This window comes from Chiloscyllium plagiosum, unplaced genomic scaffold (genome assembly GCF_037043375.1).
Source record: "Chiloscyllium plagiosum isolate Xiang-an unplaced genomic scaffold, Cpla_swu_hap1 HiC_scaffold_38, whole genome shotgun sequence".
In the NCBI taxonomy this organism is placed as follows: Eukaryota; Metazoa; Chordata; class Chondrichthyes; order Orectolobiformes; family Hemiscylliidae; genus Chiloscyllium; species Chiloscyllium plagiosum.
In genome coordinates, this window is record NW_028270176.1 from 29973203 (window position 1) to 30045291 (window position 72089).

Sequence of the window (72089 nt, forward strand, 5' to 3'; positions counted from 1 at the left end):
TTCCTACACTTTAACAATTGTATCAGAGACACAGAGCTGGATCACAGTGAGCCTGCCTTCCTACACTTGGAGACACAGAGCTGGATCACAGTGACCCTGCCTTCCTACACTTGGAGACACAGAGCTGGAGCACAGTGACCCTGCCTTCCTACACTTTAACAATTGTATCAGAGACACAGAGCTGGACCTCAGTGAGCCTGCCTTCCTCCACTTTAACAATTGTATCAGAGACACAGAGCTGGAGCACAGTGAGCCTGCCTTCCTACACTTTAACAATTGTGTCAGAGACACAGAGCTGGATCACGGTGAGCCTGCCTTCCTACACTTTAACAATTGTATCAGAGACACAGAGCTGGATCACAGTGAGCCTGCCTTCCTACACTTGGAGACACAGAGCTGGAGCACAGTGACCCTGCCTTCCTACACTTTAACAATTGTATCAGAGACACAGAGCTGGAGCACAGTGACCCTGCCTTCCTACACTTTAACAATTGTGTCAGAGACACAGAGCTGGATCACAATGACCCTGCCTTCCTACACTTTAACAATTGTAGCTGAGACACAGAGCTGGATCACAGTGAGCCTGCCTTCCTACAATTTAACAATTATATCAGAGACACAGAGCTGTATCACAGTGAGCCTGCCTTCCTACACTTTAACAATTGTGTCAGAGACACAGAGCTGGATCACAGTGAGCCTGCCTTCCTACACTTTAACAATTGTGTCAGAGACACAGAGCTGGATCACAATGACCCTGCCTTCCTACACTTTAACAATTGTATTAGAGACACAGAGCTGGATCACGGTGACCCTGCCTTCCTACACTTTAACAATTGTATCAGAGACACAGAGCTGGATCACGGTGAGCCTGCCTTCCTACACTTTAACAATTGTATCAGAGACACAGAGCTGGAGCACAGTGACCCTGCCTTCCTACACTTTAACAATTGTATCTGAGACACAGAGCTGGATCACAGTGAGCCTGCCTTCCTACAGTTTAACAATTATATCAGAGACACAGAGCTGGATCACAGTGAGCCTGAGAATCTTTCAGGCTCGAATGGGAAATGAGCAACGCAATGAATAATATCCCCATCCGCTCCCACACTGGGGGCGGTACCTGGGCTTTGAGCCATTAATAAAGTGTTGCAGTGTGTCTCTGCATCATCATTGGCGAATCCTGTTCGGATTGACATTGCTCCTACCCTTTCTGAGCTGTGCTGACAAACTGATACGGAAGTATTTCCTTCGGTGCTTTGAATCGGATGTGAGGTCGGCTTCGCAGAACGGATCTAAGTTTGCCCACTGCTACGGATCACCCAGGGGAGGTCCTGAGGCGTATTCCGTTTTTCCTGGGGGTAACTCCGGACCTCACGGAGATAGTTTTGGATGTGCCAAGGCCACCAGCAGATCACCCAGGGACAACTCTGAATCTGATAAGGACAACTTGACAACGAGATGTCTTTATCTCGTTCGAAGCTTGTATGTCAAGGTAGGGGCAAGGCAGCAGCAATTAACGTGTCAGTTGAGCTTGAACCTCCGGCAGCTTCAGAGACCGTATCAATTGTTCAGATTTCATGAAGGTTCCCAATTCTCACTTCCTGGTGTGACGCAGTGACAGGTCTCTACCCTGAGACTGTTGAATGAGACAGTGTAGAGGGAGCTTTACCCTGTATCTAACCGCGTGCTGTCCCTGTCCTGGGAGTGTTTGATGGGGGACAGTGTGGAGGGAGCTTTACTCTGTATCTAACCCCGTGCTGTCCATGGGAGTGTTTGATGGGGGGAGGGTGTAGAGGGAGCTTTACTCTGTATCTAACCCCGTGCTGTCCCTGTCCTGGGAGTGTTTGACGGGGGACAGTGTAGAGGAAGCTTTACTCTGTATCTAACCCCGTGCTGTCCCTGTCCTGGGAGTGTTTGATGGGGGGACAGTGTCGAGAGAGCTTTACTCTGTATCTAACCCCGTGCTGTCCCTGTAGAGTGTTTGATGGGGAGCAGTGTAGAGGCAGCTTTACTCAGAATCTAATCCCATGCTGTCCCTGTCCTGGGAGTGTTTGATGGGGGATAGTGTAGAGGGATCATTAGACTGTATCTAACCCCATGTTGCCTTGGGGGTGTTTGATGGGTGGACAGTGTAGAGAGAGCTTTACTCAGTATCTGACCCCGTGTTCTCCCTGTCCCTGGGAGTGTTTGATGGGAGACAGTGTAGAGAGAGATTTACTCTGTATCGAACCCCGTGCTGACCCTGTCCTGGGAGTGTTTGATGAGGGAGACTGCAGTGGGAGCTTTACTCTGTATCTGACCCGGTGCTCTCCCTGTCCCTGGGAGTGTTTGATGGGGGATAGTGTAGAGGGATCATTAGACTGTATCTAACCCCATGCTGTCCCTGGGGGTGATTGATGGATGGACAGTGTAGAGAGAGCTTTACTCAGTATGTGACTCCGTGTTCTCCCTGTCCCTGGGAGTGTTTGATGGGAGACAGTGTGGAGAGAGATTTACTCTGTATCTAACCCCGTGCTGACCCTGTCCTGGGAGTGTTTGATGAGGGAGACTGCAGTGGGAGCTTTACTCTGTATCTGACCCCGTGCTCTCCCTGTCCCTGGGAGTGTTTGATGGGTGGACGGTGTAGAGGGAGCTTTACTCTGTATGTAGCCCTGTGCGGTCCCTGGGAATGTTTGATGGGTGAACAGTGTAGAGGGAGCTTTACTCTGTATGTAGCCCTGTGCGGTCCCTGGGAATGTTTGATGGGTGAACAGTGTAGAGGGAGCTTTACTCTGTATCTGACCCCGTGCTCTCCCTGTCCCTGGGAGTGTTTGATGGGTGGACAGTGTAGAGGGAGCTTTACTCTGTATGTAGCCCTGTGCGGTCCCTGGGAATGTTTGATGGGTGAACAGTGTAGAGGGAGCTTTACTCTGTATCTAACCCCGTGCTGACCCTGTCCTGGGAGTGTTTGATGAGGGAGACTGCAGTGGGAGCTTTACTCTGTATCTGACCCCGTGCTCTCCCTGTCCCTGGGAGTGTTTGATGGGTGAACAGTGTAGAGGGAGCTTTACTCTGTATCTAACCCCGTGCTGTCCCTGTCCTGAGAGTGTTTGATGGGGAACAGTGCAGAGGGAGCTTTACTCTGTATCTAACCCCGTGCTGACCCTGTCCTGGGAGTGTTTGATGAGGGAGACTGCAGTGGGAGCTTTACTCTGTATCTGACCCCGTGCTCTCCCTGTCCCTGGGAGTGTTTGATGGGTGTACAGTGTAGAGGGAGCTTTACTCTGTATCTAACCCCTGTCCTGGAAGTGTTTGATGGGGGACAGTGCAGAGGCAGCTTTACTCTGTATCTAACCCCTGTCCCTGTCCTGGAAGTGTTTAATGGGGGACAGTGTAGAGGGGGCTTTGAGCTGAAAATGTGTTGCTGGGAAGCGCAGCAGGTCAGGCAGTATCCAAGGAGCAGGAGAATTGACGTTTCGGGCATAAGCCCTTCTTCAGGAAACGTCGATTCTCCTGCTCCTTGGATGCTGCCTGACCTGCTGCGCTTTCCAGCAACACATTTTCAGCTCTGATCTCCAGCATCTGCAGTCCTCACTTTCTCCTAGAGGGAGCTTTATTCTGTATCAAACTCCTAGCCCTGTCCCTGACCTGAGGAGTATTTATTGGGGAGGAGGGGGGGGTTGGAAATGGGACAGTGTAGAGGGAGCTTTACTCTGTATCTGTCCCATGTCCCTAATTTGGGAATGTTGATGGAGGGACACTGTAGAAGGAGCTTTACTCTGTATCTAACCCCTGTCCTGTCCTGGGAGTGTTGGTAGGGGGACAGTGTAGAGGGAGCTTTACTCTGTATCTATCCGCTCTTCCTGACCTGGAGAGTATTGATGGGGAATAGTGTAGAGCAGTGTTTCTCAATGGGGGCGGAAGCGTCCCCTGAGGGCCGTTTGCCTTCCTTCGGTGGGTGTTGAAGTCAAAGGGGATGGCAAGGGGGCACTGAACAACTTTGTGGAGAGTTTACCAATCACTTGGAAGACTGCCGTGTCCTTGAAGGACATTGCTGTGTGCAGATGGATAGTTACATAACACAAGTCTGTTATTTTCCCTGCACCCATGGAGGCGTTCTGATCGGTTGCTGCGCTATTATTGATAGCCTCTCTGTGAATGGCAAACATTTGAACTCGTTTGCAGTTGGCACTGATTCTACTGCTGAGATCAATATCACCTAACTCATGTCACTTCTAGGAAGACGAAGCGCAGCTTTTCAACTGTTCTACCGGGTGGCAGAACGAACGCACTTTACAGCTAATTAGCCAATCAAATTTTGCTACTTGTCTGAGCATCTTAAAATTATCATGATAAGGTAATACCCATGACTCCATCAGGGTATTCGAGCGACAGTGTAAAAATGGCCTCATTGAGTAAGAAAAAGTGCAGGCAGTATAGCATGGACTATTTGTGATATGGCTTTATTCAATCTCCATCTAATAAGCTGTTACCACTCTGCTTGCTCTGTGAACAAAGCTTTTCCAATGAGGCCATGAAGCCTTCCTGTCTTACTAAACATTTGGAAAAGAAACACAGTGACAAAAAGGACAAAGATTTGGCATATTTTCAAACATTAAAGAATAAATTCAATCAGCGATCAACAATTTCCACTGCTTTTTCAAAGATGGGAGCCACAAATGTGGATGGTCTTGTGGCATCATACAACATAGCGAAGCTAATTGCAAAATGTTTCAAACCTGATTCCGTGGGTGAATCGTTGGTGCTTCCAGCTGTTGCCGAAGTATTATCAAAAGTGCTACATCAGGAACCATCAATGACTATTAAGCGTATTCCTCTTAGCAAAGATTCTGTAGGAAGGCGCATCGATGAAATGGCCTCAAATGTTGAGGATAAATTATGTTCCTTTTGATATCGAAATAAATCACCTTACAAATTGATGGAAGTACTATATGCGGAAGTCAAGCTTTACTTTTGGGGTACGTGCATTTCATCGACAAAACAACGAGAAGAACTACATTTTGCTCTGGATCAACTGACAGATACCAAAAGTAAGACTATCTTTGACTGCGTCAAGGATTATTTTGATTAAAAAGTCTGTTGCCCTCAAAAACATTGTTGCATGTGCTACGGATGGCACACGTGCTATGACTGGCCAACACTGGGGATTTGTCGCTTTATTAAAGAGACAAGTGCCACATGTTTTCACAGTACACTGCATTATCCATTGGCAGCATCTGGCTGCAAAGAAACTTAGTGAAACCCTTAACCATTCTCTACAAGTGATGTCTCTTTATATAATTTACCACATGCCCTGAATGAACGACTTCTCCGCCAACTTTGTAAAGATAATAAAGATGAATTTCTGCAATTGTTGCTACACACAAAAGTGAGGTGGCTCTCGAAAGGAAAATGACTCAATCGTTTCCATGAACTGTTCGGTTCTATTATCAAATTCCTACACAGAAATAATGAAAACCTTTATATGAAAGCCGAAACCGTAAAACACGACTGTGCATATCTCGATATATTCGATAAGTGCAATTCACTGATCACGCAGATACAAGGAAATAATGTGATTTTCATAAAAGCAAGGAATGCTGTTACATTTTTTCTTGCGAAACTTGATCTCCTTCATCGGAATATCAGTCGTCGTGAGTTTTACCAGTTCCTGAGTTTAAACAATATCGCGGAGGATGTTACTGATGATCAATTACTTATCTACTCAACTCACATTCATGCACTGCAGGATGATATGAAAATATGATTTGCTGACCTTATCGAGGTGGAGATTCCTACATGGCTGACTGACCCCTTTATCTCATGCGCAGAAGAAATGGACATTCGCCTTCAGGAAGAAATGATAGAGCTCCAAAATGACACTGCAATGAAAATTCGGTTTTCGCAAATGGGTGAGCCCCTTTTTTGGATTCAAGGTGCCACTCGATGTCATTTCCCGCTATTAAGCGAAGAGGCAAAGCGGTTTGCACTACCATTTCCTACCTCTTATTTGGTTGAGAAAGGATTCAGTGCCATCGCCAGAATACAAGATAAGACCCGCAATCTCATGGATGTTGTTCAGCGTGGCGACCTGAGATTGCTTTTGACAAAAATCGAACCAGATATACATGATTTAGCAAGACAACATGAACCACAAGGATTGCATTGACCTAACACTGTGGGCAATTTAGCATGGCCAATTCACCTAACCTACACTTTTTTGTACTGTGGGAGGAAACCCACGCAGACACTGGGAGAAGGTGCAAATTCCAAACAGACAGTTGCCTGCGGTGGGAATTGAACCTGGGTCTCTGATGCTGTGAGGCAATAGTGCCATCCAAGGATAAGAAGGGTGCATTGAATATGGAAAGGTTGAGAAACACTGGTGTAGAGAAAGTTTTACTCTGTATCTATCCCCTTCCCTGTCTTGGGGAGTGTTAATTGGGGGGACAGTGTAGAGGGAGTTGTACTCTGTATCCATCCCCTCTCCCTGTCCTGGGGAGTGTTAATTGGAGGGACAGTGTAGAGGGAGTTTTACTCTGTATCTATCAGCTGTCCCTTACCTGGGGAGTGTGTGTGGCACTGCACTGTTTTCAGTCCATCACCACCCGACAATGTTATTATAATTGTGCAACTTTCTATCAACCATTAATTTATATTTTGGTTAAAATGCCGTTTCCCCACTATCTCTGTTTCTATTTCCAGGGATAGGCTGACAATCAATATCCACTACAAACCCACTGACTCCCACATTTACCTTGAGTATACATCCTCACACCCTGAATATTGTAAGGACTCCATCCAATTCTCCCATTTTCTCTGTCTCCATCACATCTGGGGCAGCACAGTGGCTCAGTGGTTAGTACTGCTGCTTCACACCACCACGGTCCCAGTTCTTAGCTTAGCTTCTCAATTCCAGCCTCAGTAGACTGTCTGTGTGGAGTTTGCACATTCTCCCCATGTCTGTGTGGACTTCCTCCGGGTGCTCCGATTTCCCCCCACAGTCCAAAGACGTGCAGGGCAAGTGAATTGGCTATGCTAAATTGCCCGTAGATTGCCTATCGTGTTAGGTGCATTAGTCAGAGGAAAATGGGTCTGGGTGGGTTAGTCTTCGGAGGGTCGGTGTGGACTGGTTGGGCTGAAGAGCTGTTACCACACTGTAGGGAATAGACAATAGACAGTAGACAATAGGTGCAGGAGTAGGCCATTCTGCCCTTCGAGCCTGCACCGCCATTCAATACGATCATGGCTGATCATTCCTAATCAGTATCCTCTTCCTGCCTTATCTCCATAACCCTTGATTCCACTATCTTTGAGAGCTCTATCCAACTCTTTCTTAAATGAATCCAGAGACTGGGCCTCCACAGCCCTCTGGGGCAGAGCATTACACACAGCCACCACTCTCTAGGTGAAGAAGTCCTCATCTCTGTCCTAAATGTTCTACCCCGTATGTTTAAGCTGTGTCCTCTGGTTCAGCACTCACCCATCAGCGGAAACATGTTTCCTGCTGCCAGAGTGTCCAGTCCTTTCATAATCTTATATGTCTCAATCAGATCCCCTCTCAGTCTTCTAAACTCAAAGGTATACAAGCCCAGTCGCTTCAGTCTTTCAGTGTAAGGTAATCCCGCCATTCCAGGAATTGACCTCGTGAACCTACGCTGCACTCCCTCAATAGCCAGAATGTCTTTCCTCAAATTTGGAGACAAGAACTGCATACAGTACTCCAGGTGTGGTCTCACCAGGGCCCTGTACAGCTGCAGAAGCACCTCTTTGCTTCTATACTCAATTTCTCTTGTTATGAAGGCCAGCATGCTATTAGCCTTCTTCACTACCTGCTGTACCTGCATGCTTGCCTTCATTGACTGGTGTTCAAGAACACACAGATCTCTCTGTACTGCCCCTTTACCTAAATTGATTCCATTGAGGAAGTAATCTGCCTTCCTGTTCTTGCCACCAAAGTGGATAACCATACATTTATCCACATTAAACTGCATCTGCCATGCATCTGTCCACTCACCTAACTTATCCAGGTCACCCTGTAATCTCCTAACATCCTCATCACATTTCACCCTGCCACCCAGCTTTGTATCATCAGTAAATTTGCTAATGTTATTGCTGATACCATCTTCTATATCATTAACATATATTGTAAAAAGCTGCGGTCCCAGCAGTACCCCACTGGTCACTGCCTGCCATTCCGAAATGGAGCCGTTTATCACTACCCTTTGTTTCCTATCAGCCAACCAATTTTCAATCCAATCTAGTACTTTGCCCCCAATACCATGCACCATAATTTTGCTCACTAACCTCCTGTGTGGGACTTTATCAAAAGCTTTCTGAAAGTCCAGGTACACTACATCTACTGGATCTCCCTCGTCCATCTTCAGAGTTACATCCTCAAAAAATTCAAAAAGATTAGTTAAGCATGATTTCCCCTTCATAAATCCATGCTGACTCTGTCCTATCCTGTTACTACTATCCAGATGTGCCGTAATTTCATCCTTTATAGTAGACTCCAGCATCTTTCCCACCACTGAGGTCAGACTAACTGGTCTATAATTTCCTGCTTTCTCTCTCCCACCTTTCTTAAAAAGTGGTATAACATTAGCCACGCTCCAATCCTCAGGAACCGAACCCGAATCTATCGAACTCTGGAAAATAATCACCAACGCATCCACGATTTCCCGAGCCACCTCCTTCAGTACCCTGGGATGTAGTCCATCAGGGCCCGGAGACTTATCAACCTTCAGACCTAACAGTCTCTCCAACACCAAATCCTGGCAAATATAAATTCCCTTAACTTCAGGTCCTTCAGCCACTGTTAGTCTTCCCCAGTGAACACAGATCTGAAGTACCCATTTAATTCTTCTGCCATTTCTTTGTTCCCCGTAATATGTTCCCCTGTTTCTGTCTTCAAGGGCCCAATTTTAGTCCTAACCATTTTTTTGCCTTGCACATATCTAAAAAAGCTTTTACTATCCTCCTTTATATTATTGGCCAGTTTACCTTCGTACCTCATTTTTCCTCTGCGTATTTCCTTCTTAGTAATCCTCTGTTGCTCTTTAAAAGCTTCCCAGTCCTCAGTTTTCCCACTTATCTTTGCTATGTTATACTTTTTCTCTTTTAACTTTATATGTTTCTTTACTTCCCTCGTCAGCCACGGCCACCCATGCCTCCTCCTGGGATCTTTCTTCCTTTTAGGAATGAACTGATCCTGCATCTTCTGCATTATACACAGAAATATCTGCCATTGTTCCTCCACGATCATCCCTGCTAAGGTATTGCACCATTGAACTTTAGCCAGCTCCTCCCTCAGCTCCATAGTTCCCTTTATTCAACAGAAGTACTGTCACTTCCGACTGTACCCTCTCCCTCTCAAATTGCAGATTGAAGCTTAATGTATTATGATCACTACTTCCCAATGGCTCCTTCACTTTGAGGTCTCTGATCAATTCTGGTTCGTTACACAATACCAGATCCAGAATTGCCTTCTCCCTGGTCGGCTCCAGCACCAGCTGCTCTAAGAATCCATCTCTGAGGCACTCCACAAAGTCTCTTTCTTGAGGTCCAATACCGACCCCGTGGGCGGCACGGTGGCACAGTGGTTCGCACTGCTGCCTCACAGCGCCAGAGACCCGGGTTCAATTCCCGACTCAGGCGACTGACTGTGTGGAGTTTGCACATTCTCCCCGTGTCTGCATGGGTTTCCTCCGGGTGCTCCGGTTTCCTCTCACACTCCAAAGATGTGCAGGTCAGGTGAATTGGCCATGCTAAATTGCCTGTAGTGTTAGGTAAAGGGGTAAATGTAGGGTAATGGGTGGGTTGCGCTTCGGCAGGTCGGTGTGGACTTGTTGGGCCGAAGGGCCTGTTTCCACACTGTAAGTAATCTAATCTAACCCCCAAAAAATCATCCTGATTCTCACAGTCTACCTGCATGTTGAAATCCCCCATAACAACTGTAGTAACATCTTTGCGACAGGCCAATTTCAGCTCCTGATTCAACTTACATCCGACATTCAGACTACTGTTTGGGGGCCTGTAGATGACTCCCAAGAGGGTCTTTTTACCCTTAGTATTTCGAAGCTCTATCCACACTGACTCTACATCTCCTGACTCTAGGTCCCCCCGCGCAAGGGACTGAATATCCTCCCTTACCAACAAGGCCACCCCACCCCCTCTGCCTGTCAGTCTGTCCTTACGATAGCACGTGTAGCCTTGAATATTCATTTCCCAGGCCCTGTCCACTTGAAGCCACGTCTCAGTTATCCCCACAATATCGTATCTGCCAATTTCCAAAAGAGCCTCAAGCTCATCCATCTTATTTCTAATGCTTCGTGCATTCATGTATAGTATTTTTAATTTGTTACTGCTCTCACCCTTCCCATCAACCCCTATTTCACTCAACCTTACAGCATGATCCCTTTCTGAGTTTTCTGCCTCATTGATACAGTTGTCTTTCTTGACTTCTCTTGTTCTAAGTTTCCCTTCAATTTCCTTTTTAAACATCCAGTTTGTCCCCTTCCCCCCACTACTTAGTTTAAATGTAGCGGTGTTGCAGTAGAAAACCTGCCTGTCAGAATGCTGGTCCCTAACCTATTAAGGTGCAAACCGTCTCTCTTGTAGAATTTATGCTTACCACAAAATATACCCCAGTGATCCAAGAACTTAAATCCTTGCTTCCTGCACCAGTTCCCCAGCCACACGTTCAAGTCCATTATCTCCCTGTTTCTGGCCTCACCAGCCCGAGGAACTGGAAGCAAACCGGAGGTAACCACTCTGGACGTCCTGCTTTTCAGCCTTCTTCCTAGTTCTCCGAAGTCCCGCTGTAGTATCTTTCTTCTCTTCTTCCTGACATCATTTGTGCCGATATGTACCACCACCTCTGGCTCTTCACCTTCGTCCTTGAGGATTTCCTGCACTCTGTCTGTGATGTCTTTCACCCTGGCACCAGGAAGGCAACACACCCATCCTTAAGTCCACAAAAACGCCGGTCAGTTCCTCTCACTATGGAGTCCCCTATTACCACGGCTCTGTGCGATGTCCGACTCTTCCACTCTGCCTCCGCGCCAACTTTTGATTGACAGACCTGGCCGCCTCGCGGACTGGCAGTGTCATCAGTCTCTACTGTTTCCAAAAGCTTCAACTTGTTCCTGACAGGTACTTCTTCTCCCGGGGTCTCTTGCACCTGTCTTCTCTCTGCCTTGCTCATCGTCTGCTCTCTTCTGCTCTCTTCTGGCATGATTGGTGTAATAACCTCGCTGAAGGTCTTGTCCAGAAAGATCTCGTTCTCTCAGATGAGCCTAAGGTCCTCGAGTTCTTTCATCAGCGCTGCAATATGCTCGGTCAATAGCTGAATGTGCATACACTTTCCACACATATATGAGCCAGACACACCAGAGTTGTTGACCTCCCACATCAAGCACGTAGCGCACTGAACCAGCTGGGCAGTCATGTCTTCACCCTCTTCAACTGTGGCATAATCACTTCACTCAACCTCCTTGTCAAAGCCTCCTGAGCTGAAGCCTCACTCTTCGATCCAAACTTCCTTAGACCCTCTTTTTGTGGCAAGTCTGTGGACTCTTAATTTAGGTTAGAGGAGGAGGGAGGGAGGGAGACCCTACTTTGTAGGACCTGGGGTTTAGAACACACCCACTCTAATAGCAATCACTTACCTTCCCGACCGGCTTCGCGCTCCGTCTGAACTTCTGCCCAGCTCCCGCCGCTCTCTGCTGTGAAAAGACTGTTGGCGTCGAGGTAAGTTGTTTATATAGCAATCACTTACCTTCCCGACCGGCTTTGCGCTCTGTCTGAACTTCCGCCCAGCTCCCGCCGCTCTCTGCTGCGAAGAAAAAAATCTAATCCAATCTGTTCCGATGACGTCAACTTTGACAATGGGCGGAGGTCTTTAAAATGTCGACCATCTCACACCCATCCCTGCAGTCACAGAAGGTGTAACTCCTGTCCATTTACCTCTTCACCATCCAAGGCCTCAGACACATGTTCCAGCTGAAGCAGCGATTTGCCTGCACTTCCCTCTGTACAGCAACTGTATTTACTGCACACAACATAGTCTCCTGTACACTGGGGAGTTGGAACACAGACTGGGTAACTGCTTTGTGGAACACCTACGTTCTGTCTATAAACATGGCCCCCAGTTTCCAGGCTCCTGCCCCTTGAAGACACCACCGTGATCTCACACCAACATCTGGGTGTCTGGGACCTGTTGCAGTGTTCCAGTGAAGCTCAGCACAAGCTGGAAGAACAGCATCTCATTTCCAACTTGGGGATCTGCAACCTCTCAGACACAACATCGAGGTCAATGACTTTAGAGGCAGATTCCACCATCCCATGTACTTTAACCCCTACACCATGGTCCTGTTATGATTTTAGCATCGCTTACCCATTCTCTTCCAGCTGTCATTATCATTTATTCAGCTTCTCTCCTGCCCTGGCTTACTAACAAATGTCTGTCAACCCCTTTCATATCTCTCTCAGTCTCTGACCTCCACCTCCACCTAACCATTCACTCTCCACGCCCCAAATCCCATCTTCCCCACAAATACCGCTTTCTCTGAGCTGGTATCAGCTCTGATGAAAAGTCACTCAAAGTCATGTTGACTATCCCTAATCAGTCCTTGCCTTTCCAAGTACATGTACATCCTGTCCCTCAGGATTCCCTCCAACAACTTGCCCACCATTGAGGTCAGGCTCACTGGTCTATAGTTCTCTGGCTTGTCCTTACCACCCTTCTTAAACAGTGGCACCACGTTAGCCAACCTCCAGGTTTCCAGCACATTACCTGTGACTATCGATGATACAAATATCTCAGCAAGAGGCCCAGCAATCACTTCTCCAGCTTCCCACAGAGTTCTAAGCTACACCTGATCAGGTCCTGGAGATTTATCCACCTTTATGCATTTCAAGACATTCAGCACTTCCTCCTCTGTAATGTGGACATTTTGCAAGGGGTCACCATCTATTTCCCTATATTCTATATCTTCCATATCCTTTTCCACAGTAATTAATGATGCAAAATACTCATTTAGTATCTCCCCCATTTTCTGCGTCTCCACGCAATGGCTGCCTTTCTGATCTTTGAGTGGGAGAAAGTGAGGACTGCAAATGCTGGAGATCAGAGCTTCAGAATGTGTTGCTGGCGAAGCGCAGCAGGTCAGGCAGCATCCAAGGAGCAGGAGAATCGACGTTTTGGGCATAAGCCCTTCATCAGGATCTCCTGCTCCTTGGATGCTGCCTGACCTGATCCTTGAGGGGCCCTATTCTCTCCCTGGTTACTCTTTTGTCTTTAATGTATTTGTAAAACCCTTTTGGATTCTCCTTAATTCTATTTGCCAAAGCTATCTCATGTCCCCGTTTTGCCCTCCTGATTTCCCTCTTAAGTATACTCCTACTTTCTTTATACTCTTCTCAGGGTTCACTCGATCTATCCTGTCTGTACCTGACATATGCTTCCTTCTTTTTCTTAACCAAAAACTCAATTTCTTTAGCCATCCAGCATTCCCCATACCTACCAGCCTTCACTTTCACCCTGACAGGAATATACTTTCTCTGGATTCTTGTTATCTCATTTCTGAAGGCTTCCTATTTTCCAGCCGTCTCTTTACCTGCGAACATTTGCCTCCAAGCAGCTTTAAAAATTTCTTGCCTAATACCGTCAAAATTGGCCTTTCTCCAATTTAGAACTTCAACTTTTAGATCTGGTCTGTCCTTTTCCATCACTATTTTAAATCTAATAGAATTATGGTCGCAGGCCCCAAAGTGCTTCCCCACTGACACCTCAGTCACCTGCCCTGCCTTATTTCCCAAGAGTAGGTCAGGTTTGGCACCTTCTCTAGTAGGTACATCCACATACTGAATCAGAAAATTGTCTTGTACACACTTAACAAATTCCTCTCCATCAAACCCTTAACACTCTAGCAGTCCCAGTCTATGTTTGGAAAGTTAAAATCCCCTACCATAACCACCCTATTATTCTTACAGATAACTGAGATATCCTTACAAGTTTGTTTCTCAATTTCCCTCTGACGATGAAGGGGAGAGAGATTGCAGGTGTTTGTGTGAGGAAAAGGGAGAGTGAGGGAGTGTGTGTGTGTGTGAGAGAGAGAGTGAGAAAGAGTGCGTGTGTGTGTGAGGGAGAGAGAGAGTGCATGTGCATGAGGGAGAGGAAGACTGTGTGTGTGGGAGGGGGATAGAGGGGAGAGTGTGTGAGGGAGAGGAAGAGAGAGTGCGTGTGTATGTGAGGGAGAGGAAGAGAGAGTGCGTGTGTGTGTGAGGGAGAGGAAGAGAGAGTGCGTGTGTGTGTGAGGGAGAGGAAGAGAGAGTGCGTGTGTGTGAGGGAGAGGAAGAGAGAGTGCGTGTGTGTGTGAGGGAGAGGAAGAGAGAGTGCGTGTGTGTGTGAGGGAGAGGAAGAGAGAGTGCGTGTGTGTGTGAGGGAGAGGAAGAGAGAGTGCGTGTGTGTGTGAGGGAGAGGAAGAGAGAGTGCGTGTGTGTGTGAGGGAGAGGAAGAAAGAGTGCGTGTGTGTGTGAGGGAGAGGAAGAGAGAGTGCGTGTGTGTGTGAGGGAGAGGAAGAGAGTGTGCGTGTGTGTGAGGGAGAGGAAGAGAGAGTGCGTGTGTGTGTGAGGGAGAGGAAGAGAGAGTGCGTGTGTGTGTGAGGGAGAGGAAGAGAGAGTGCGTGTGTGTGTGAGGGAGAGGAAGAGAGAGTGCGTGTGTGTGAGGGAGAGGAAGAGAGAGTGCGTGTGTGTGTGAGGGAGAGGAAGAGAGTGTGTGTGTGTGAGGGAGAGGAAGAGAGAGTGCGTGTGTGAGGGAGAGGAAGAAAGAGTGCGTGTGTGTGTGAGGGAGAGGAAGAGAGAGTGCGTGTGTGTGTGAGGGAGAGGAAGAGAGTGTGCGTGTGTGTGAGGGAGAGGAAGAGAGAGTGCGTGTTTGTGTGAGGGAGAGGAAGAGAGAGTGCGTGTGTGTGTGTGTGTGAGGGAGAGGAAGAGAGAGTGCGTGTGTGTGTGAGGGAGAGGAAGAGAGAGTGCGTGTGTGTGTGTGTGAGGGAGAGGAAGAGAGAGTGTGTGTGTGTGTGTGAGGGAGAGGAAGAGAGAGTGTGTGTGTGTGTGAGGGAGAGGAAGAGAGAGTGTGTGTGTGTGTGAGGGAGAGGAAGAGAGAGAGAGTGTGTGTGTGTGTGTGTGAGGGAGAGGAAGAGAGAGTGCGTGTGTGTGTGAGGGAGAGGAAGAGAGAGTGCGTGTGTGTGTGAGGGAGAGGAAGAGAGAGTGCGTGTGTGTGTGAGGGAGAGGAAGAGAGAGTGCGTGTGTGTGTGAGGGAGAGGAAGAGAGAGTGCGTGTGTGTGTGAGGGAGAGGAAGAGAGAGTGCGTGTGTGTGTGAGGGAGAGGAAGAGAGAGTGCGTGTGTGTGTGTGAGGGAGAGGAAGAGAGAGTGCGTGTGTGTGAGGGAGAGGAAGAGAGAGTGCGTGTATGTGTGTGAGGGAGAGAGAGTGCTTGTATATCTATGTGGGAGAGGGAGAGAGAGTGCGTGGATATCTGTGTGGGAGAGGAAGAGAGAGTGCGTGTGTGGGAGAGGAAGAGAGAGTGCATGTGTGTGTGAGGGAGAGGAAGAGAGAGTGCGTGTGTGTGTGAGGGAGAGGAAGAGAGAGTGCGTGTGTGTGTGAGGGAGAGGAAGAGAGAGTGCGTGTGTGTGTGAGGGAGAGGAAGAGAGAGTGCGTGTGTGTGTGAGGGAGAGGAAGAGAGAGTGCGTGTGTATGTGTGTGAGGGAGAGGAAGAGAGAGTGTGTGTGTTTGTGTGTGAGGGAGAGGAAGAGAGAGAGTGTGTGTGTGTGTGAGGGAGAGGAAGAGAGAGTGCGCGTGTGTGTGTGTGTGTGAGGGAGAGGAAGAGAGAGTGCGTGTGTGTGTGTGTGAGGGAGAGGAAGAGAGAGTGCGTGTGTGTGTGAGGGAGAGGAAGAGAGAGTGCGTGTGTGTGAGGGAGAGGAAGAGAGAGTGCGTGTATGTGTGTGAGGGAGAGAGAGTGCTTGTATATCTATGTGGGAGAGGAAGAGAGAGTGCGTGTATATCTATGTGGGAGAGGGAGAGAGAGTGCGTGTGTGTGTGAGGGAGAGGAAGAGAGAGTGCGTGTGTGTGTGAGGGAGAGGAAGAGAGAGTGCGTGTGTGTGTGAGGGAGAGGAAGAGAGAGTGCGTGTGTGTGTGAGGGAGAGGAAGAGAGAGTGCGTGTGTGTGTGAGGGAGAGGAAGAGAGAGTGCGTGTGTATGTGTGTGAGGGAGAGGAAGAGAGAGTGTGTGTGTGTGTGTGTGAGGGAGAGGAAGAGAGACTGTGTGTGTGTGTGTGTGTGAGGGAGAGGAAGAGAGAGTGCGCGTGTGTGTGAGGGAGAGGAAGAGAGAGTGCGTGTGTGTGTGTGTGAGGGAGAGGAAGAGAGAGTGTGTGTGTGAGGGAGAGGAAGAGAGAGTGCGTGTGTGTGTGTGAGGGAGAGGAAGAGAGAGTGCGTGTGTGTGTGAGGGAGAGGAAGAGAGAGTGCGTGTGTGTGAGGGAGAGGAAGAGAGAGTGCGTGTATGTGTGTGAGGGAGAGAGAGTGCTTGTATATCTATGTGGGAGAGGAAGAGAGAGTGCGTGTATATCTATGTGGGAGAGGGAGAGAGAGTGCGCGTGTGTGTATGTGGGAGAGGGATAGAGAATGCATGTGTGTGTGTGCGTGTGTGAGGGAGAGGGATAGAGTGCATATGTATGTGTGTGGAGAGGGAGAGAGTCCTTAAGTGTGTGTGTGAGTGTGAGAGAGAGAGAGAGAGGGAGATCGAATATGTGAAGGAGAGAGAATGCATGTGTATGTGAGAAGGAGAGGGAGACAAAGTGCGTGTGTGTGAGAGAGCGAGAGAGAGAGTGTGTGTCTATTTGTCTGTCTGTGGGTGTGCATGCGCATCCATGTACTTGAGAGGGAGTATCTGTATGCTTGAGAGAGTATACGCCTGTGAGAGTATGTGTGTATGAGAAAAGATCCGGTGTGTGCGTGTGTGTGTGTGTGTCTGAGAGTATATGCGTGTGAGAGAGGGTCTGTGTGAGTGTGTGTATGAGAGAGAGAGTGTATGAGAGACGGTCTGTGTGAGTATGAGGGAGTATATGAATGTAAGAGATTGTGTGTATTAGACAGCCTGCGTGTGAGAGACTGTGTCTATGTGTGGGAGAGGGAGAGAGAATGTGTGTGTGTGAGAGGATGTGTATATGTAAATGTGTGAGGAGCAGAGTGTGGGTGGGTACATGTGTATGTGTGTCTGTGTGTGAGGGAGAGAAAATGTGTATGCGTGCGCGAGGGAGAAAGAGAGTGTATGTGTATGTATGTGTGTGTGTGTGAGCGAGAGAGTGTGGGGGTGTGGATGTGTGAGGGAGAGTGAGACAGTGTGTGTGACTGTGTGTGAAGGAGAGGGGGTGAGTGGGAGAGAGAGTGTGTGTGTCTGTGTGTATGTGTGAGAGAGAGAGCGAGAAAGAGTGCTTGTGTATGAGGGAGAGAGAGAGTGCGTGTGTGTGCATGTGCATGAGGGAGAGGAATATTGGGTTGTGGGTATATTCACAAAAGACTTCTGCTCTAGCTGCCTACATCTCTTACCCTTCCTGGAGATAACCCATCTATGTGACTGTATCTGAGACTTTCCCCCCCTTTCTATAACTGCCATCCATCACATACTGTAACTGTTGCAAATTCCTCATCGCTTCTATTTCTCTCTCCAACCGATCCACTTGATCTGATAAGATTTGCATCCAGCAGCATTTAAGGCAGATATAATCTGCAGTAACCCTTAAACTCTCTTTAAACTCCCACATCTGACAAGAAGTACATATCACTGCAAAGGCCATTTTTGCTCCTTCACAATCTACAGACCCAGAAAATAACACCGTCTTATTCCTCTACAAACACTGCCCCAGGTTAAGTTAATAGCTATGGCTTATATTTTAAGTTTAGTCAAGAGACTTATCTCCAAAAACATATAGTCAAGAAAGAATCCACTGTACCCACTACTGCAGCCTTTCTCTTGGACAGACTTAAAACAAACATTAACTTGTCTGATTCTGTGCTGTGAACTTTGCCCAGCAGTTCCTCCAAGATTAGTTGTGAATTTCACTGTTTGTTAATTTTCCCAGATGCACTCCAATGTCCAGTTATACACGAATTCAAACAGCAAAGGCGGTAACTGTGCAGGTTTTCTCTCTCCATATGTAAACATTTTCTGAATGGACTTTAGATTATGATGAAAGATTCCCTCAGCTGAAGCTTGTTATACATCTGAGGCTTCTTTCTTAATTGGCAGTGTTAGGAGCCAGTATTGTTAATACTTTCACTTTCTCTCTCTTTTACCTTCTCTTGCCCTTTGCAATTCAAATAATTCGAGCCTCTTAAATTTGTCGTCTTTATCTTTTTCCTCTCTCTGAACTTCCAGCCTTTTCATTGATAACTCCATCCCTTTCAGTTCCTTTTTTCTTTGTCTCAAGCACCTTATTTTAATTTCATGTTAAGTGTAACTCAGTTGTAACTACCTTCAATGAATCACTGCTTGAAGTATCTAGCCTGTCTTGTATTTCCATCAATCCCAAGCACTATATTAATATGTCACTATCTCAGTGTTCTTTGCTTTTGCAGGAAAGGGCATCTTTACGTCCTTTTCCAATTCTATGGCCTTAACCTTGTAAAGAAGTCAGAGCTATTTCCTCTATCTACAAGACAGTTTCAGTTCCTTCCATTGCCATCCTATTTTCCTGGTGTGAAATAACAGTTATCCTTTCATCCTTTACCAATTCATTTCACTCCACCTCCAATCTTATGCTGTCTGTATTGAAAGGTCTTGGTCCACGAATCCCCAAATTCTTGCTGTGACCTGGGTGGAAATAGTGCACTGGACATCAAACCCCACTATTCCATGTATTGTTATAAGTGTGAAAAATGACTAATTCAGTCTTTACGATGTTTAACGCCTGACCGTGATCACTATCTAAGGGATAAGAAACTCACATAAGGTTTCATTAATGAACAAGAAACAAAAAATTACTTAGTATAACAAAGTTCTTCTCCAAGATGTGGAAAATAAGGTAACAAATTACTAATTATAATCAATTCCTTAATAAATATTACAACTTCACTGCCCTTTCTATCACCCCTTCATCTGAATACCCTATAACGAGGAATGTTGAGCTGCTAATTCTGCCCATCTTTCAGCCAGATCTTAGCCATAACTATATCATAAACCGACATGTCAACTGTGCCCTCAGTTTGTCTATTTCATTTTGCAGTTTACCTGCATTAAAACATATTACATTCAGCTTTGCTAAATTAGCATTTTCTTAAATAAGCTATGTTTCCTCTGCCTTCCAGACTCACTCATTTTATTTTAACTGAGAATCTGTGTATTTTAATTTATACTCTGTGCATATTTCAACAGTATTTGGTACTGTTCTTTGTGAAACATTTGTAAAAGTACTCTTTCAGTTTTTACTCTCGGCTAGAAGAGAGGACACAGGAGAAAGTATGGGGAATGAGGCTACCAGACACAGGATATGGATGGGAGGGGGGGTGGTGGGGAGTGTGTCCCCTTCTCCCAGGTCAAACCCCTCTCCCAGGCCCCAACCCTGCTGGGACCCATCCATACCCTCACCCACCACCATCACAATCCCACCAGACGCTGGGATGAATCCCTCTCAAAACACATTAATATTTACATACCTGTAGATTATCAATTCTGTTTTATGTTTGCTGCTATTCTGTTCCCATTGACTCTTTTTAGTATTTTGTTCCTTTGCAAATCCTATCTCAACAATTTGTATTTGTTTTGATTTTCTCTTGAATAATTCAGATTTCATGTATCTTTTTTCTTCTTTCAGCACAATACATAGAAGGAAATAGAGCTTTTTTATCCTCCCACCATGGGGCGGGACAGTGGCTCAGTGGTTAGCACTGCTGCCTCACAGTACCAGGGCCCGGGGTTTGATTCCAGCCTCGGGTGACTGTCTGTGTGGAGTTAGTACATTCTCCCAGTGTCTGTGTGGGTGTCCTCCGGGTGCTCCAGTTTCCTCCCACAATCCAAAGATGCGCAGGTGAGGGTGGATTGACCATGCTAAATTGTCCCATAGTGTCCAGGGATGCGCAGGTTAGGGTGAGGGTGGCTTGGCCATAGTGGTCAGGGGATGTGTAGGTTCGGTGCATTAGTCAGGGGTAAATGTACAGTAATGGGGAATGGGTCTGGGTGGAATACTCTTCAGAGGGTCAGTATGGACGTGTTGGGCTGAAGGACAACACTGTAGGGATTCAATGATTATGATTTGTGGGTGTCACTGGCAGGACCAATATTTCTTGCCTGTCCCAATTGGCCCTTGAGAAGGGGCTGATGAGCTGCAGTCTACATGCTGTAGTGACGTGAGGGAGGGAATTTCAAGATTCTTACCCAACAGACACTGAAGGAACGGCGATATATTTCCAAGTCAGGATAATGAGTGCTTGGAGGGGAATTTGCAGGAAGTGGTGTTCCCATATATCCTTGTCCTTCTAGATGGAAGTAGTCGTGGGTTTGGAAGATGCTATGAGGATCTCTGCAGTGCATCTTGGAGATAGTACATACTGCTGCGACTGAATGTCAGTAATGAAGGGAGTGAATACTTGTGGATGTGGTGCCAATGAAGTGAGCTGCTTTGTTCTCAATGAGGTCTAGCTTCTTCAGTGTTGTTGGAACTATACTCATCCATCACTGCTTGATTTGTGTCTTGTCAGTGGAAAGACTTTGGAGAGTCCGGAGCCACAGTATTTATATGGGGAGTCCAGTTCAGTTTCTGGTCAATGGTAACCCCCAGAATATTGATCATGGTGACTTCAGTGATGATGATGTCAATGAATGCCAACTGCTTATATCAGCTCTTATTGGTGAGGGTCATAGCCTGGCATTTGTGTGGCATGAATGTTATTTGCCCCTTGTCAGCCCAAGCTTGGATATTGCCCAGATCTTGTTGCTTTTGTGCACAGACTGCTTCAGGATCTAAGGAGTCACGAATGGTGCTGAACATTGTGCAATCATCAGCGAACATCCCCACTTCTGACCTTATGATGAAGTGAAGGTGATTACTGAACCTAGCTGCCCCGAAGTGAGTCACTCACTGCAGGATTCTCAGCCTCTGATATGCCCTTGCAGTCACAATATTTATTTGGCTGGTCCAGTTTAATTGCTGGTTACTGGTAATTTGCCAGATGTTGATCGTGCAGGGATTCAGTGATGGTAATGCCGTTGAATATCAAGGGACAATTTTGAAAATTTCTTTTGCTGCATTTGAACATGGGCTGCGTCAGTATCTGAGGAGTTGCAAATGGTGCTGCACATTGTACAATCATCAGCAAACATCCCCACTTCGACCTTATGATGGAGGGAAGGTCTTAGATGAAGCAGCTGAAGATGGTTGAGCCTAGGCCACTAGCCTGAGGAACTCCTGCAGAGATGTCCTGGAACTGAGATGACTGTCACTCCAAAAACCATAACCATCGAGTCATAAGAGTAATACAGCATGGAAATTGCCCACACCTTCCTCTGACTCTAACCGGTGAAGAGATTTCCCCTGATTCACTTTGACTCCAGTTTTAGTCAGGTCCCTTGATTCCACACTCGGTCTAATGCAGCCTTGCTGTCGGGTGCAGTCACTCTTCCTTCCCCTCTGGATTTCTGCTCCATAGTCCATGGTGGAACCAAGAGTGTAATGAGGTCAGGAGCTGAGTGGCCCTGGCGGAACCTAAACTTGGTGTCATTAAGCAGGATATCGCTGAGCAAAGGCCATTTGAGAACACTGTCGAGTGGCACCTTCCATCACTTTTCAGATGTCTGCCATAATTGGCTGGGGTGAATTTGTCCGACCTTTTGTGGACAGGATACCTAGGTAATTTCTCACTTTGTCCGTTAGTTGGCAGTGTTGTATTGGAATAAGTGCTTGAAGAGGATCTGGTGCGAGAGTCATTGAGACCATTACTGAATGTTGTTGAGCACATAGTGTTCGTGGTATTAAGTACGTCCTGTTGAGAAGACATGAAGTGAATTGAATTAGCTGAAGATTGGAATCTGTGATGCTGGGGACCTTTCGAAAGAGTTGAAAAGTGTGGTGCTAGAAAAGCACAGCAGATCAGGCAGCATTTGAGGAGCAGGAGAATCGACGTTTCGGGCATCAGCCCTTCAATACCCTGCTCTGCGGATGCTGCGTGACCTGCTGTGCTTTTCCAGCGCCACACCTCTTGACTCGCCAGCATCTGCTGTCCTCACTTTCACCCTTTGAAGGAGGCTGAGATTGATTATCCACGAGATAGAGCTTTTTGCTTGAGTGAATTGTTGAATTGTTAATTGTTCACCACCATTTACAACTGGATGTGGCAGGACTGCAGGACTCAGATCAGATCCGTTAGTTGTGGGATCGCTTTGTTCTGTCTGTCACTTGATTATAGTCATCCCTTATTGCAGCTTCACTAGGTTGGCATCACAATCACCAGGTATGCCTGGTGCTGCTCCTGGCATAACCTCCTGCACTCTCCATTGAACCAGGGTTGATCCGTTGACTTGATGGTAATGGTTGAATGGGGAATATGCCAGGCCATGAGGTTACAGATAGTGTTGGAATACAGTCAACTTCTGCTGATGACCCAAAGTACCTCATGGCCGTCCAGTTTTGGTGGAGTTGGTAGATTTTTTTCAGAGATATCTGACTTAGCATGACGATGGTGCCACACAACATGATGGAGGGTATTCTGAATCTGAGAAAAGGACTTTGTATCCACACGGACTGCACCACGGTCACTCTTACTGATACAGTCATGGACAGAAACATCTGCATCAGGCAGATTGGTGAGGATGTGGTCAAGTAGGTTATTCCTTCTTGGGTCCCTCACTAGTTGCTGTAAACCCAGTTAACAGCAATGTGCTTTAGCACTCAGCCAGCTTCAAGGAGGATCAGCAGCGCTGTGTTTACCAGTTTTGGTTCTGGTGCCTGTTTTGGGTCATTGCTGTTTGAGAATCCAGTCTCATTCCCTTTTAAACTTTTCTCTACTACATGGTATTATTGGTCAGCTTTCTACAGGTAAGCTCTTGAATAACTGATCACAAGAGCTCCCTACCTGCTTACTTTATCATTGGTGTAGGTCCCCAGCCTCCATTCCCTTCTGAGCAGAGAATTACTCCCCATACTAAATCCCTTCTGAGAGAAAAACACTCTTCTCATTGTTGTCTTAAAAGGAATAACTTCTCTGAAACTATGTGCACTGATTTTGGTTTCCCCCCTGAAGAGCAAACAGCCTCCAGGTAACCACTTTGTCCAGTCCCCATAAGATCTTAAACATTTCAATAAGTTTATCTTTCATTGTATTCCAATGGATGTAATCCTAACCTATTCAATCTTTCTTCCTTATCCCACGTATGTATCAACTGAACCCCCACTGAACTGTTACTTACACAATGACATCATTTATCAAATACAGACCAAATATAGACATTGTACACCAGGATCCACATATGGTCTGACTAACTTACTCTTCGAAGGATTGAAGGAGTTTGATCTAATTGGGCCATTTGGGTTGCAGTACTTCCTTGTATCATCATCGCCCTGCATCTGTACAAGTCTCTTCCCATCTGTACAGTATCAATGTCAACTTACACTGCTAATTGCCAGTCTCTGTTTGGCGTCTGTGTAATGTATCACATGTTGTTTCTTGATATTAAACCTAAGACCATTCTCCTTTGGTCACTGTAATTATGAGTGATTCAGCACAAATTCTGTTTCATCCCAGTGGAATGTTATGGTCGAGGAACTATACACGAAGAGATTTACAAAACACTGGACATTCAGCATGCTGCAAAAGCAAACATTCCATGTATTCTCTTTGTCTACAAAGTGTCTCGTGAAATTGAAGATCTCCGAAACGCTCAAAGATGGATCACAGGTAATTGTGCTTCTTCTCTATTACTCACTGTTTCTTTCTCTGTAGATTTTTCTTTTTTTGCTATTTTCCTTTTTGTGAGTTCTGCTGTTTTGTCTTTTGCCTGTCATTCTATAAATAAGTCTGTTTGTTTGTTTGTGCCTGACATTCTGAGGATGGACTAATTTCAAGGGAAGTAAGATCCTGTATTTATACAGGACTGTTCATGATCACAAGAGGTTCCAAAGTGCTTCACAACTAATGTATCCCTCTGGTAAAATCAGAGAAATGGCATAGGTTTGCTCCCAGAATCAGCAGTGAGGCAATGACAGTACGTTTAATGATGCTGGTGATCAGAAACATATTGGTCAGTATTCAGGAGCACTCCCCTGCTGTACTTTGGAATTGTGACTGTGTTTCTGAAATGGTAGAGAGATTGAAGATGCAGGAGCTGAGTCCCCTGTTGGTCACCGATCCAATGGAGTTCCTGCAGCTGCCCAACAATATGCATTGGTTCCTTGGCGGAGTGGGCTGTCCATACAGAACTATTAAGGAGTATTGTCACAGTCTAATTGTAATCACTCCTCTGTTGTTTGACGTGTATTTAGAATTTGCCTCTCTGTTTTCACCTGCCTGTCCTCCGTGAAACCCACCTGTTTGACAGTTTTTGAGTAACTGTGTAAATATGTCCTGGAGCTCAGTGTAAGTTTTTTCTCTATAACACTCTTGTGACATATCCTGGGTTGTTTGACCACATCAAAGGTGCTATGTTAATGCAGGTTACTGTGTCAGCTGTTTATATTCTGTGGGTTGCCCATAGGGCTTCATGATGTGCATCTGTGTGAACACAAGGACAGATTATGGACACTCAGACATGCACAGTGTGGGATCTTCACTTCACCGTGGATATATAAGTTTAATGTGTCTGTTATTTTACTATAAGAATACCTGTAAAGTGCAGAGAAAGCACTGAAATGTTTCTGTTGATCCATCCTTTAGATAACAAGGGAACATGCAAAGATGTTTGTGTTGTGATTCTACTGGAAAAGACTTCAAAGGACAAGACAGAAGTGGAAAAGTCTAAAGTGATTGAGTGCAACATATTTAATGAGGAAACCAAAGTTTATCGAATCTTTTGGAATAATAAAAATTTTTCAAGCATCTCTGAAATAAGTACTCCGATCAAAACAGCAATTAACCAAAGGAATCAAGGTAATGAGTGCCTTCAACTCACCCCCCCCCCCCTTCCCCCGTGCAGGTTGATGCTGGGTTAAATATTTTCACATTCCTGCATGGGGATATAATTACTGTAGCAACTGGAGCTGAATGGACATAGTAGAACTGTATACTCATTCAGGCAGTTACCAAACTGGGAGGACTGTCGAAGTGTAGGAGGCTGCTGTCAGGGTCTGGTGTACACTGTCTCAGATTTCACAAGATGTTCCTGTTGTTAAGACCCCAGGCTGGGATACAGCCCTGGTGCCAAGGCTCTGGGGCTCAGCTTCTCTCGTGATCTAATGCACGTGTATTACTCTTGAGGCCAATTCAGAGAACAGCTGATAAGGCAACCAATACAAGTGTGGGACTGGACTCCTAAAGTCTAGATATATCTAAAACTGTCAGTCTGGAAAACATCTGTGGAGAGAGAAACAGTTACCATTTTGGATCTGTTGTGACTTCTTCTCAAGGTACCCAGGGACTCGGGTTCGATTCCACCCTCGGGCGACTGTCAATACAGAGTTTTCACAGTCTCCCCGTGTCTGCTAGGGTTTCCTCCCACAGTCCAAAGATGTGCAAGTTAAGGTGGATTGGCCAAGCTAAATCGCCTATAGTGTTCAGAGATATGTAGGTTAGGTGCATTAGTCAGGGGAAATGGAGAGTTATAGGGAAAGGAGATAGGTCTGGCTGGAGTACTTAGTGAGTGATGTGGACTTGTTGGACCAAACGGTCTGTTTCCACACTGTAGGGACTCTATGATTCTGTGGTATTCTTTGAGGTGCAGGAACAGGGGATGTAGGTGTTCATATGCACAGATTTTTGAAGGAGGCAGGACAGGTAAAGAGATGAGTGAATAAAGCATATCATGAACATTATCAATGGAGCAGGAAGGAGGTGATGTTGAACTTGCATTAGACATTTCTTAGACCTCAGCTTTCGTTGTCAATGCCACATTGCAGGAAAGATACAAATGCACTGGACAGAATGCAGAAGCAATTCACAAGAATGGTTCCAGGAATGAGAAATTTCAGATATGAGGATAGATGGAAGAAGGTTGAGAGGAGAGATTTGAAAGAGATTTTCAGATTCCTGAGTGAGCAAGTTAGACTAGAAAGGGAGAAGTTGTTCCTGTTCATAAAAGAGAAAAACGAACAAGAGGGCATAGACATTTTGTCAATGCAATTTGGCTGTAAAGCGATTGGGGAACTGAGAAATGATTTCTTTTAAATGCGAACTCCCGTTGGCTATTAGATGATTCCATCCCCAGTTACGTTAAGACCACACAAGGTGTTTACTTCAGGTCAAGCAAAAGAATCTTGGAAATAAAATCTCGACTTGACAACTCAATTTGAATCTAGCTAATACCAGACATAAACTGTTGATTTTAATTCATGTCTTTCAATCTGTTCTGTTGGAACACTCTTGGTATTTATACCTTTCCTGTTCCATCTCTATTATTACGTTTTAGTTGGTAATTGAACTAGTTAAGCTATAAATGTAGTGTATTACTTTACAATTTCCCAGTCGGAATTTAACACTAGCCTACGTTTTGGAAACCAACTCCTGATACTCCCCAATGAATCACCTAATTGCTTTGTGTTGGCATTTTTCTGTCTTTTTTTTATTATATTCACTGAATAATCCACTATTCTTTGATTAAAATGGTGAATCTGTATTAGGTTTATGAGTGTTTTAGCAGAATTGACTGTAAAGTGATATACAAATGAAGCAAGGGTGATATAAGAGGGATACTTCTTCACACAGCGAGTAATGAGGGTATGGGATGCACTGCCTGGAAATATGATGGAAGTGGGTTAAACTGAAACATTGAAGAGTGAATTGGATAATTATTTAGTGTGCATGGATATGGAAAAAGCAGGAGATTGGTGCTGGGTAAGGGAAATGAGAAGCTGATTAGCTTCTGCACTGTTACACATCAGTGATTCCTGTAAATATTTTATCATTTTCAGTGAGATCACCTCTCATTCTTTGAAATGTTTGGGAATACACGTCCACTTTGTCCATTTCATCTTCATTGGATAGTCCCATCATCCCAGGAACAAGTCTGGTAAACCCTCATTGTACTCTCCCCATTGGAAGTGATATTTTTGCTGAGATAAGGAAACTGACACTGCACACAGTACTCCAGATGTAGTCTAACCAAGCGCTTATCCAATTGAAGCAAGAGCTCATTACTCCTGGATTCCAATCCTCCTGCAGTAAAGCTGATTATTCCATAACTTGCTGCTCCTGTGTGTTGGGCTTCAGTAAAGTATCGACAAGGATACATTGTTGACAATAACACTGCGTGCATGAGGAAGGCAGCAGACACGAGCATGGTCTTCAGGATGTTTGTCTTCAGCAATGTATCGACAAGGATACCGAGGACATCTACACTTTCCAGTCTCTTACATTTTAAGAAATACACTGCACATCCATTTCTGCTACCCACGTGGATTACTTTACAATGTTGCACATTTTATTCTCCATTCTCTTCCCTGTTCAAAGAACCTGTCCAAATTCTGCAAAAACTATTTTACATCTTCCTCACAACACACATTCTCTCTTCTCTTTTTAATCAACTGCAAGTTTGGAAATATTACAGTTGACTCTCCCCTCCAACTCATTGAGATATATTCTAAACAGCTGGGGCCTGAGTACTGATCCTTGTGTTCCCCCTCTAGTCACAGCTTGCCAAAGTGCGAATGGCCCAGTTTATTGCTGCTGTGTTCTCTGCCTGCTCACCAAATATTAATCCAAGCCAGTACGCTAGCTCGTATCGCATGGGCATTAAATTTTCCTGAGGAGAACTTTATCAAAAGCCTTTTCAAAATCAAAGTATATTAGATCAGTTGACTCCCCTTTATCAGTTTTGTTTGCAGTATATTCAAAGGATTGTCAAACCCAGTTTCCCATTCACAAAACCATGCAGTACTTGCCCAATGTGATCATTATTAAACAGATGTCTAATTGTTCCATCCTTCACAATCGACTTTTTCTGAATATTGATGTAAGGTGATCAGGTCTGTCCTTTTCTGTTCTCACTTCTGTTCCCTTATTAAAGTGCGGCTTGGCATTAGCTCCTTGCCAATCTGCAGGAGTCATTCCAGACTGGATCGAATTTGAATGATGATCAACAAAGCAGCTACACCCCTCCCTATCTCAATAGCTACTTCCTTCAACATACTGGGCTGTAGAATATCAGAGCCTGGGCATTTATCGCCTTGTAGTCCCATTAATTTCTCCCGTACATCCTCCTTGCTAATACTAATTTCCTGCAGTAGAGTAGAGTACCTTTAATTTGTGATTTCTGCCATATACAACCGATACAGTAAAAACAGAGCAGTGTTCCTCCAGGACCAAGGGTGTTACATGGACAGCACAAACTACACACTCGTACATGGAATAAAGTGCATAAGAAGTGCAAAACGCGGCAAGTTAGAGTGTAATAGAAGAATAATAAATAAGAGGCATTTTTCTAGCAGCAATTCAAAGCCATGCAAAGAATTTCAGATGGGAAAGAGTCTGATCATACGATGTTAAGAAGCCTAATGGCTTGGGGAAAGAAACTGTTGCACAGTCTGGCCATGAGAGACCCAATGCTCCAGATGGCTGGAGGGAGAAGAGTTTGAGTGAGGGGTGTGTGGGGTCCTCCACAGTGCTGTTAGCCTTTCAGATGCAGCTTGTGGTGTAAATGTATGTAACGGAGAGGAGATGTACCCCGATAATCTTCTCAGCTGTCCTCACTATCCATTGTAGGGTCTTACGATCCAAGACAGTGCAATTCCCAAACTGTGCAGTGATGCAGCAGCTCGGGTTATTCTCAATGAACCTTCTCCAGAATGTGGTGAGGATGGAGGGTGGGAGGTTGGCTTTCCTCAGCATAGGTGGAAAGTAGAGATGCTACTGGGCTTTCTTGTCTATGGAGCTGGTGTTGAGGGACCTGGTGAGATTCTCCACAAGGTGTATGCCAAGGAATCTGGTGCTCTTCACGATGTACATGGGAGAGCTGTTGATGTCCAGCGGAAAGTGGTCACTCCGTGCCCTCCTGAAGTCGACAACCATCTCTTGCTTCTTGTCCACATTCAGAGTCAGGTTGCTGACTCTGCACTAATCCGTTAGCCACTGTACTTCCTGTATGTATGCTGACTCGTCATTCCTGCTGATGAAGCCCACTACCGTCGTATCATCAGCGACCTCAATGATGTCATTCGAGCTGTGCATTGCTGCACAGTCGTCTGTCAGGAAGGTGAACAGCAATGGACTGAGCACAAAGCACTGAGGGGCACCCATGTTCAGTGTAATGGTGTTGGTGATGCTGTTCCCAGTCCAGACTGACTGAGGTCTCCAAGTCAGGAAGTCCAGGATCCAGTTACAAAGGGAGGTCTCTAGGCCCAGCAATCTCAGCTTTCCAATCAGGTGCTGAGGAATGATAGTGTTAAATGCAGAATTGAAGTCTACGAACAGTAATCTGACGTAGGTGTTCTTCTTCTCCAGGTGGGTGAGGGCCAGATGGAGGGTGGTGGAAATGGCATCATTTGTTGAGCAGTTGGGTTGAACTGCAGGGTGTCCAGTGAGGGGGACAGCAGGTGCTTAATATGCCACATCACGAGCATGATGATAGGTGTAAGCACAATAGGGCGGTAGTTGTTCAGACAGGATGCTGAAGACTTCTTCTGCACGGAGACATTGGAAGCAGCCTTCAAGCATGTTGGAACTATGGTGCAACTCAGGGAGATGTGGATGATGTCCATGAGAACATCTGCCAGTACATCAGAGCGTCGTTTGAGCACTCTGCCAGCGATGTTATCTGGCCCAGCAGCCTTACATGGGTTGACTCTGCATAGGGGGTTCCTCATGTCGGCTGTGGTAAGACACAGCATCCGGTCATGGGGGGAGCGGGTGGGGATTGGACATCCTTGTTGCCACATGATTTCATACAACTCCTCGTTTTCCCAACTCACTTGGGTCTCTATTTCTGGGAGATTTCTTGTAACTTCCTGAGTGAAAACAATCACAAAGCTTTGCTTTTTACATGTTTACAGAAGGTCCCCTGAGCTCCATGGCTTGGTAAACAGTTTACTGATTGATGTATGCTTTGTTCAATAGGTGGACAGGATAACCCACAACGATCAGATTTCATGACTAGGATCCCGGAGAACCAGGAGCAGAATCAGTGTCAAGGTAAGAGAGAATAAAGAGACCAATGCTTGAGCCATTTGGGCCAGATCTGATGTGACCTTAGTCTTTCTCATGGTTTGGTGCAACACTGTTTAGATGGCAGCTTTAGGATTCAACTCAAATTTAACCAAGTGGGGTGTGATAAGGGTTATAGAAGGAGGTCAGGATTGAAGCATTATTGAGGCTATCTGTGTTGAGAGGGATGAAGAAGGCTACAGTGATAGGGAGGGTGTAGGGGATGTTGGAGGTTACAAAGATAGGGAGTGGTGGAGGAGTGGAAGTGCAGAAGGGGGTTACAGAGATAGGGATGGGTGGAGGGTTTGGAAGAGTTTTCAGAGATAGGGAGGGGTGCAGAGGCTGGAGGAGGCTCAAGAGATAGGGATGGGGTAGGAGGAGGTGAGGGAGATAGGGAGGATTGGGGGACGGTCGGTGAAATTGAGCAGAGCTTTCCCTTCCTCTGTTGGGCCTGGTGCCATGTGATATCCTGCAGTCTCGAGGCATTGTTGAGGACTCCCTACCTGTGTAACTATAACCTGCTATTCCATCCCTTCTGCTGCGTCTATCCAGCCAGTCAGACAGGACATAACGCAGTCATGGTGATAGTGTTGTCCACAGTATTGTCTGTAAGATGTCATTCTATGGATATACTATGTCGGAGTGTTCTTTTGACTTGTTTTTGGGATAGATCTTCTAATTTTGGTACAAGTCCCCAGTTTTACCGAGGATCAGCAGGGCTGTGTGTTTACCAGTTTTGTTTCTGGTGCCTGGTTCATTGCTGTTTGAGAACCCAATCTCATTCCCTTTTAAACTTTTCTCTCCTACAGGGTATCATTGGTCAGCTTTCTCCTATGCTCTTGAATAATTGATCACAAGAGCTCCCTACCTGCTTCCTTTATCATTGGCGTTACTATGTGGCATAACTTCAGGCTCACTCCCCTCCCCCATAGAATAGTTAGCATTGTCCCCATGATGTCTGTTGCATCAGAGAGACACCAGATCATTGTGTGTCATGGTGATAGGTTTACAAATCTGAAATGTATCTTGTCCCTGAACTATGGAATGCCTGTTCCCTCGTTGCTCATACCCTGTTATGGTCTGGACTGTGCTCCCTGAGCTTGAGTACGAGCTTGATGGCACACCATCTGATATCATCGAGTCATAGAGATGTACAGTATGGAACAGACCCTTTGGTCCAACTTGTCCATGCCGACCAGATATCCCAACCAAATCTAGTCCCACCTGCCAACACCGGGCCCACCCCTCCAAATCCTTCCTATTCATAAACCCATCCAGATGCCTTTTAAATGGTGCAATTGTACTAGCCTTCACCATTTCTCTGGCAGCTCATTTCAAAATGTACCACCTTCTGCATGAAAAGGTTGCCCCTTAGGTCTCTTTTATATCTTTCCCCTCTCACCCTTAACCTATGCCCTCTAGTTCTGGACTCCCTCACTCCAGGGAAAAGACTTTGTCTATTTATCCTATCCATGACCCTCATGATTTTATAAACCTCTACAAGGTCTCCCCTCAGCCTCCGACGCTCCAGGGAAAACAGCCCCAGCCTATTCAGCCTCTCCCTGTAGCTCAAGTCCTCCAACCCTGGCAACATCCTTGTAAATCTTTTCTGAACCCATTCAAGTTTCACAACATCTTTCCGATAGGAAGGAGACCAGAATTGCACGCAATATTCCAACAGTGGTCTAACCAATGTCCTGTACGGCTGCAACTGCCAACCCCTGTACTCAATCCTCTGACCAATGAGGGAAAGCATACCAAATGCCTTCTTCACTATCCTATCTACTGGGGACTCCACTTTCAAGGTGCTATGAACCTGCACTCCAAGATCTCTTTGTTTAGCAACACTCCCTAGGACCTTACCGTTAAGTGTATAAGTCCTGCTAAGATTTGCTTTGCCAAAATGCAGCACCTCACATTTGTCTAAAGTAAACTCCATCTGCCACTTCTCAGCCCATTGGCCCAAACGATCAAGATCCCATTGAAATCTGAGGTAACCTTCTTTGCTGTCCACTAACTCCTCCAATTTTGGTGTCATCTGCAAACTTACTAACTATACTGTTATGCTCACATCCAAATCATTTATCTAAATGATGAAAAGTAGTGGACCCAGCAGCGATCCTTGTGGCAGTTGGGTTGAACTGTAGGGTGTCCAGTGAGGGGGACAGCAGGTGCTTAATATGCCACATCACGAGCCTCTCGAAGCACTTCATGATGATAGGTGTAAGCACAATAGGGCGGTAGTTGTTCAGACAGGATGCTGAAGACTTCTTCTGCACGGAGACAATGGAAGCAGCCTTGAAGCATGTTGGAACTATGGTGCAGCTCAGGGAGATGTGGATGATGTCCATGAGAACATCTGCCAGTACATCAGATCGTCGGTTGAGCACTCTGCCAGCGATGTTATCTGGCCCAGCAGCCTTACATGGGTTGACTCTGCATAGGGGGTTCCTCATGTCGGCTGTGGTAAGACACAGCATCCGGTCATGGGGGGAGCGGGTGGGGATTGGACATCCTTGTTGCCACATGATTTCATTCAACTCCTCTTTTTCCCAACTCACTTGGGTCTCTATTTCTGGGAGATTTCTTGTAACTTCCTGAGTGAAAACAATCACAAAGCTTTGCTTTTTACATGTTTACAGAAGGTCCCCTGAGCTCCATGGCTTGGTAAACAGTTTACTGATTGATGTATGCTTTGTTCAATAGGTGGACAGGATAACCGCAAATATTAGATTTCATGACTAGGGTCCCGGAGAACCAGGAGCAGAATCAGTGTCAAGGTAAGCGAGAATAAAGAGACCAATGCTTGAGCCATTTGGGCCAGATCTGATGTGACCTTAGTCTTTCTCATGGTTTGGTGCAACGCTGTTTAGATGGCAGCTTTAGGATTCAACTCAAATTTAACCAAGTGGGGTATGATAAGGGTTATAGAAGGAGGTCAGGATTGAAGCATTATTGAGGCTGTCTGTGTTGAGAGGGATGAAGAAGGCTACAGTGATAGGGAGGGGTGTAGGGGATGTAGGAGGTTACAAAGATAGGGAGTGGTGGAGGAGTGGAGGGGCAGAAGGGGGTTACAGAGATAGGGATGGGTGGAGGGTTTGGAAGAGTTTTCAGAGATAGGGAGGGGTGCAGAGGCTGGAGGAGGCTCAAGAGATAGGGATGGGGTAGGAGGAGGTGAGGGAGATAGGGAGGATTGGGGGACGGTCGGTGAAATTGAGCAGAGCTTTCCTTTCCTCTGTTGGGCCTGGTGCCATGTGATATCCTGCAGTCTCGAGGCATTGTTGAGGACTCCCTACCTGTGTAACTATAACCTGCTATTCCATCCCTTCTGCTGGGTCAGTCCAGCCAGTCAGACAGGACATAACGCAGTCATGGTGATAGTGTTGTCCACAGTATTGTCTGTAAGATGTCATTCTATGGATATACTATGTCGGAGTGTTCTTTTGACTTGTTTTTGGGATAGATCTTCTAATTTTGGTACAAGTCCCCAGTTTTACCGAGGATCAGCAGGGCTGTGTGTTTACCAGTTTTGTTTCTGGTGCCTGGTTCATTGCTGTTTGAGAACCCAGTCTCATTCCCTTTTAAACTTTTCTCTCCTACAGGGTATCATTGGTCAGCTTTCTCCTATGCTCTTGAATAATTGATCACAAAAGCTCCCTACCTGCTTCCTTTATCATTGGCGTTACTATGTGGCATAACTTCAGGCTCACTCCCCTCCCCCATAGAATAGTTAGCATTGTCCCCATGATGTCTGTTGCATCAGAGAGACACCAGATCATTGTGTGTCATGGTGATAGGTTTACAATTCTGAAATGCATCTTGTCCCTGAACTATGGAATGCCTGTTCCCTCGTTGCTCATACCCTGTTATGGTCTGGACTGTGCTCCCTGAGCTTGAGTACGAGCTTGATGGCACACCATCTGATATCATCGAGTCATAGAGATGTACAGTATGGAACAGACCCTTTGGTCCAACTTGTCCATGCCGACCAGATATCCCAACCAAATCTAGTCCCACCTGCCAACACCGGGCCCACCCCTCCAAATCCTTCCTATTCATAAACCCATCCAGATGCCTTTTAAATGGTGCAATTGTACTAGCCTTCACCATTTCTCTGGCAGCTCATTTCAAAATGTACCACCTTCTGCATGAAAAGGTTGCCCCTTAGGTCTCTTTTATATCTTTCCCCTCTCACCCTTAACCTATGCCCTCTAGTTCTGGACTCCCTCACTCCAGGGAAAAGACTTTGTCTATTTATCCTATCCATGACCCTCATGATTTTATAAACCTCTACAAGGTCTCCCCTCAGCCTCCGACGCTCCAGGGAAAACAGCCCCAGCCTATTCAGCCTCTCCCTGTAGCTCAAGTCCTCCAACCCTGGCAACATCCTTGTAAATCTTTTCTGAACCCTTTCAAGTTTCACAACATCTTTCCGATAGGAAGGAGACCAGAATTGCACGCAGTATTCCAACAGTGGTCTAACCAATGTCCTGTACGGCTGCAACTGCCAACCCCTGTACTCAATCCTCTGACCAATGAGGGAAAGCATACCAAATGCCTTCTTCACTATCCTATCTACTGGGGACTCCACTTTCAAGGTGCTATGAACCTGCACTCCAAGATCTCTTTGTTTAGCCACACTCCCTAGGACCTTACCGTTAAGTGTATAAGTCCTGCTAAGGTTTGCTTTGCCAAAATGCAGCACCTCACATTTGTCTAAAGTAAACTCCATCTGCCACTTCTCAGCACATTGGCCCAAACGATCAAGATCCCATTGAAACCTGAGGTAACCTTCTTTGCTGTCCACTAACTCTTCCAGTTTTGGTGTCATCTGCAAACTTACTAACTATACTGTTATGCTCACATCCAAATCATTTATCTAAATGATGAAAAGTAGTGGACCCAGCACCGATCCTTGTGGCACTCCATTGGTCACAGGCCTCCAGTCTGAAAAACAACCCTCCTCCACCTCCCACTGTCTTCTACCTTTTGTGCCAGTTCCAAATGGCTAGTTCTCCCTGTATTCCATGAGGTCTAACCTTGCTAACCAGTCTCCCATGGGGAACCTTGTCGAACACCTTACTGAAGTCCATAAAAATCACATCTACCGCTCTGTCCTCATCAATCCTCTTTGTTACTTCTTCAAAAATCTCAATCAAGTTTCTGAGACATGATTTCCGATGCACAAAGCCATGTTAAGTATCCCTAATTAGTCCTTGCCTTTCCAAATACATGTACATCCTGTCCCTCAGGATTCCCTCCAACAACTTGCCCACCCTAATGTCAGGCTCAGTGGTCAGTACATCTCTCCATGTTCCCAAATGTTTCTGCAATGCTGAACTCTCTCGACCTTGGGGCAGATTGGCGAGCATCTCTTGGAATGTACAATTCATGAAACAGTTCTGTTGCCTGCAGCAGTGTCTCCAGCTGCTCCTCATGATAGGAACTCCTGAGGAGCAGCTGAAGCAACCTGTGACACTTCCTACACTTAGGGATCTCCCAAGATACATGACTGGTCCTGAGGTTCCCACACAGTACAGGAATTATTACATGTCTCCGCTGTCCAATCATAATGTTGGAAGTAACATCTCGATTCCATGACTCATTTTAAATCTAGCTAATACCATCCATAAACTGTTGATTTTAATTCACCTCTTTCAATCTGTTCTGTCGGAACACTCTTGGTATTTATTCCTTTCCTGTTCCATCTCCCTTATTAAATTTTAATTGGTAATTGAACTAGTAAAGCCAGAGATGCAGTGCAATAGTTTTCAATTTCTCAGTCGGAATTTAACACGAGCCTAATTTTCGGAAACCAACTCCTAATACTCCCCAATCAATCATCTATTTCACTTTGTGTTGGCAATTCTCTGTCATTTTAGAATTATATTCACTGATCAGATCCACTATTCTTTGATTAAAATGGCGAATCCCTATTAGACTTATTAGTGTTTTACCAGAATTGACTGTAAAGTGATGTACAAATGAAGCAAGGGTGATATGAGAATACTTTTTCACACAGCGAATAATGAGGGTATGGGATGTACTGTCTGGAAATGTGATGAAGTGGGTTGAATTGAAACATTGAAAAGTGAGTTGGATGATTATTTGGTGTATATGGATATGGGAAAAATGCAGGAGATTGGTGCTGGGTAAGAGAAATGAGAGGCTGATTGGCTTCTGAACTGTTACAAATCTGTGATCCCTGTAAATAATTTGTAATTTTCAGTGAGAACACCTTTCAGTCGTTAAAACATTTGGGAATACAGGCCTGCTTTGCACATTTCATCTTCATTTGATAATCCCATCATCCACTTCAATGGGACGTGCCAATCCTGCACTATTTTTAACCTATCTTTGAAAGCCTCCCATATATCAAATGTGGACTTGCCTGCAAACAGCTGTGTCGAATCCACATTTCCCAGCTCCTGCCTAATTTTGATATAATTGGCCTTGGCCGGGTTTAGTACTCTTCCCTCAGGACCACTCTCATCTTTGTCCAGAAGTATTCTGAAACTTACAGGTTTGTGGTCACTGTTCCAAAGAAATCCCCCACCGCAACTTCTACCACCTGGCCTGGCTGATTCCCCAACACCAGGTCCAATATGGCCCTTCCCTCCTTAGACTATTGACGTACCGCTCTGAAAACTCTCCTGGAACACTTCTTACAAATTCTGCCCCATCCAGACCTCTGACACGAAGTGTATCCCAGTCAATGTTGGGAAAATTAAAATCTCCCATCACCACCATGGTTTTGCTTCTCCATTGTTCCATAATCTGTTCACCTGTTTGTTCTTTTATGTCATGCTCACTGTCGGAAGGCCTGTAGCACAACCCCAACAATGTAACTGCACCCTTCTTATTTCTCAGCTCCACCCAGAATGTCTCACTGCTCAAGCCCTCCATAGTGTCCTCCTTTATCACAGCCGTGATATCATCCCTCACCAGCAATGCAATTCATGTCCCCCTTTTACTTCCCTCTCTGTACTGTCTGAAGCATCAATAACCTGGAACATTTAGTTGCCAATCATGCTCTCCCTTCAACTAAGTCTCTGTGATTGCAATAACGTCATACTCCCAGGCACCAATACAAACCCCAAGTTCATCTGCCTCACCCACTATACTCCTTGCATTAAAGTTTATGCATTTCAGGTTGCCAGTTCTTCTACGTTCACCTGCTGTCTTCCCACTCTTCCCCTTATTAATGCAAACGTCATGATTCTTACAGTCTCCAGTTTCCATCTCGCTGTGTACTTGTCTTCTCTTCTAGTTCCCAGCCCCCTGCCACATTAGTTTAAAACCTCCCATACAGCAGTAGCAAAAACTCCCCCAAGGACATTGGTTCCAGTCTGGTTCAGATGTACACCGTCCCTTTTGTAATAGTCCCATCTTCCCCAGAACCGGTCCCAATGTCCAACAAGTCTGAACCCCTCCCTCCTACACCATCCCTCAAGCCATGTGTTCATCCTGCCTATTCTTTCATTTCTACCCTGGTGAGCACGTGGCACCGGTAGCAATCCTAAGGTCACTATCTTTGAGGTCCTCCTCTTGAACTTCTCTCCTAGCTCCCTCAATTCTGCTTTCAGGACCTCATTTTTTTTACTTGTATTATTGGTGTCAATGTGCACTACTACAACTGCCTGTTCACCTTCCCCTTTCAGAAGCTCTGCAGCTGATCAGTGATATGCCTGACCGGAGCACCTGGGAGGCAAGATACCATCTGGGAGTCTCGTTTTCAGCCACAGAACCGCCTATCTACTTCCCCTTACAGTAGAATTCCCTATGACTGTGGCCCGACAAGTCTTTTCCCTGCCCTTCTGAACAGCTGCTACCCTCGCCTGGTGAGCCATCTCCCCAACAATATCTAAAATGGTATACCTGTTTGACAGGGAGATGACCGCAAGGGACACCTGCACTGCCTTCCTACTCTTTCTCTGCCTTATGGTCACCCATTCACTGCCTCCCTCAGCAATTCTAACCTGTGGTGTGACCAGTTCACTAAACGTGCTATTCATGACCTCCTGAGCATTGCGGATGCTCCACAGTGAGTCCATCACAACTCCAGAGCTGTCATGTGATCAAATCAAGTAAGCTGGCCCCACTTCTTGCAAGTGTACTAGTCAGGAATGTCAGCCATCTCCCTGAGCTCCCACATCAAGCAAGAGGCACATGCTACGGGTCTGTGGACCCCTGCCATTGTAAGCCTTCGTTTTACATCAACTAACTAAAACCAAACAATGTACTTCAATATATGAAAGAAAAGGAAAAGAAAAAAAAACTTTACCTTACAGAGTCTTTTTCTTCTGGTTCGAGGCTGGGGGGTGGGGGAGCTGCGGGAGGGAGGTACTACACATATAGTATCTCGGGTTTAGCCGCTGCTCAAGTACATTGTAAGTCCTTACCTTCCCGGCACCCTCCTGGTCTCCACATAACCTTTGTTCTGTCTCCCGCTGCTCCCAGACAGGAACAAGGTCGTGGCTTCAAAGGTTAATTTTAAGAAATTAACATTTTAAGAAATACACTGCACGTCTGTTTTTGCTACCCACATGGATTAATTTACAATGTTCCACATTTTATTCTCTGTTCTATTTCCTGTTCAAGAACCAGTCCAAATCTTGCTCAAAACTATTTTACATCTTCCTCACAACACATATTCCCTCTTCTTTTTTTAATCAACTGCAAGTTTGGAAATATTACAGTTGACTCTCCCCTCCATGTTCTAAATATGTTCTAAACAGCTGGGGCCTGAGAACTGCTCCTTGTGTTCCCCCGCTAGTCACAGCTTGCCAAAGTGAGAATGGCCCAGTTTATTGCTGCTGTGTTCTCTGCCTGCTCACCAAATATTAATCCAAGCCAGTACGCTAGCTCTAATCGCATGTGCATTAATTTTTCCTGAGGAGAACTTTATCAAAAGCCTTTTCAACATCAAAGTATATTAGATCTTTTGACTCCCCTTTATCAGTTTTGTTTGCAGTATATTCAAAGGATTGTCAAACCCAGTTTCCCATTCACAAAACCATGCAGTCCTTGCCCAATGTGATCATTATTAAACAGATGTCTAATTGTTCCATCCTTCACAATAGACCTTTTCCAAATATTGATGTAAGGTGAAAGGTCTGTCCTTTGCTGTTCTCACTTCTGTTCCCTTATTAAAGTGCGGCTTGGCATTAGCTCCTTGCCAATCTGCAGGAGTCATTCCAGACTGGATCGAATTTTGAATGATGATCAACAAAGCAGCTACACCCCTCTGTATCTCAATAGCTACTTCCTTCAACACACTGGGCTGTAGAATATCAGAGTCTGGCCATTTATCACCTTGTAGTCCCATTAATTTCTCCCATACATCCTCCTTGCTAATATTAATTTCAAGCATCATCTTGAGTGAAAACAATCACAAAGTTTTGCTTTTTACATGCTTAGAGAAGGTCCCCTGAACTTCATGGCTTGGTAAACAGATTACTGATTGATATGTGCTTTGCTCAACAGGTGGACAGGATTAGCCGCAAATATCATGTTCCATGGCCAGGAACCAGAAGCACAGTACATGTCAAATAATTTGAAGATGAAGGCACTCTGTATATTTAAAAGAGTTGAAAAGCTAGCAAGGACTTAGAGAAGCACACAGAGTACTGGAAAGTTTACAATGTAACATTTGGTCAACCAAAATTCAAATTGGACACAAAAATTCAATTTTGGCCAATCAGTTTAAATTGTGCCTGAAGATACCAAACTCCATCAAGTTTGAATTTAGTATTCTGATAATATTAAAACCAATGAAACGATCCAATATTTTGGGGTTTAAATATCGGACATTTTGACCAGTTACCCAGTGCGGCAAAGAGAGCTTTGTGAGAGGTACCTATCTGGAGAAGGAGTATGCACGGAAAAGACATTGAAACCGACCTGGAGGGAGAATCTACAGAGCAAAACCTACAGAGGACACTTGATAAAGCTGACTAGTTTTGCAACGTGATAATTTGTTTTGTAAATTGTAATCCGGATTTATTTTGTCAGATCAGTATTATAGAGGGGAAGGTGAAAGATAGGTTGAAAGAAAGCAGTTTTAAATAGTTGCTGTCTAATGTTCTCTTTTGCGCTTAAAGAAATAAATGATTAATTTTTACTTTAATAGTGACTTTAAGGACAGTTCTTTCACTTGAATTTTAACAGATTACAGCACGGGCTAAATCTTGTCTGCATGATTGGTTTTAATGAGCAGAAGGGTTTACCCCGTGCTGTAACACAAGGTAAGAGAGAATAAAAAGACCAACGCTTGAGCCAATTGGGCCAGACCTGAAGTGGCCTCAGTCTTTCTCATGGTTTGATGCAATGCTGTTCAGATGGCAGCTTTAGAATTCAACTCAAAGTTAACCAACTGCGGTGTGACAAGAGTTATGGAAGGAGATCAGGATTGAAGCATTATTGAGGCTATCTGTGTTGGGAGGGATGAAGAAAGCGACAGTGATAGGGAAGGGTGAAGTTGCTGGAGGAGGTTACAAAGATAGGGACGTGGGGGCTGGAGGTGGTGACAGAGATGGGGAGGGGTGTAGGTGCTGAAGGAGGTTAGAGAGATAGGGATGGGGTAGGAGGAGGTGAGGGAGATAGGGAGGACTGGGGGACAGTCGGTGAAAATGAGCAGAGCTTTCCTTTCTTCTAATGGGCCTGGGGCTGTGTGATAAGAGGGGCCCAAAGGCAATGTTGAGTACTCCCTATCTGTGTAACTATAACCTGCTATTCCACCCCTTGTGCTGGGTCTATCCAGCCAGTCAGACAGGACATAATCCAGTCGTGGTAATGGTGGTGTCCACAGTATTGTCTGTAAGATGTCATTCTATAGGCATGACTGTGTCAGATTATTCTTTTGACTCATTTTTAGGATAGATCTCCTAATTTTGGTACAAGTCCCCAGATTTACCGAGGATCATCAGGGGCTGTGTGTTTACCAGTTTTGTTTCTGGTGCCTGGTTCATTGCTGTTGAGAAGAAAGTGAGGTCTGCAGATGCTGGAGATCAGAGCTGGAAATGTGTTGCTGGAAAAGCGCAGCAGGTCAGGCAGCATCCAGGGAAGGGCTTATGCCTGAAACGTCGATTCTCCTGTTCCCTGGATGCTGCCTGACCTGCTGCGCTTTTCCAGCAACACATTTCCAGCTCATTGCTGTTGAGAACCCAGTCTCATTCCCTTTTAAACTTTTCTCTATTACAGAGTATCATTGGTCAGCTTTCTCCTAAGCTCTTGAATAATTGATCACAAGAGCTCCCTACCTGCTTCCTTTATCATTGGCGTTAGTATGTGGCATAACTTCAGGCTCACTCCCCTCTCCCATAGAATAGTTAGCACTGTCCCCATGATGTCTGTTGCATCAGAGAGACACCAGATCATTGTGTGACATGGTGATAGGTTTACAAATCTGAAATGTATCTTGTCCCTGAAGTATGTAATGTGCTGTAACAACTGTATTTCTTAGCTGTTCCCTCCTGTGTAGTTGCTCATACCCTGCTATAGTCTGGACTGTGCTTCCCCCAGTGTAAGTACTCACTTGAGAGTGGCTTACCATCTCATATCTTCTGCCTTCCTGTTGTAGAAAACTCTTGAGACTTGGACCTTGCGAACTGATTAGTTTATTACACGATATATCATAGGTAATTCACCATCCTAACTGTGGCTCGGTGGTATTCCGATGTATACCAGGATACAACAAGATTATATAGAGAAAACAGATAGGAGCTGATCGTTAATTACACAGTTTGGCATGCTTACAAGTTGGTATTAAATTAGAGGTTAGTCATTAAGTTCAAAACTAAAGTATTATTATGCATTCCACAAGTGGACAGAACAAATAGTGTCACCACCTGTGCTAGTTACACAGATTGCTAACTCTAAGCAGAGATATCCCTAATTAACTGAATGACCGTGAAGTGGCAATAACTTGTGAAGGAAGTGGGACTAATTGGAAAGTCTATGTCAGCTTGCTAAGCCTGCGCTGATCATTCCGCAAAGGGAGGAAACACTGTCTTGGCACCTTAGGAAGATGAGGCCTACCGTTCACATTACCTCATAGTAAGGAATGCACAGCCAGCAAAGTTCTGGCTGGGGACACAAAATGGTTTCTCAGGCAGATTAGGAAAATGGCTTCCAGACAAATAATGTTAACTTTTCCTCAACACTTCCAGCTTCTCATTGAGTCATAGAGATGTACAGCACAGAAACAGACTGTTCGGTCCAACCTGTCCGTGTCGACCAGATATCCCAACCCAATCTAGTCCCATCTGCCAGCACCTGGCCCATATCCCTCCAAACTCTTCCTATTCATATACCCATCCAGGTGCCTTTTAAATGTTGCAATTGTACCAGCCTCCACCACTTCCTCTGGCAGCTCATTCCATACACGTACCACCCTCTGTGTGAAAAAGTTGCTCCTTAGGTCCCTTTTATATCTTTCCCCTCTCACCCTAAACTTATGTCCTCTAGTTCTGGACTCCCCCACCCCAGGGAAAAGACTTTGTCTATTTATCCTATCCATGCCCCTCATGATTTTATAAACCTCTATAAGGTCACCTCTCAGCCCCCAATGCTCCTAGCCTATCCAACCTCACCCTATGCTCAAATCCTCCAACCTTGGCAACATCCTTGTAAATCTTTTCAAGTTTCATAACATCCTTCCAATAGGAAGGAGATCAGAATTGAACGCCATATTCCAAAAATATTCTAAACAATATCCTGTACAGCCGCAACATGCCCTCCCAACTCCTGTACTTAATACTCTGACCAATAAAGGAAAGCATACCAAATACCGCCTTCACTATCCTATCTACCTGCGATTCTACTTTCAAGGAGCTATGAACCTGCATTCCAAGGTCTCTTTATTCAGCAACACTCCTGAGGACCTTACCATTAAGTGTATAAGTTCTGCTAAGATTTGCTTTCCCAAAATGCAGCACCTCTCTTTAATCTAAATTAAACTCCATCTGCCACTCCTGAGCCCACTGACTCATCTGATTGAGATCCCGTTGTAATCTGAGGTAACATTAGCTGTCCATGACACCTCCAATTTTGCTGTCATCTACAAACTTACTAACTGTACCTCTTATGCTCACATCCAAATCATTTATATAAATGATAAAAAGTAGTGGACACAGTACCAAACCTTGTGGCACTCCACTGGTCACAGGCCTCCAGTCTGCAAAGCAACCCTCCACCACCACCCTTTGTCTTCTACCTTTGAGTCAGTTCTGTATCCAAATGGCTAGTTCTCCCTGTATTCCATGAGATCTAACCTTCCTCATCAGTCTCCCATGGGGAACCTTGTCGAACACCTTCCTGAAGTTCATATAGATCACATCTACCGCTCTGCCCTCATCAATACTCTTTGTTACTTCTTCAAAAAACTCAATCATGATTTCCCATGCACAAAGCCATGTTGACTATCCCTAATCAGTCCTTGCCTTTCCAAATACATGTACATCCTGTCCCTCAGGATTCCCTCCAACAACTTGCCCACCACCGACCTCCGGCTCACTGGCCTATACATCTCTCCATGTTCCCAAATGTTTCTGCAATGCTGAACTCTCTCGGCCTTGGGGCAGATTGGCGAGCATCACTTGGAATGTACAATTCATGAAACAGTTCTGTTGCCTGCAGCAGTGTCTCCAGCTGCTCCTCATGATAGGAACTCCTGAGGAGCAGCTGAAGCAGCCTAGACACTTCCTATACTTGGAGTCTACCAAGATTCATGACCGGTCCTGAGGTTCCCACACAGTACAGGAATTACATGTCTCTGCATTCCAATCATAATTTTGGAAATAAAATCCCGATTCCATGACTCATTTTGAATCTAGCTAATACTGTACATAAACTGTTAATTTTAATTCACCTCTTTCAATCTGTTCGGTAGGAACACTCTTGGTATTTATTCCTTTCCTGAAACAGAAAGTAGTAGTGCATGATTGCATGTTCATAGTCAATATAATCTATATGTGTGTCATAGAGTACTTAGAGTTTAAGATGAAGGTCCCTTAAAATGAAGACATCTTTAGATATTGATGATGCTTTCTTTTAAGGGGGGCGGGGGGAAGGTGTGGTGCTGCTGCTCCTTTATGTTGTCCTTGGCTTTTTTTTTTCCAGGGAGTTGTAAAATATACAGACTCCAAAAAGTCAAAGTTTGAACAGTTTTCATGCCATTCTGATTATAGCTAACAGATACCGCCTCAGACAATAGGCTTTCGGGTTTTAAAAAACAACTCTTGGACAATGAAATGGGAGTGGTCAATTCTCCCACAACTTCCATCCCACCCTCAAATTCACTTGGTCCATATCGGACACCTCCCTCTCCTTTCTTGACCTCTCCATTTCTTTCTCTGGCGACGGTCTCCAGGCAGACACCTACTACAAACCTACAGACTCCCATAACTACAGGGACGACACCTCCTCCCATCCAGTATCCTGCAAAAAACTGCATCCCATTCTTCCAATTCCTCCACCTCTGTTGCACTTAGCCCTCTCATCCAGACAGCACCACCTCCATTCCCCATTCCAATGCTATAAACCCTGCCCCCCAATGCAATAAAGACAGAGTCCCCCTGGTCCGCACCTGCCAACCCACCAATCTCTACATCCAAGGCATCATCCTTAAATATTCCGCCAACTCGAACTTGATGCCACCACAAGGACATCTTCCCTTCCCCACTCCTCTCTGCTTTCTGTAAGAATTGTTCCCTTCTACCGTCCTTGGGTTGCGCACCTATACCCCTCCCTATCTCTGTAACCTCCTCCAACCCCTACACCCATAGAGCATTGAACATTACAGCGCAGTACAGCCCTTCAGCCCTCAATGTTGCGCCGACCTGTGGAACCAATCTGAAGCCTATCTAACTGACACTATTCCATTCTCGTCCATATGCCTATCCAATGACCATTTAAATGCCCTTAAGGATGGAGAGTCTACTACTGTTGCTGGCAGTACATTCCACTCCCTACTACTCTCTGAGTAAAGAAAACACCTCTGACATCTATCCTATATCTATCACCCCTCGTTTTAAAGCTATGTCCTCTCGTGCTAGCCATCACCATCTGAGGAAAAATGTTCTCACTGTGCAACCTATCTAACCCTCTGATTATCTTGTATATCTCAATTAAGTCACTTCTCAACCTTCTAACAAAAACAGCCTCAAGTCCCTCAGCCTTTCCTCATAAGACCTTCCCTCCATATCAGGCAACATCTTAGTAAGTCTCCTCTCAGCCCTTTCCAAAGCTTTCACATCCTTCCTATAATGCGGTGACCAGAACTGTTCGCAATACTCCAAGTGCGGCTGCACCACAGTTTGTACAGCTGCAGCATGATCTCATGGTCCCTTTACCAATAAAAATTAACACACCATATGTCTTCTTAATAATCCTATCAACCTGGATGGCAACTTTCAAGGACCTGGACCCTGAGATTCCTCTGGCCATCTACACTATCAAGAATGATACCATTAGCCCAGTACTCTGCATTCCTGTGACTCCTTCCAAATTGAATCACCTCATATATTTTTGCATTAAACTCCATTTGCCAACTCTCAGCCCAGCTCTGCAGCTTATCTATGTCCCTCTGTAACCGACAACATTCTTCATCACTATCCACAACTCTACCAACCTTAGTGTCATCCACAAATTTACTAACCCATCCTTCTACACCCTCATCTAGGTCATTTATTAAAATGACAAACCTGATTCCAGATCAGAAGGCTGTGTGTTCAAATCATGTCAGGTTCATGGTGCTTTATGAAAGCTGAACACGCTGGGTTTTTATGGGCAGCACGGTGGCTGTGGTTGGCACTGCTGCCTCACAGTGCCAGGGACCTAGGTTCAATTCCAGCCTCATGCGCTTGTGTGGAGTTTGCACATTCTCCCCGAGTTTGCGTGGATTTCCTTCCACAGTCCAAAGATGTGCAGGTTAGGGTGGATTGGCCATGCTAAATTGCCCACAGTGTTCAGGGATGTGCAGGTTAGGGTGGATTAGTCAGGGTAAATGTAGAGGAATGGATCTGGGTAAGTTGCTCTTCGGAGGGTCAGTATGGATTCGTTGGGCTGAAGGGCTGTTTTCACATTGTCGGGATTCTCTGTAATCTCCTCCAGCCCCTACACTCTTCCCTAACTTTGTAACCTCCTCCAGCCCCTACTCCCCCTCCCGAGTCTATAACTCTCTCCAGCCTCCACAATGATTTCATATACTTTCTTTCTTAAATTAGCTCTGACTAGTATCCCTGAGTGTTATTACTTCTCCACTGATGCCTCCCTAAATCCGTCTTTGACCCTCACCTCTGGCATTTTCCTGGTCATCTACTAGAGTCCTGATGGAAAGTTTGAACCTGACTCCCTTTCTCCTCTGATGCTGCCTGACCTGCTGTTCTTTTTCCATCTGAAGTCTTTTTCCACTCTGACGCACCAGCATCTGCAGTTTTCACGATCTCCATTTCCTACCCTTTGCTCAGCACGTGACCTTGTCACAGGGAATTGAGATGGCGTGGTGTGGCCTAGCACATGTAGTTAACAGCTGTGATACATTGTGGATGAATGATTGCAAAATTCCCCCATGGAACCCCAGTGCCTTGTGGAAGGATCTCACTGCATCAAAGTTCACTGCAGCTGTCACTTTGACAGTTACTTGGATAGGAACTCCTTCAGGGCTGAAATCCCATTCCAGCAGTAGCACCGTTCTGTGATAGGGTCCCAGGATATCCTCAAACTGCACCATCACTGTACTTCACTCATGTGGAGGAACCAGTAATGGGAATGAGGGTTATCCACTTTGGAAGTAAAAATAGTAGATCAGAGTAATATTTAAATGCTGAAAGATTGCAGCATGCTGTTGTGCAACAGGTAATCAGGGATGCAAAAGGAATATTGACCTTCATTGCTATGGGGATTGAAGTTAAGAGCAGGGAAGTTCCGCTGCGATTGTACAAGGTATTGGTGAGGCCGCACCTGGGGTCTTGTGCGCAGTTCTGGTCTACTTACTTGAAGAAGGATATATTGGCTATGGAGGCAGTGCAGAGGAGGGTCACCAGGTTGATTCCAGAGATAAGGGGATTACCCTGTGAGGAGAGGTTGAGTCGCCTGGGAATGTATTTGCTAGAATTTAGAAGAATGTGAGGGGAATCTAATTAAAAACATATAAAATTATGAAAGGGATAGATAAGATAGAGGCAGGCAAGTTGTTTCTGCTGGTGGGTGAGACTACGGTTAGGGGACATGTTGTCAAGATTAGGGGGAGGAGATTTAGGAAAGCGATGTGGAGGAACTGCTTTTCCCAGAGAATAGTGAACCTATGGAATTTGCTGCCTCAGGAAACAGTAGAGGCAGCTTTATTAAATATATTCAAAACACAGTTGGAGGGGTTCTTGCATGTTAGGGTAATTAAGGGTTATGGGGATAATGCAGTGAGCAGGAGCTGAGACGATGGATGTGATCTTAATGAATGACTGAGCAGGCTTGATGGGCCAAATGGCCTACTCCTGCTTCTGTTACTATAAAATTCTGAAAGCTTCAAGTCCTTCTGTATATCTGAAGGGGGACCTACATCTGGGACCTTCCTATGTGGGTGCTATCTGTCATCTGCTGAAGGTTATTGCTTGTCTTGATCTGTTCCTCTTCCATTTCTCTGCACCTTTGTTGTATCACACCAACAATGTCGATAACCCCTGCCATTGCTGGATCCATCAGTCTTGCTCCCAATGGCCCTGTGTGGGGAGTATGAGAAAGAGAACAGTTCCTAAGTAACATGAACAGTCAGCATTCATGTTACTCACAAATGACAGTTTAGCAAACTCCTCCATACAGAGAGACATATGTGAAAGATTTAGAGAGGCATAGAGTCCTACAGCAAGGAGACAGGCCCTTCGGCCCAAACTGGTCCATGCTGACCAAAATATCCATCTACGCTAACCCCATTTCCCGACACTGGGCCCATATCCTTCTAATCCTTTCCTATCCATGTATTTGTCCAAATGCCTTTGAAATATTGTTAATGTACCCGCCTCAATCACTTCCACTAGCAACTCATTCCATATGCGTACCACCCTCTGTATAAAAAAAGTTGGGCCTCAGGTTCCCTTTTATTCTTTCCCCTCTAACCTTAAACTGATGCCCTCTAATCCCCAATTACTCAACCCTGGGAAAAAGACTGAGTGCATTCACCCTATCCATGCCACTCATGATCTTAAACACTTCTATAAGATCCCCCCTCAGTCTCCTACATTCTAAAGAAAGTAGTCCAAGCTTGTCCAACCTCTCCCTATAACACTCACCCTTGAGTCCTGGCAACATCCTTGTAAATTTCTTCTCCACTCTTTCCTGTTTAATGACATCCCTCCTATAGCAAGGTGAACAAAATGGAATACAAAACTCCAAGTGTGGCCTCACAAATGTCCTGTACAACTGCAACTTAACTTCCCAACTTCTGTACTCAATGCCCCGACTGATGAAGGACAGTGTGTCAAAAGCCTTATTCACTGCCTTGTCTACCTGGGACTCCATTTTCAGAGAACTGTGCACCTGAACTCCAAGGTCCCTTTGTTCCACTATACTCCTTAAGGCCCTGCCATTCACCATGAAACTCCGATCTTGATTTGACTTTCCAAAATACAATACCTCACACTTACTTATATTAAACTCCATTTGCCATTTACTGGCCCCACTTTCCCAGCTGATCAAGATTCTGCAACAATTTCTGATAACCTTCCTTACTGTCTACGTTACCTACTATTTTAGTGTCATCTCCAAACTTACTAATCACGCTTCGTACATTCTTATCTAAATCATTGATTTCAATAACATTCAGCAATAGGCCCAGCTGACCCCCGAGACACTCCATTAGTCACAGGCCTCCAGTCCGACAAGCATCCTTCCACTATTACCCTCTGCTTCCTACAATCAAGCCAACTGTGTAAGTAATTTGCCAGCTCCCCCTGAATTGGCAGGTCTGATGTGGTGGGCATCACAGAGACATGGCTGCAAGGGGATCAGGACTGGGATCTGAATATTCAAGGCTATGCATCCTATCGAAAACACAGGCAGGTGGGCAGAGGGGTTGGGGTTGTCTTATTAGTAAGAAATGAAATGAAATCAATTGTAAGAAACAAAGTAGGGTCAGATGGTGTAGAATTCAGGAAACACAAGATTTTAAAAAACCCAGAGTTGGAGTTATATACAGGCCTTCAAACAGTAGTCAGGAGCTGGGTTGCAAGACACACCAGGAGATAGAAAAGATGTGTAGGAAGGGCAAAGTTACAGTGATCATGAGGGATTTCGATATGCAGGTGGACTAGGAAAATCAGGTTGGTAGCAGATTGCAACAAAGGAATTTGTGGAATGTCTATGAAATGGTGTTTTGGAGCAGCTTGTAGAGATCAGGCAATACTGGATTTAGTGTTGTGCAATGAGGCAGATTGATAAGGGAGCTTAAGGTGAAGGAACCCTGAGGAGGCAGTGATTATAATACCATTGAATTACCTCTGCAATTTGAAAGGGACAAGATCGAATCAGAGGGAACGGTTATACAGCTGAATAAAGACAACTATAGAGGCATGAGGGAGGAGCTGGGTAGAATTGACTGGGAGAGGAATGTAGGAAAGAGAGTGGAACAGCAATGGCAGGAGTTTCTGGGAGAAATTCAGGAGACAGAGCAGGGATTCATCCCGAGGAAAAAGAAGCATGGTACTGGGAGGATGAGGCAACCATGGCTGACCAGGGAAGTCAGGGATAGCATCAAAACAAAAGAGAAAGCATATAATGTGGGGAAGGGCAATGGGAAACCAGAGGATTGGGAAGCTTACAAAGACCAACAGAGGGCAAACAAAAAAATAAGGAGCGAGAAGTTTAAATATGAGGGTCAGCTGGCCAATAATATAAAGCAATACTGTCAGAGCTTCTTTAGTCATAGAGGTAGATATTGGACAAAATAGAGGCAAAAGTGGGCATTGGGCCACTGGAAAATGTCATTGCAGAGATAATAGTGGGGAACAAGGAAATGAATCAAGATTGGACTGGTGCTGGAAACGTACAGCAAGTCAGGCAGCATCCGAGGAGTAGGAAAAACGACATTTCGGGCAAAAGCCCTTCATTCGGAACAAGTAAATGGCTGAGGAACTGAATAATTATTTCATGTTAATCTTCCTAGTGGAAGAAAAATATTTCAAAAATTCAAGAGAGAGAGTTGGGGGGGGGGGGGCAGAGCTGAGTATGGTGGCCATCACCAAGGAGACAGTGCTAGATAAACTGAATGGCCTGAAGTGGATAAGTCACCAGGACCAGATGGACTACACCCCAGAGTTCTAAAGGAGATAGCTGAAGAGATAGTGGAGGTGTTAGTGTGATCTTTTAGGAATTGCCAGAATCAGGGAGGGTCCCAGAGGTCTGGAAAATCGCTAATGTGACACCCCTGTTTAAAAAGGGAGTAAGACAGAAGGTGAAAAATTATAGGCCAATTAGTCTAACTCTCGGTTGTGGGTAAGATCCTGGAATCCGTTGTGAAGGATGAGATTTCTGAATAATTGGAAGTCTAGTGTAAAATAGGGCAAAGTCAGCATGGTTTCATCAAGGGAGGTCATGCCTGACAAATCTGCTAGAATTCTTTGAGGAAGTAACGCTGGTTAGATCAAAAAGAGCCAATGGACGTTCTCTACTTGGACTTCAAGAAGGCCTTTGACAAGGTGCCACACAGGAGGCTGCTGGGTAAGATAAGGGCCTATGGTGTCAGAGACAAGGTGCTAGCATGGATAGAAACTTGGCTGTCTGACAGAAAGTAGAGAGTAGGGATAAAAGTGTCCTTCTCAGGTTGGCAGCCGGTGACAAGTGCTGTTCCGCAAGGCTCAGTGTTGGGACCACAACTTTTCACTTTACACATTAACAATCTAGATGAAGGAACTGAGGGCATTCTGACTAAGTTTGCAGATAATAGGAAGTTAGGTAGAGGGACAGGTAGCATTGAGGAGGCAGGGAGGCTGCAGAAGGATTTGGACAGGTCAGGAGAGTGGGCAAGAAGTTGCAGATGGAGTACAAGATGGGAAAGTGTGAGGTCATGTACATTGATCAGAAGAACAGAGGCATGGACTCTTTTCTAAATGTGGAGAAAACTTTGAGTCTGAAGTGCAAAGAGACTTGGAGTTCTAGTCCAGGATTCTTTCAAGGTAAACTTGGAGGTTGAGTCAGTAGTTAGGAAGGCACATGGAATAATGGCAGTTATTTTGAGAGGACTTGAATATAAAAGCAGAGATATACTTATGAGGATCTATAAGGCTCTGGTCAGGCCACATCTGGAGTATTGTGCGCAGTTTTGGGCCCCATATCATTAGGAAGGATGTCCTAGCCCTGGACCATGTTCAGAGGAGGTTCACGAGAATAGTCCCAGGAATGAACAGCTTAACATATGGTCAGGCACTATTTCGTTGGGATAATTGATTATTTGGATGATCGATTTTAGCTTAAACAGGGGAAGCCATACCGATCTAACGCTGCACTCTACCGGAGAAATTGTTTAAATCTATAATTTTAATGAGTGTGCCATTTAAACAAACTTATCGTTGCAGTCTGCAAATTAGAGGTTAAAATGAGAAGAACTAAACCCTTAGCATGAAATCCCAGTATTTAACAAGATTCCAAACAACTTCGACAATCGCAAGACCATTTGCAGTATCAGTGTCCGGGCACTCAGTCTCGCGCTAGAAAGACGGAAACCTGCCTCGTGCATGTGTTTATGATCTCAGCCTTTTTTTAAAAATGAACGGCCTGGTAAAGTGCTGGGATTACTGTAAAACACTTTTTAGATTAGATTGGATTCCCTACGGTACAGAAACAGGCCCTTCAGCCCAACAAATCCGCATCAACCCTCAGAAGAGCAACCCACCCACACGCATTTCTCTAACCTATATTTACCCCTGCCTTTTGCAAAGGGCTGTGTAACAACCTTTACTTAAAAAATGTAGTCGCTGATTCTTGAGCTGCTTTTGTTTCCTTGTTTTTGCCAGCGTTTTCACATGTTCTTCAGTACAGGTAAGTCAAATACACTTACCTCTTTCATATAACATTTTTGCAGGACCTTGAAATCTTCGGATAATCCGATATTCGGATAATCGAGGCTCCTCTGTCGACTGTGTCCACGTCCTTATCAACATTCCTGGTCACTTTATCAAACAACTCTAATAAATTTGTGAGGCATGATCTCCTGTATGCAAAGCTATGCAGCGCGGTGCGGTGGCTCACAGAGCAAGGGACCTGGGTTTGAATCCTGCCTCAGGCAACTGTTTGTGTGGAGTTTGCAAATTCTCCCCATGTCTGTATGGGTTTCCTCTTGGTGCTCTGGCTTCCTCCCACAATCCAAAGATGTGGAGGTCAGGCAAATTGACATGCTAAACTGCCCATCGTATTCAGGGATGTATTCACCAGGGGTAAATGTAGAGTAGTAGGGGAATGGGTCTGGATGGGTTATTCTTTGGAGGGTCGGTGTGGACCTGTTGGGCCTGTTTCCGCGCTTTTGTGATTCAATGATAATGCTGACTATTTCTAATCAAACCCTGCTTTTCCAAGTGCATGTGTATCTTATGCCTCAGAATCTTCCCAAGTAACTTACCTCTCACAGTCATTAGGCTATTTTTGTTATCATAAATTATCCTAGCAGCATTGCTGAATATTCTTTAGTGATTTAGCAAAGACAATTGCTTGAACCAAATAGTACCCTCCTCAGTTTTTGAGTTTAAGGTAGACAAAGTCAAGAATCACACGACATTAGGTTACAGTCCAACATTTACTTAAAACCGCAAACTTTTGAAGTCCCTGCTCCTTTCCCAGAAAGCTAGTGAGAGAGAGGATACATCGTGCACAAAATTTACAGTAAAAGATCAAAGGGTCATATAACTTATACGAATGTGCTAAACACACTCACACAGACACGCTCTTATACACACCCTCTCACACGCATATGCTTCCTCACACACAGACACACACAAAGGCTCTCTCATAAACAAACACCCTCTCACATTCATATACTCCCTCACACAGTCTCTCACACAAATACACACACTCACACAAATCCTCTCTCATACACATACACTCTCTCTCATACACACTCTCACAAGCATATACTCTCTCAGACTCTCTGAGATACACTGTCTCACAAACACACACCAGACCCTCTCTTATACACCCACTCTCTCACACACACACACTCTCACATGCATATACTCTCTCATACACTCTCTCAAGCACACACACTCTCGCGCACACATATATCCCTCACACACACTCCCTCTCAAGCACATGCATGCAAATACACACCGACGTACACACAGACACCCACCCACACTCTCTCCCTCACACATGCTTACATCCATACACCCTTACGCACACATGCATTCTCTCTCTCTCCCTCACATACATACACAGATAAATCTATGGTGTGAATTTAATTTTGCAGATACATTCTATTTTGTTCAGAAACCATACAATCTGTAGACAGTCAATGTGGCATTTTATAAATTCCTACTTTGGAAATAAAACCAGTCTGGCTCCAGGATGATGTACAAACAGACTTGAAACATGGTCTCACACGTAAAACGCATTGTCTGACCTTTATTTTGAGAAAACTTTAAATTATCTTAAGACAGGGATTTACATATTAATCAATTGAAGCCTGCGCCTCCACTCTAACTGATTAAAGACTTAATAGACATCTGGAGTTGTTCAATACATTTGCGTAAGTTGTATGACCCTTTGATCTTTTACTGTAAATTCTCTCGATGTATTCTCTCTCTCACTAGCTGCTTGGGGAAGGAGTGGGGACTCTAAAAGCTTGCGGTTTTAAATAAACCTGTTGGACTATAACCCGGTATGGTTTTTGACTTTGTCGACTCTAGTCCAACACAGACACCTCCACATCATGAGTTCAAGGTGATCAGTCCACAATGATGTGTAGAGAGGGCACTCCTCAGTAAGGTACAGTACTGTGTGTGTCTCTTAGTAACTGCATACAGAGTCTGTATTGAGGCCCCATCTCAGGATGCTGGTTTCACAGGGGCTAATCCTGAAAGTAGAACAGTGCTGGACAAGCAAAGCAGGTCAGGCAGCATCTGAGGAGCAGGAAAACCGACGTTTCGGGCAAAAGCCCTTCATCAGGAATCTGAAGTACCCACTTCCGCCTGGGGCTCGTCCTGAAGCTGTTGAGCAAGGCCCTTTCCCTCTGGTCATTTGAAACTTGCCTGCTGAACAATGAAGTTCCCCAGTCTAACAGTGAAAACCCGTCCATCTCATTCACTCTTAATAAAAGCAAAATACTGCAGATGCTGGAAATCGAAAATAAAAACAGAAGATGTTGGCGAAACTGAGCAGGTGGAGATCGAGAGACCTAACATTTTGAGTTCACTTACAGGACACTTTGGGACTTGGACTCTGCCTGGACTGACAACTATCCTTGTAATACTGTAGCAGGAACACTGTGTGCTCAGGGACACACAACCAGTTCATGGACTGCAACAGACTCCAGGCTCTTCATTCACTGTCATTGCACTCAGTCACATTGAGCTGACCTGGGTGCTCTCATCATTCCTGCCTTGCATTGCCTTTTTGTGTTTTGCCCTCTCAGCCTGAAATACCAGGCCCATAAACTGCTGCCTTGCTGTTCCATTTAGCACAGCCGCAAAGACAGGAAGCTTGTCTCTGTTGTCATTCTCTGCAGGCCTCAATCCAGTTTAGGAGGATAGCCTTCCCTCAGGGGATTTCAGCACAGGAAGTCAGGGACAGCCTCTGGGATCGCTCAAGGGCTTACTCAGGGTCAGGATCCGAGGAGCTGAATGACAGGGAGCACAATACCCCTCCTGATTCTTTCTGCCACATTGTGACTATGTGTGTGGAATACAAGCATCGTTGGAGATGATGTTAGGTGACAAAGCCATAACTGTTGGCGCAGGTGGGCAGTGTCCCAGACACACAGGGCATGTAGGGTTAGTGGGGTTGTAGATTGGGGTGAGTGAGGGTGATGGGGAGGGGGAAAATACTGAAGATGCCTGCAATAGAGCATGAGCCTTGGTGGGAGGTGATTACAGAGGAACAGATAATGAGGAAACAGTGAAGATAGTGGCACTTAGACTCACAGCAGAGAAGGTCATGGATTTTCCTAAAGTGTTGAGCATTCCTCCAGTCAGTGAAGGCAGCTTCAACTGGGACGGCAAGCTCGGATCTGGAGTGATTCTAACAGGGTAGGATGAGTGGATCTCAAAGAATATGACTTCCTTGTTTGGGGCTGTTAATGTGGTCCAAAAAAGGAACCCTGACTGACAGATCGAAACAGGAGTGTGTTTCTTTTCTTTCTGGTGGTGGAAACTGAGTAAAGATTCGTGCACCTTGTGTCTTCACTGTGTTTCACACCTACACGCACACAACATGGGTGCTGGGAAAAAAATAAGCACTACTGCAGTTAGGCAGTAGTGTGGGGGTAATAAAAAAAGGGAGTGTCAAAGGTTCTGCTCACTCTGAGAGCTTGAAAAAAAAGAATAAATAAATAAATAAATAAGGTGTCAGAGATTCTGTTCACTCAGAGATGGCTCTGAGGGAGCTGGACCAGTATCAAGTACTATAAAAAAAACAGGATTGTCTCATGCAGCATCGCCCTTTGAGAAGGGCACTGCTTGTCACTGGTCACTCGGGCGTTTCCTTTCTTCCTGGTGGTGGAAACTGAATAAAGATTCATGCACCTTGTGACTTTCACTGTGTCTCACATGACATGGGTGCTGGGGAAAAAATAAGTACTACTGCAGTTAGGCGGTAGTGTGGGGGTAAAAAATAAGGAGTTTACTCTGAGATCTGGCTCTGAGGGATCTAGATCAGTGTCAAGGACGCTCCACATGTAAATAAAGGGTGACTTGGTGATGGGATGCTGGCCTCAGTGGAACTATTTCAGTGGCAATGAGAGAAAAACGTGCTGCTAAAGAGATTTGCTCGTAACAGTGGTCTTTGAGTTGGGGGGTCAGCATTTCTGGAATCATACCATTATTTGGGAAGCTTGACTTATTCAATCCTGTCATCAAAGACTGGGCCCAGTACATAGGAAAAATGTTTTATTTTTTCCCAGGTAAATTAAATTGGGGTGAATGAAAAGCAACAGGTAATTCTCCTAACAGCTTGTGGACATGTTGCTTTTCTCAGTTATTAGGAGCCTAACTCTCCCTGAGGCACTAGTTACTAAAACCAAGCAAGAAAGAAAAAAAAAGAAATAGGAGTGTCTCATGCAGCATTGCCCTTTGAGGAGGGCACTGCTTGTCACTAGCCATTCGGGTGTTTCTTCCTGGTGGTGAAAGATCAATAAAGATTTATAGACTTCTTGTTTTTCATTGTGTCCGACACCTACACACACACACAACATGGCGCTGGGGAAAATAAGCATTACTGCAGTGTTAAGGGTTCTGTAGAAAATAAAAAGAAACAGGAGTGTCAGAGGTTCTGTTCACTCTGCGAGCTGGATCAGTGTCCAGGACTCTCCACTTGTGTCAGGGAAGGGACTGACTCTGAGCTGGCTGCCAACACAGTCAGTGTGTTATTGCTGCTGTTGGTTTCTGCTCTTTTTGGGGGAGAAACCTGATACCTGAACTGGCTGAATTATTTAGCCAGTTTTTTTTAGGAAAACACCCGAGTGGCCAGTGACAAGCACTGCCCTTCACATTAAAGGGCAATGATGTGTGATCAAAACAGTGAAGGGGAGGGCAGGGACTAAATCAAATTAGCTTCCGAGATCAGACGAGAGCGGGCTTTTTTTTTCAGACCAGTATGGCCATAGGCTAAAATTGGCAAGGAGGTGCAAGAGCGCGTGTTTGACACAGCATGCAAGCACCCCTGTCATTTGAACCCAGGATCGCCTATTTACTGGATAGGCACTTGAACCATCTAAGCCATGGCGCTACTTAGCCAGCTTGTTAACTGGTATTCCTTTTCTAGAAAGGATTGATTTCTAAACTGCCTAATCCACACAATCAATGCGTTTCAGGTGTACCTCAGTTTGCATTAAGGGATTGTTGTTTCACTGACTGGTTACAGCCTGTGTGTTATTTTTTTCTCTTTTACTTTGAGAAAAAGATAATGTGGATTTTGTGGAAGGGCTTAGCCCTTTGGTGTTTCAACTGAGCCCTTGTGAGAAAACACAACTTTCCAGATGAGTTGTTCCTGTGGGTAGGCCTGAACCTAGGACTAGGCTTTTCCAAAGACTGAAGACCTGTGTGTGTGCTGGGAGGTGAGCACTTGCTGTATCCTGGAGTTTGGGAATAGACCCTGCCTTCGGGAGTGGACCAAACCTCTGTGAGTTAACTGCACCTTTACAATATACTGTGTTCCTGTTAGTGGGTCTGATTCTCTATGGATGGGCCAGGATTCTATGGAGACTGAACACCTGTGTGCTATGGGGTGTGCATTTGCTACCTTCAGGAGTGGACTCTGCCCTCAGTTGTGGTCTATTTTAAACAATGGACTCTGCATTTCTGACAATGTACTTTGTATACTGGAATGGACTCTATACTTTGAAGAGAACTGTTTATCATAATGAACTCTGCACTAGAAAGGACTCTGTTTGTTGGTAATTGACTTTGTCTCGTTGGTTCTTGGGTTTATCATCTGCACTGTCTTGTGTCCCTGGGTCTGGGAGGCACATGAGTCATCCTGAAAGCTGTCACCCTGAGAGCTGGAGGGTGGGTAGGCCGTCCTATGAACCTGAAGGTTGGTAGGCTGTCCCAAAAGCCAGAGGGTGGGTAGGCCACCCTGATGACAGTCGCCCCAAGAGCCAGAAGATGGGTAGGCCGTTCTGAGTGCTGTCATCCCGAGAAGGGGTGATCGGGACAGGCTGTCCTAGAGATGGTTGGAAGGTGTGTCAGAGTGGCTGAGAGCCAGAAGGTGCGTAGGGACAGGCAGATCCAGAAGACTTGTGGGTTGCCCTGCACGCTGTACTCCCAGGGAAGGGGCAGCCTGCTCGGTAGGTGGCTGGAAGATGTGTCAGGGCAGTCCACAGACCAGATAGCGCATTAGGGGTGGGCTAGAGTCAGGGCAGACCGAGAGCCAGAAAGTGGGTAGGCGATCCTCAGTGCTGTCACCCCAGGTGGGGTACTGGGGCAGGTAGTCCTAGAGGTGGCCAGAAGATGCAAAGCGCGGTTAGGGAAGCCGGAAGGTGGGTAGGCCGTCCTGACTGCTGTCGTTTGGGGTGGGGTTGGGGATGCAGGATGGGCTGTCCTCGAGGTGCTCGGAAGGTGTGTCATGGGTGGACTGAGAACTGGAAGGGGCATGGGGTGGACTGAGAACTGGAAGGTGTGCAGGAGTGGGCTGCCTTTCGAGTGGCTGGAAGGTGGGAGGGACAGGTGGCTTGCTGGGGGGTCTGTATTTTGTGCACTTTTTTCTGTAATTGGACTATTATGTACATGTCATTGCTAATGTTTTGTGATTGAAAATGGAATTTAATTTGTCCTCATTTCCCTGAAAACTGGTTGTATGGCAGGGTTTGGGGCTTGTCTTTGCTGCTCCTCTCCCATGTAAAATTGCTGTTTCTTTGTCTACATCTGTTAATGTTGACTGTTTTCTTGTAAACTGTATTGTTTAATAAAATTTATAACCAGGAGATTTAGAGAAACAAGAAAGAGAAACCAGTGTCAGAACTTCTGTTCTCTCTGAGGGAGCTGGCTCAATGTGTGATGGACCTTCCACTGTGTTAAGGAGGGGGGACTGACCTCTGAACACTGTTTATTACTGCTGTTGGGTTTCCTACTGAGGGAGTTTTCTTTTTAGTCTCTTCACTGCTGCTGTCTGAGCCCCACCCAGACCTGGGGTAGCTGCTGCTGCCACTGCCTGGGCCCCACCCAGACCAGGTACTGCTGCTGTCTGGGCCCCAATCAGACCTGAGACTGCTGCTGTTTTCCCCTGGGCTTCTTTCCACTGCTGCTGCCTCGGCTGCACCTACACCTGGCCTATAAGCCAATCAGTTGAAGGGTAGCTAGGTGAGGAATAAATGCTGGCCAGCCAGCAACACTCCTGTCCCACAAGTGAATAGAAAAAAAACAGTCCATGCACAACAGAATAGAAATCATGAAATTCATTATTGTACAATTAAGGGGCAAACTTGTAACTTTTTATTCATTTTTGCTGAGATCATTTCCCTGTCACAGCAAATCACCATTTAAAAAAAACTGGAATGATACAGTACAGGAGGGCATTTAGCCCAAAGTGTCTCTGCTGGATATTTGACAACCAAACATCAGTGCATCATACAAAGAGCAAAAAAATAGAATGCAATGCATCTTTAGTGAGATAATTTTGATGGTGTACAGCCTGGATTTGTAATGCTTACAAGTGCGTATCTCACTTGTAAGTATTGTAGCAACTGTATACACAGTTAGTGGGCAATGAAACATAGCTTGCCTTTATGGACTCAGGGCTCTTTTCTAGGACTGGATAGGTTCACCGTGTTAATAACAATTATTCCCTGACAAAACAGAACTGATGAGCAGAAACACCATTTTAAGCCATTGAAAATGCAGCAGATTCTCAGTGATTGAGTGGTCATGCTATAATTGGCATCTTCCTGTCTGATATTCCCTTTGGTATAAAATACAAAGAGCTCATTGAGCTGTGAACATGTCAAAATATGTCACTTGAAACAGCGATGACTGACTGCAAGAGCATTGCAGCTTTCAGCAAAAGCAGATAAATCTCCCACTAATGAGCATTTGCCACCCAACTTGTTTTCCATCACTGGTTCTCCCATTTCTCAACTATCTACTTTGGGTCACAAACCACCAATACCATTGATTGAAAATTCTCGTCAGTGTTCAAATGCATGGTCTTACCTTTCTCCGTGCTATAATCATCTCTATCTGGATAATGCTTCAAAGTCTCTGAACTCCAAGTTCTAGCCACTTGTACATCCTCAGTTTTCAGTATTGGTGGATGTCCTGTCAGATACCTCAGCCTCATGCTTTAAGATTCTGTGAAGCTCTCTCCTTCTTCACATTGTTAAAGGAAGACATACTCCTTGAAAGCTACCTCACTAAGGCTTTGATCACCTGTCCTGTGTTGTTTCACAACACATTTAATTTGATGATAAATCCTGCTAAGTACCATATGTCTTACCACTCTCGGCTGCTGTTGGATTACAAACTGCTGTAATTTGTAATAGAATTAATTCCACCACTTTCTCACACTCCCTCTAGATTTTTATCATGATAATGCCTGTCCTAATTGTAATTCTGTAATACTGATCAGACAGCTTTTCTATTAGAAGGGAGTACAGTGTGAAAGAGGCACATGGCTGGGACTGGGGATGATTACTTACCACATTCCCCCTCTGCCACCTCCAATTATGAGGGACATGTCTTTAATGAGGAGGAGGTGCTTTTCTCCTTTAAACAACTATTTTTTAATTCTGGCAGTGACTCCTGCGGCAGGTTTGAAATGCAATGGAATCAACGTTGGAGTGAGTAACATCGCATGTCTACTGCATATTTTAATCTAAAGTAAACTTCTAAACTGACTCTTTCCCAAAGAGTTGAGATCTGATCACCAAGAGAATTTATATGCAAGCTTGATGGAACTGCCAAATTTAAAGTATGGGACAGAAGAACAAAGTTATAAAAAGGAAACAAAGGGTTCATTTTTAGAAAGATAGAATTGAGAAACAGCGAAGTTATGTTCATATATAGAATCTTAGTTCGACAATACATGCATTATGAACAGTCAGATCCCCACATTAAAGGCTCAAGAGGCACTGTCGAAGGTGCAATAAAGTTTTGTTGGGATGATACCAGAAGTGAGAGGTTGTTATCGATCAGGAAAGACTGGATACACTAAGAAAAAAAGTGCGATCTCACTGGGGTCTTTAGGGATCAACACAGATTCCATTTATGAATAGGGGTAGTTTAAAAAGTTACAGGTTGGGGGTGGGGGAGAGGGACTGCTGCAAAGAGTGAAGAAAAGAAAAAGGAAAAGGAACTGTCGAGTAGAGAACTTCTGGTTGGAATGTCTTCCTCTGCTGTGTTGGAGAAATTTGCTCGATAAATTAGAGATCACAAAGCACAATTCAAAGTGAAATTGACTAATAGTTTACTAATACGGCAATATCGTGGAAGATAAATTGACTAAGCTGAAACAGCACAGACGGTCTGTACAGGTAGCCGAGAATTTCTCTTCCTTGAGCTGAGAAATAAGCCAGTTTTTTATTATAATCTTGTACAATAAGGCTTATTAGAAATGGGGAAAATACAATGTATCTGGAAATGGAATAATCTAGTTACAATGATGCTAATCGAAAACAGTGATCGGATGAGTGTCCTGATTCTCTGTACAATGCAACATCCTAGCAGTATCACCGGGTTCGGAGCTTCCATTTCTCTTTGCAGGTAGGTGCTAATGTCTCCTCTAAAACAGTATGGTGCTTCCATTGTCTTGTCCTGGGAGTAATGCGTTTGCTGGTGCCTCTCTGTTTGACCTGTTCTTTGTGTTGCTTTGGTATCGCTGGGTTGTGAACTGCCCTCGGGGCTTCGGGATAGCTGTGTTGATCTGACATTGTTAGTGGGTGCTGGGAAGTGTATTCCCTCGTCTGCGAGTGCTGTCTGGTTTCACTCGACAGCCTGCTTGGTCACTGCTGAGGCATTCTGGGTGTTGTTGGTATAGTTTGGCTAAGTTTGCTTTCCTATGTTCTGTGTGAGCCTATTATGGGTTGGCAGGGTAGCAGATCTTTTTCCACAGCTGCCATCTTCAACATCTCACAACAGTTACCTTCACTTTTTTTTGTTCCCAATCCCTGATGCTCTGAATGACTTTCCTCATCGCTTTCTGGTATCCAGGCCCCTTCTGAATTTTCCTAGGAAAAAGGAACCACTTTTCTTTCCAGAGAATTCGCACAACCACAGTTTTATCATCAAAAATGCCTTGATGATCTACATCGATCTGCCTATTCCATGCATTCGATGCCTTTTCCAATAGGATCACAGCACATATGTCTTTCTTTTTCAATGTTCGCTTCTCTGCTATGAAATTAATAAGGATTAGTCATTTCTCTTTTTAGTGTTTGTATTGCAATTATTTTTGTCTCAGATTATGAGTAAGCAATCAGATGACAATACAATGCAAGGGGTTATTCGGCCCATCATGTATGTGCCAGCTCTTTTGAAAAGCTGTGAAATTAATCTTCCATCTATTTAGCCCATTCAGTATTTATTTAATTCTTTTTAGAAATTTATGATTGAATCTGCTTCCACTGCCTTCGAAGACTGAATTACAGATAATCCATGAGAAAAATCTTCCTCGTGGAAGCTTGCACCAAAAGGATGTCTATCTGCTGTGCCTTTATTGGCTCTTTGAGACGGCAATCCTCTTGAGACTATAATACCAGCTCACTCCCTGACAAACCTGCAAATTAGAAAGATCCTTACGTGTTCAAGATCTTAAGCAATTTTTTTCCTCATTCTTTTACTTTTCCTTTGTTCTACGATCCCTAGTTAACATTTCACATGCACAGAGGACCCACTATCTGCCAACTATAGGAACAGGCCCTTCGGCCCATCAAGCCTGCGCTGACGCATAATGCCTTTCAAATGAAAAATCTTTGGGCTTGACGTGGTCCACATCCCTCCGTTTCCTGCCTCTTGATGTATCTGTTAATTTGCCTACTAAATAATCTTGCCATCATATCTGCCTTTAGCACCTCCTTTGACAGCACATTCCAGGCTCTGTATATGAAAAAAAAGTCTCTCACATCTCCTTTAAACTTTTCCACTTTTAGCTTAAACCTATGTCTCATAGTAATTGACATTTCTACCCTGGGAAAAAGACTCTGACTGTCCATTCTATCATAATTTTATAAACTTCCATCAGGTTGCCCCTCAGCCTCCAATGTTCAAGTGAAAACAAACCAAATTTGCCCAATTTCCCATCATACCTAATACTCTCAAAACCATCCTGGTACATTTTTTCTGTACTCTTTCCAAAGCCTCCTCATCATTCTGGTAGTGCAGTAAGCAGGATTGTACACTATATTCCACATATGGCCTAACGAAAGTTCAACACAGCTATAACATGACTTGCTAATTTTTATACTCTGTGCCCCAAGCAAGGAAGGCAAGCATGTTATATGCACTTATCCACTTGTGTGCCACTTTCAGGGAACTGTGGACCTCTATGCACAGATCACACAATGGCAATGCTTCCAAAGGTTCTGCCATTTACTGTACACTTCCCTCCTGCATTAAACTTTTCAAAATGCATCACCTCACATTTATGCAGATTAAATTCCATCTGCCATTTCTGTGCCTCAGTCTCCAACCTATCTATATGCTGTTGAATCCTCTGGCAATCCTCCACACTATCCACAACTTCCCCAGTCATTCTGTTGTCTGCAAACTTACCGATCAGATCACCCACATTCTCTTCCAAATTGTTTATAACAGTGGCCCCAGCAGGTGATCCCTGTGGAACACCACTGGCAAAAAAATCTCCTATCAGAATAACACACTTCCATTAATACTCTCTGCTTTTTGTGACTAAGCGAGTTCTATATCCATCTTAGCAGCTCACTGGGGATTCCATCTGACCTTACTACTTGTGTCAGCCTGCCATGAATGACCTTGTCATGGGTCTTGCTAAATTAACAAAGTCAACATCCACTCCCTGTCCTCATCAATCCTTGTCACTTCCACAAAAAGACTCAATCAAGTTTGTGAGACATGGCCTCCAGTGCACAAAGCCACGTTGCCTATTACTAAGAAGTCCATAACTTTCCAAATGTGAGCAAATCCTGTCCCTAAGAATCTCCTCCAAAGATTTCCCTGTCATGGATATGGTAGGGATCCCAACATCTCCAGCCTCTCAAACTAATAAATAATGCAAGAAATGCAGATGATTCAGTCCTTATGGTAGACACAGAAAGTCTACAAATATGAAGCACACATTAACAGAGATGGATCATTATTACATATTATCTTGTTACAGTTTAATGTTTTTCATTGATATTACCACATCTGGACAAAACAGCAATATGATCAGAAGAAATTTAATAACCTCTCATCTGAACAGGACAGGAATAGTGACCAAGGTACATCATGCTTGCCAGACCTCTTGGGAAACAAGAATGTGTTCATTAAGCAGAATAACTTAGAGAAATGTTGCATTTAATAGACCTTACTGTATGACTGTGAAAGTTGAAATGCAACCAAGAAGTTCCAAGTGCACTTTACCTAAAGGCTACTGCCTCATTGAGCATCTTTCTCAGCAGTTTTACTAGTGATGCTTCTCCAGGGAAGGAGGAGATTCAAAGTCTACCACAACCTGAATAGGAATCGAACCTGTGCTGTTGGCATTATTTGGAACCAAGCGTAGATTATCTGTACAACTGAGATAACAAACCACAAAGTCTGGCACTGGAAAAGCACAGCCAGTCAGGCAGCATCCGAGGAGCAGAAGAGTCTATGTTTCGAGCATGAGCTCTTCATCAGGAATGACCTGAAACATCAACTCTCCTGCTCCTTGGACGCTGCCTAACTGGTTGTGCTTTTCCAGCATCACATTTTTTGACTCTGATCTCCAGCATCTGCAGTTCTCACCTTATCCTGAAATAATAAGCCTCCTTATGAGCAAGATAACAGAATACAAATAAAAGACAACATTGAACTGGGTTCAGAGACACACTCATGAGTATGTTTTGTGAAAAAAAAGGCAAACAAGAAGAACTTTTCAAGATGAAGACCAATGGCCAACTCGAATTTCTTGACAAACACTTAAGAGTGAGTAATTAGAATACCTAATAGTGAGCGACAAAACAGAGGGTAGCAGAGTGAGCGAGACAAAGCAGAAATACGGAAACAGTTTAAGAGCAGAACACATTCAAGATTTTAAAACAAGATGATTATGGCCAAAGACCGTGGAAGTTGGAGAACCGGTAATATGGAGAACTAAAGTCCATTATCTTCCTTGTAAAATGTCTCCATCCTCTCCAGAGCATTTCCATTAAAATGTGGTGCCCAGAGTTGGCATAATAAAGCTAAGGCTTATCTAGATTTATAAAAGTTAGCATGGCTTCTATTTTTTACTATTCCACATCCTTTTATGCAAAGCCAAGAATCCATAAAGATAACAGCTTATCAATTACCCTGCCACTCATGAATTTGTGAATGTGCATCAGCACGACCGTCAGCTCCTACACCCTTTAATATCACATCAAGGATTATGATAGTATGATAGTAAGACTAGGAAACAGAATTTACACAGAGGGGATCTTCCACGAGGATGGCAATGAGGAGAGTTTTTTTCGTTCTGGGAGTTAGGAGTTTTGGAATTCTGAGAGAATGGTGAAAACAAGTTCATCAAAAATTTTTAAGCCAGAGGTAGATAGGTCCTTGACCAACAACGGAGTTAAAGATCATCAGGTATAGACAGGAATGTGAAGATGAGGCCAAAATTAGATCAGTGATTATCACTGCACTGTTTCTCCCAGGGCCTCCCTTACCATTTAATGCTCATAAATATGATTTGCCATTTGTGCATTACCATCCTCTTCACTTCCTCAGAATGTTAGCATGTTTTGTCATATTCTCTCTTTACTTATAGGATGCTGACATCACTAAATATGCCACCCATCCTTAGTTGCCCTTGAATTGAGTGGCTTGCTTGGCCATTTCAATTTACAGTTAAGAAACACCACATCGCTGTGTGTCTGCAAGCACATGTAGACCAGACTGGCTCTCAGCATCGTAGATGCCTACCTTCAGCCAATTCAATGCATTCCATGGGAATCAGAAGCATTGGATACCAGAAAGGCTATGGCCCCGACAACATTCTATCAATTGTCCTAAGATATTTGCTTCAACTTGTGACAATCCTTGCAAAGCTGTTCCAGTACAGCTACAACACTGGCTTCTATGCAATAATGTGCAAAATTGTCCAAGTATGTCCTGCACATAAACAGCAGGATACATCCAATTCAGCCAATTACTATTTCCATCAGTCTTTCTCACTATCCAACACAGTAAAGTGCTATCAAGCAGTACTGCACAGCAATAACCTGCTAACTGATGCTCAATTTTCTTTCCATCAGGCCCACTTAGCTCCTGACCTCATTACAACCTTAGTTCAAACATGGACAACAGAGCTGTATACGAGAGCTAAGGTGAGGGTGATAGCCCTTGATGTAAAGGTAGCATTTCAGAGTATAGCATCAATGGGAATCAGGGGAGAAAATTCTCCACTGGTTAATCATACTTGGTATTAAGGAACTTGATAGTGGCTGTTGGATGTCAGTCATCCCAGCTCAAGGACATTTGTGCAGGACTTCCTCAGGGAAATGTGCTTTGTGCAATCATTTTCAGTTGCTAAATCAATAACCTCCTTGCCATCATATGGCCAGAAGTGGGGATGGTTGTTGATGATTGCACAATGTTCATCACCATTTGCAACTCCTCAGATACTGAAGCAGTCTTTTTCTAAATGCAGCAAGATTGAACAATATTTAGGTTTGGTCTGGCAAATGCTCACTAACTTTCATGCCACCTAAGACGGTCAGTAGCAGCAGTGTGGACCATCTTTAATAAGCCCATAATACATAGGAGCAGAAGTAGACCGTTCAGCCCATTGAGTCTGCTCCACCATTCAGCATGGCTGATCTGAGAATCCTCAACTCCACTTTCCTGCCTTTTCCCTACAACCCTCAATTCCCTGACTGATTAAAATTCTGCCCATCTCAGCCAAGAATCTACTGAATGACCCAGCCCGAAAACCCCTCCGTTATAAGGAAGTCCACAAGTTCCATAACTGAGAAAATAAATTTTTCCACTTGTCTGTCTGACTTGTGAGATTGTGTCTTCTGCTCAGAGAGTCTTCCAAAGGGGCAAACAACCTTTAAGTGAGAGGAGAAAGATTTAAAAGGGGCAACTTTTTCCCACAGAGGGTGGTGCGTGTATGGAATGAGCTGCCAGAGGAAGTGGTGGAGGCTGGTACAATTACAACATTTAAAAGGCACCTGGATGGGTATATGAACAGGAAGGGTTTTGCGGGATAGGGGCCAAATGTTGGCAAATGGGACTAGACTACTTTAGGTTATCTGGTTGCCACGGACAAGCTGGACTGAAGGGTCTGTTTCCATTCTCTCCACATCCCTCTGCAGATTCATTGTGTCATCCTCACCACTTGTATTCCCACTTATTTTTGTGTCATCTGCAAACTTGACTGTATTACATTCAATTTCCTCATCTAAGTTATTAATACATGTCTGAAACTGCCCACTTGTTGCAACTCTTTGTCTTCTATTAGTTAGCAAATCCTCTGTCCCTAAGAATATACTTGCTGCAATACCATGGGCTTTTGTCTTTATAAGTAGCCTCATGTGTGGTAACTTATCAAACGCCTTTTGAAAATCAAAACGTCACAGCCACTGCTTTCTACTCATTACTTTGGATTAGTTAGAATGGACTGTCTAACTTCAAACAATGCTAATATGTTGATCTTGCCTCACACATCTCCTGTGTGGTTTAACCTGCATGCCTTACGCTGTCCAAGTCTTTTTTTCACCCTATGATCTGCCTGTACTGCTCGTAAACAAAACTTTTCACTGTACTTAGGTACAAATGACAATAAATCAAATCAAATCATATCATAGGGTCAGAGATGTACAGCATGGAAACAGATCCTTCGACCCTACCCGACTATGCTGACCAGATATCCTAACCTAATCTAGTCCCATTTGCGAGCACTTGGCCCATATCTCCCTCAACCCTTTCTATTCATATATCCATCCAGATGCCTTTTAAATGTTGCAATTGTATCAGCCCCCACCACTTCCTCTGGCAGCTTGTTCCATACACGTACCGCCCTCTGTGTGAAAAAGTTGCCCCTTGGGTCCCTTTTACATCTTTCCTCTCACCCTCTAGCTTTGGACTCCTCCACCCCAGGGAAAATGGCTTAGCTATTCAGCTGCCTCAGCAATCCATGCCCCGCATGATTTTATAAACCTCTATTTGGACACCACTCAGTTTCCGAAGCTCCAGGGAATATAGCCCCAGCCTATTCAGCCTCTCCCTATAATCCAAGCCCTCCAACCCTGGCTACATCCTTGTAAATTTTTTCTGCACCCTTTCAGGTTTAACAACCTCTTTCCCACAGCAGAGAGATCAGAATTACACACAGTATTCCAAAAGTGACCTAACTAATGCCCTGTATAGCCACATCATGACATCCCAATTCCTATACTCAATGCACTAACCAATAAAGGAATGCGTACCAAATGCCTGCTTGCTCAAAAAAATTTGAATAAGTTTGTCAGGTATAATTTCTCTTCATGAAGCCATACTGGTTCTGCTTAATTAATACATATTTTTTCAATGCTCTGTTATTAGATCTTTTATAATAGCAGACTAATATTTTCCCAATAACAGATATTAAGCTAACTGCCTGCAGTTACCCCTTTTTTGTCTACTCTTTTTGTATATAGTTGTTATATAGGCAGTTTTCCAAGCCTCTGAAACTTCTCCTACATCTGAGAACTCCTGGAAGATTACTGTGACTTCATCCACTATCCCTGTAGCTATTTCCTTTAGCATCCAAGGATTCATTCCATCAGATGCAGAGCACCTATCGTCTTTACACTAATTTAATTATCTCAGTACCTTTTCTCTTGAGATACTTGATTTATTTATTTCCTTTCATCCTATTCCACCTTAAGAATTTACTAATATTGGAATATGTTTGGAAGATACTGTGAAGACTGATCAAAGCATATATTCAACTCCTCTGCTATTTCCCGGTTCCCACACTATTATTTCCTCAGTCTCATTCTCTCGGAGGCCATTGGTTTCTCTTTTCCTTTGTATATATTTAAAGATTATCTTGCTGTCCATCTTGATATTATTTGCAAGCTTACCCTCAAATTTTATTTTCTCCCTCTTTCTTTCTTATTGGTCATCTTTTGTTAAGTTTCTAACCCTACCCTAGTCCTCTGGCTTACAACTAACATTTGCCAGATATTATGTTTTATTTTCCTTTCAATTTGATGCTGTCTTTAACTTCCTCACTGAAATATATCTTTGCTGTGAACCACAAACTATTTTTTCAATGTCTGCAACTGTTCCTCAACTATCTTTGTTGCTAAACTCTTTTTCTAGAGCATTCCAGCCAGTTCCACTCTGTCCTTTATAATTAGCCTTATTTAAAAATAGCACAAATGTTTTGACACAAGTTCGTACCTCTCAAACTTTATGCTAAATTCTACTGTATCATGGTCATTGTTCCAAGATCTTCTATTCTGACATCATTCATTAAAATGTATACATCACCAGATCCACAACAGCTTGATCCATTTTTGGATCCACAAGGTATTGTTCTAGGAAACTGTCCCTAGTACATTCCATAATTCTCTCTCATGGCTTCCCCTGCCAATCTGACAACCTCAATCTAACATAAAATTAAAGTCAATTATGATTAATGTCCTGCTTTTGTCCTATATGACCTTACTATCTCCTGATTTATTCTCTGTCCCAACTTGTACCTAGAGTCAGGGGGCTTAAAGACTATTCCTATCAGTGGATTCTCCATCTTCCGATCCAAGATCATTTCTATTAGACTTATCCATCCCATACTAACAATGCATCTCCCCCTCCATCATTTCCTTCCTACCTATCCTTTTGAAAAGTCACATACTCCTGAATATTTAGTTGCCAGCTTTGATCGTCTTATAACCTCATCTCTGTAATGGCTATAATATCATAAGTATCAACCTGTTATGATGGCATTAATTTATCCACTTTCTTCTGAATACAATGTGCATTCAGTGAACAGCCATTACTTTTGCCTTTTCACCACTTTTTCCTCTTTTGACCCTATTTTCTGCTATTTTTCCATATTTGAACACTCCTTCCTCTCCTGTCTCCCTCTAGTCATTATTATCCAAACGACTACCCTGTAATGCTGCCATATCGTTTTGCTTTGTAAGCCAACATTCTCCTCTCCCAATTTCTCCCCCACTCTAATTAGTTTAAAGCTCTCTCTACAGATGTTGTTATTCGATTTGCAAGGACACTTCCCAGCAAGGTTCATTGAAACCCATCCCTTACAGCTCCCTTTTACCCCAGTCCTAGAGCCTGTGTCCATTCCATCAACACCAACCTGGGCCATGCAGGTAACTCCTTGAATTTAATTACCCAATGCCAATTGCTTATGGGTCAGCTTGCAATCCAGAGATTACTACTTTGGATGTTCTTTATTTTCAGCATTAGTTTTGATTAAATATTTTTCACTTAGCTTCGAAGTGTACAAAGACTTTCAGCAAAAATGTACTTTCTAGTCCTATCAAGTTGGTACCACCAACATTGAATGGTGAATACTGGGTCCCTACTGTCCCCCTCAAAATTCTTTTCCAGCCTCGAACTGATATCCTTAATCCTTGTACCAGACATGCAACAGATCTTTGGTACTCCTGCTTACAGCTGATCAAAACCCCTGACCAAGACCTAGCCCAAAAAGGAATGCCTGGGTATTAAACATCTTATCGTGCACATATAACAGTGCATGAACCCTTTCATCCTGTTTGGGTTGCCAGTTTCAAATATGTTTATATTTCCATTAAAACAGATAACAGAGTGTAAAACTATAAAGGAGAAAAACTGACAAGAAATTAAAAATATTACTTTCAGCATATTGCAGGGCATTTCGGAGATCTTCAATTTCTCGAGAAACTTTGTAAACGTAGAAAACAAAAGGAATTCTGGGATCGTCGTCATAGACAGAACTGTTCATCAGAATATCTTTGTGTATATCCCCTTTTCCGTAACATTCCACTAGGATAAAAAGAGATCATATAATGAATCCGTCATCGAGACACATGATGAGTATTTTACTCAAACTCAACAGGAACAAGATTATCACTGAAAGAGAAAAGGGTGAATTGAATTCAGAACAGGGACATTGTAAAAAGACAGGTCATAAGACAATTGGCCTCCAACGAGGTGGTTGAATAGTTCATCAACTTCACCAACACACTGGCCTTCATCAGTCAGGGCACTGAGTCTAGAAGTTGGAAATTATGTTCCAGTTATACAGGTCACACTTGGAGTTTTCAGTTTGGGTCACCTTGTGATAGGAAGATTATTATTAAACCAGAAAGGAATGCAGAAGAAATTTACAAGGATGTTGCCTGGATTCAATGGTCTGAGTTATAGGGAGAGGTTGGACACGCCAGAACTATTTTCTTTCGAGTGTAGGAGACTGAGAGGGGGGAACCTTATGGAAGTGTATCACATCATGAGAGACATGGATCAGGTGAATGCACTCGGTATTTTTTCCCAGGGTTGGGGGAACGAGGACGAGATGGCAGCAGTTTCAAGTTAGAGGGGAAAGAATAAAATGGAACCAGAAGGGCAATTTTTTTCCATAGAAGGTGCCACACATATGGAATGAGCGGCCAGTGGAAGTGGTTGAGGTGAGTACATTAACATTTAAAAGGCATTTGGACAAACATGGATAGGAAAGATTTAGAAGGATATGGATGCCAGGTGCAGGGAAATGGGGTTACCATGGACCAGTTTGGGCCAACTAGCCTTTTGCCATGCTGCATGACCCTATGGGACAATTTAGCATGGCCAATCCACCTAATCTACACCGCTTTGGACTGAGGGAGGACCCCCACACAGACGGGAGTGTGAAAACTCTACAAAGACAATTGCCCAAAGGTGGAATCGAACCTGAATCCCTGGCGCCGTGAGGCAAAAGAGCTAACCACTGACCAACCATACCACCCTTTCACTGTATTAC

General features: G+C 44.6%; 2 protein-coding genes across 4 annotated transcripts in view; one reads left to right on the plus strand and one right to left on the minus strand.

Annotated features, from left to right (window-relative positions):
- The first annotated feature begins 1166 nt into the window (after nucleotides 1-1166).
- On the plus strand, nucleotides 1167-40437 carry LOC148139369 (uncharacterized). 2 transcript variants are annotated; one of them, XM_087980729.1, is made up of 6 exons: nucleotides 1182-1492; nucleotides 23766-23918; nucleotides 24894-25106; nucleotides 30222-30296; nucleotides 33015-33088; nucleotides 39795-40437. In XM_087980729.1, exons 1-5 carry the CDS (start codon nucleotides 1459-1461, stop codon nucleotides 33038-33040), a joined length of 501 nt encoding a protein of 166 aa, XP_087836855.1. In that variant the 5' UTR covers nucleotides 1182-1458; the 3' UTR covers nucleotides 33041-33088; nucleotides 39795-40437. The 2 variants fall into 2 exon arrangements, with proteins under 2 accessions (XP_087836856.1, XP_087836855.1); XM_087980730.1 differs by lacking the exon at nucleotides 33015-33088 and having other exon boundaries at nucleotides 1167-1492.
- A 21057-nt stretch (nucleotides 40438-61494) lies between these two features.
- LOC148139370 (uncharacterized) overlaps nucleotides 61495-72089 on the minus strand; it is an 11447-nt gene continuing 852 nt past the window's right edge. The window contains exons 2-3 of one of the 2 annotated variants that reach the window (XM_087980733.1): nucleotides 70967-71116; nucleotides 61495-62323 (exon numbers count right to left, since the gene is read on the minus strand). In XM_087980733.1, coding sequence (XP_087836859.1) covers nucleotides 62055-62323; nucleotides 70967-71116 — 419 coding nt within the window. In that variant the 3' untranslated portion in view covers nucleotides 61495-62054. Of the gene's footprint in view, nucleotides 62327-70966; nucleotides 71117-72089 lie in introns of both variants that reach the window. The other variant, XM_087980731.1, reaches the window with a different exon arrangement.

Bases quoted from the DNA above. Each gene is read 5' to 3' on its own strand.
- LOC148139369 (XM_087980729.1), top strand. From the start codon at position 1,459: ATGTCTTTATCTCGTTCGAAGCTTGTATGTCAAG. The intron at 1,493-23,765 runs GTAGGGGCAAGG...GTTTCATCCCAG, and splicing joins TTCGAAGCTTGTATGTCAAG to TGGAATGTTATGGTCGAGGA. The intron at 30,297-33,014 runs GTAAGAGAGAAT...TTTGTTCAATAG, and splicing joins GGAGCAGAATCAGTGTCAAG to GTGGACAGGATAACCGCAAA.